At 46.0% G+C, this 72,089-nt stretch overlaps 1 protein-coding gene across 1 annotated transcript; it reads left to right on the top strand.

The window, feature by feature from the left end:
* Window positions 1–45,029: 45,029 nt before the first annotated feature.
* LOC147722591 (uncharacterized) lies at window positions 45,030–50,131 on the top strand. The gene is made up of 2 exons (XM_086966866.1): window positions 45,030–45,933; window positions 49,431–50,131. Exons 1-2 carry the CDS (start codon window positions 45,030–45,032, stop codon window positions 50,030–50,032), a joined length of 1,506 nt encoding a protein of 501 aa, XP_086822992.1. The 3' UTR covers window positions 50,033–50,131.
* Window positions 50,132–72,089: the final 21,958 nt, after the last annotated feature.

Genomic DNA, 72,089 nt, shown 5'->3' with positions numbered 1-72,089 from the left:
TTTTACCTTCCCGTTTAGTTGTTATTTTGCTGCACAGTTTTCCCTCGTTTTTAAATCCCCCTCTGCATCGCCACATTGCTGCACTATAATTGTGATATTCACCGCTACTTAGCGGGTCGGACCCTCGCGCTCAGAAATCGGTGGGCGCCATCTTGGGTGGGTGTTAGGGAAACGCGGAAACGCTCTGCGCTCTAGCAGCCAGATGGACTGGCTAGAGGCAGCTTGTGGCTTTTACTATTTAAGTGGCTGAGGTAAGAGCATTCTTTCTTGCTCACCATAACTGCATTACGCTCGCACTTGCGATATTACTGCTTTTAATCTTACCCATTTTACCTTCCCGTTTAGTTGTTATTTTGCTGCACAGTTTTCCCTCGTTTTTAAATCCCCCTCTGCATCGCCGCATTGCTGCACTATAATTGTGACATTCACCGCTACTTAGCGGGTCGGACCCTCGCGCTCAGAAATCGGTGGGCGCCATCTTGGGTGGGTGTTAGGGAAACGCGTAAACGCTCTGCGCTCTAGCAGTCAGGTGGACTGGCTAGAGCCCTATATTTACCAGTGTTCATGGCGCGCAGCGTGTGCGCGCAGCGTGTTCGCCGCAGCCACGCCGGAGTCACGCCAGAGTCCAGCCCGTCTGCGCCCGTCCGCACTGAGGATGGGCTGGATGGCTGGGTCACTGGTCAGGATAAGGTAGGCCATCACTTATTGAAATATTCCTTACAGGATGTACTGCGGCTCAAACCTCCAGTAGCACCATGTTTCCACAGGAGTACCCCTGAAGACTTCCGACTACCCATAGGGTTTGGTTGTTTCCAGTTAGGCTCGGGGGGGTCTCAATCCATCTTCCCCCTCCCCTCCCTTGGAGTCCTGCTCTCCGTCGGGATCTAGTGCGCTGAGCGAAAATTGCTTTCTCATCAACGCTCGCTCACTTATTAAAAATAACATCGTTTTTAAGGAGCTCGTACTAGAGAGGAAACCCTCATGGGTCTTTGTTACCGAAACATGGGCTAAAGACTTCTCAGGTCCCGATCTTGTCAAAGCTGTCCCTGAGGGATACTGCTTGGCGCGGCAGGATAGAATGGGCCCAGTTGGAGGTGGGCTGGCTATCTTGTATAAAGACAGGTTTCAATGTCACACCATACCTGTCTCTGACCCCAAGGATGTTTTCCAAGTGCTATATTTTTCCCTGTCCGACTCTCTTAATCCCGCATTTAACGGGATTCCGGTCTATCGTCCTACCGGTCCCAGAGCAGATTTTGGGCTGAAACTGTTTTATGTTTTGGAACCTTATTTTAGGCGCGAAAATCTTACTATTCTAGGTGATTTTAATTTTCACTCTTTCCCTGCTGGAAGTTATGTCAGCCTGTGGACTCACCCAACTGGTGAAAGGACCTACCCACCGAGCGGGGCATACGCTTAATGGGATTTTCTCTAACGATCAGAGGCTGACAGTAACGGATCCCTTTTTTCTGTCATGGTCGGATCACCTGGCCGTTCCCTTCAATCTGACCTACCCGATCCAGGACACCATTAGAAAAGTTCCGAGTACGACGGAAGTACGTAGGAATTTTAAAAACATCAGGGAAAATTCCTTTGATCCGTGGACGCTTAGTTTGTCCACAACCCAGGAGAAGGATGTTTCGTCGGCGGTTTCACAATATGAAAAGACCATCACGGAGGCCCTTGATGAACTGGCTCCTGCTCGGTCATGTTATTCAGCCAGGAAAAGACCCTCAGCCCCCTGGTTCTCAGAACACTTAAGACTCCTCAGACAGGAAGTAAGGAGACAGGAGCGCCTATGGCATTCCAGTTGGGACCAAAAGGATAGGGAAGCCCACAAGATCCTGTTAAAAATATACAAGTTGGAAGTGATTAGGACCAAACAAGAATACTTTACGGCCCTCACAGTTTCACTTTCCTCTCCTAAAGAGCTTTTCAGGATTGTGGACTCTCTTACATCTCTCCAGATTCCCGACCCTGTAATTGCATCTCAGGAGCTCTGCAATAGGATAGCCTCCTTCTTTCAGTCTAAAATATCCGACATTTATATTGCCTTGGAGTCGCAGAGATCTTCTACCGCTGAGCCCCCGGCTCCCGTTGTTTCGGACCCTGCTCCCGCAGAGTTACCTCTGTCCGGAGGTCTGGAATCCTTTCCTCCTCTCTCTTTACAGGACCTAGAGATTCTTCTCAACAAAATTAAATCTGGTTCTCCGCTAGATGCCTGCCCTCTAAAGATCCTCAAGCAGTGTAGAGAATCCCTCCTACCCCCTCTGGTTAACATCATGAACAGGGCGATGAGGGAGGGCATTTTTCCTCAGCAATAGAAAAATGCTGTAGTAAAACCATTGCTCAAGAAACCTTCTCTTGACCCTGGGGTATTAAAAAACTTTCGCCCCATCTCACTGCTCCCGGCTCCCGCGAAGATGTTAGAAGCTCATTTAAATAAACATCTTGCTGCCTTCGTGGAGAGTTCGGGCTGTCTGGATCTTTCCCAGCATGGGTTCAGGAGGGAACACAGCACTGAGACTGCCCTCACCATTGTGCTTGATAATATCCGCACGCGTGTGGATGGGGGACAGACCTCACTCCTGATCCTTTTAGATCTCACGGCTGCCTTCAATGCCCTTTCTCCCCCCGTCTTAACATCTCGACTGAGGGAGATTGGGGTTCAGGGGGCGGCCCTGGGGCTCCTTTCCTCTCTTCTTGACTGTTAGAACTGGCTATTTCTGGTAGGCTAAGGCTGACGCCAAAGCCAGGCAGAAACCAGCAATCTAGTCAGGGCAAGGAAGTCACACGCCAAGATAACCCCTGCTCACCCCCTTGGTAGCTTGGCACGAGCAGTCTAGGCTAAACTCGGAGGCAATGTGTAAAGCATTTGCGTCAGCGCACAATAGCAACAACATACTAGGTACACCACAAAAGAGACTCCACACAAGGTTATTATAAAAATACCTTTTGTATTGTAAAAGCACATCAGATAAAATCACACATTTACATGGTGCCAATTGGCACGGGCAATATTCACATGGGATTATTCACAAGACAGGGCCACAAGGGCCACTGTCACAATCAGCACTTTAGTAGTAATGAAATACTATCAGAACTTAGACTAAAAGAGTATAAAATCTCTGTAGCACAAAGTAACAGTTATGAATCACATCCAGTACCTACTGGGAACAGGTAAGTACACACTACGCAACCCTAAACACCTTAGGAGCATGTCACGCAGGGAACCAGGACCTCACTAGGACCCCCTGTATTAGAGAGATCAACCACCTAAGGATAAAATCCACTTAGGGGTATAAATCAGAAAACATTACCCATGATGCATGAATATACATTCAGAGGAGTAGCAAAGAAAGAAAACACATGATGTATAGACCTACACATTCAGCGGTGTTAAGGACAGAGCACATGATGCAATCAAAATACATTCAGGGGTGCAGCGCAAGAGGACACATAATGACTAAAACATTCAGAGGTGCAGCGCATGAAAAGAAAGACACATAATGCATAAAACATTCAGAGGTGTCAAGAGTAATACCATAGCGCAAATATCACATGAGGCCTAAAAACCTTCAGAGGTGCAGGAATAACACATGATGCAAAACATTCAGAGGTGCAATAACCATACCATTGCGCAAACTCACATATGCCACTACCTGTGGCAGTCCTTAGGCCAACGGCCTTGTTGGGGCTCAGACGCCCTGAGTCTCAGTGTCAGGGTGCGCTGCCATGCAGCGCCAGTCTCAAAGTACCAAAAAGCCTAAACGTAGCAGGTGCCCACTAAGTGCTGGGCACCTGGAGGACAATAAAACTGCGCCAGGGCCCTCGCTGGCCCTTAGGCGCCAACTGCGCCACTGCTGGAGCCACACAGGCTCTGGGCATAGCACATGCCCCAGACGTTGGAGCCACAGAGGCTCTTAAAACACTGGTGCCCCTGGAGCCTCACCGGACTCTAGCCCTCACACTCGGGGGCAGGAAGGGACGAGCACCGACAATATGCCCCGAAGTCCCCCCCTCTCGAATATGGCCCTCTCGGGAGCCAAACGGGCTCGTAAACATAATGCGGCCCCTCTGAGCCTCTCTAGGCTCATGCGCGTTGGGGCGACCCACTGCCAACTGGGGCCGCCCTTGAAGGCTTTGTAATGCGTTGGGGCGACCCACTGCCAACTGGGGCCGCCCTTGAAGCCCTCGTGGCTTTGTAATGCCAACAGGCGCACTCTCGCGCCGGGGGGGGCGGACACCGGCAACGTGTCCCGGCGCCCCTCCTCCCTTCTGTCCCCCTCTGCCCGGCCCTCAGTCCCGACTCACCGGGTCTCCTGTGCGGCGGGGGCGGGGCTCGGCGGCCACGGAGGAGCTCCTGCTCCTCCCAGACTCTCCTCGCTTGGCCCGGTCCCCCGTCTCGGGACCGGGACGCAGAGTGGAGCCAGCCAGGCTCCCGGGCAGTCTCTTCTCTCGTTGCAGGGCTCCCTCGGCACACGGGAGCCCTGTTAACCGGCCTCCACCTTTCTTCCTCGCCGCCTCATCTTCCCTGGGTCACGAGCGATGGGCCAATCCCATCGCGGCTCCTTCGGCGAGCCCCTCATGACGCGAGGCCGCCAACCAATGGCAGCGTGGCCTCGCCGATGACGCGTCGATCCCCAGGCCAATCCCGTCGCGGCTCTCCTTGGGTCTCGGCCAATCCGGTCGCGCCCCCTTCGTGGTTTGTTTTTCTCCGCAGCAGATCGAGGTGGGCACTCGGAAATAATTAAATAAATGCAGGCAGGAATCTTCAGCGCATCCAGCGCTATCAACGAGCATGAAAAGCGCCCCTAAGCGCTAGAAAGTCCTGAGAAAGCGCTCTCAAGCGCTTGGGGAAAATGAAGCGCTCCAAAGCGCTAGACAGCAGGCAGAGCGCTCCCAGGCGCTCAGGGGGAAGCACAGCGCCTCCAGGCGCTAGAAATCACTCCAGCGCTCTCCCCAGGAAAAGGCAGCTTCTCCATGCTGCCAAGGTCCCAGAGCTTCCCCAGGGGCAAAGCCAAGTCCCCCCTTCAGCCCAGGCAGGGCAGAAGGGTCCCCCAGGAGTCCAGGAATCCAGGCACCCAGGGGCTGGGCAGCGCCCACCCCTGGTAGATCCAAGTCAGCCACAAGAGCTAGAACAAGAACAAGTTGGAGGGAGACACAGCTCCTTCTTATACCCAGGAATGCCTTTGAAGTACTTCGTGCAAGGGACCCCGAGTACTGGAATGTTTCTGGTTTACGTCTTTCCTGACAGCTTCAGGGCCAGAGGTGACAGTGGGCCGTCAGGATGGAGAGCTAGCAGGGTGGGCGACAGGCACGGCCCGGCACCACCAGACGCTCTTTCCTCCCATCCCTGACAGCAGAGGGGCCTTTCATCCACGGCTGACTCAGACCCCCTCCTCTGGGGCCTTGCAGACCCTGCAGACCCTGTCCTACTCAAACCGGGCAGTCCATCCACCAGCAGGTCCAGGCACTCCTGGGCAGACTCACCAGCCAATCACACGCTAGCACCAACTTACACAATTATGCCAACTTCCAAAAGTGGTACTTCTAGACTAGACACAGTCATGCTGCATACATCATTTTGCAGCATTCATTCTCACGAGTTCACACATATCAAACTCGACCCTGCACTCCCCACGCATCAGGAATCTACCATGAGCATACATATTCCCCATTCATTCCTATAGGAGGGCAGGCCACTCACCACACCTATACAGAGAGCTCAAGCACTTTACACTGTACCACAGTGAAAAAGTGCGCAGAGGCCTAAAATCACCAACACCAGGTTCCAGAAAGAGGCTAGGAAAAAGCAAAAAGTCTAGGGGTGAACCTGCCTAATGGGCCGGGTCCAACACGACCCCCTTTCAGCCAAAACGCAGGGTAGACCAATCACACCACTGATGGGCTTCACTGCTTTGGGCGACAAAAACCACGGACACGGCCCGGCACAGCAGGGAAAGCGTCCAGTTTTTCGCCACTCTGAACCTACCTGGTTACCTCCAAACAATAACTCTCTGACACAACTAGGATACCCTACTGGTATTCACTAGTCATCTACAGCCAAGACCATCCACATATCACAGGTCCTAACTAATCCACAGAGCGGGGGGCAATAACCCCTGGCCTCACCATAGCCATTCTCCACTCTCTCTCTCAGTGTAGCTACAACTACCACTGATCCAACAACCTGGGGTCCACACCCCCAAGCTGACCAGAGGTCTCGGGCAAGAATGCCCCACCCTACCTCTACTTCTGGGTTTCCGCACCCTCACAGAGAAGCATCCACCAGAACACAATTCTCCTACCAGATCAGGACCTCACTCCATCACTGGTCTACCACCTGGAAACTATTCCACTTCTGAGGTACAAAGCACATAGCACAGTCCCTCTTCAAGCAGGTGGGGGGGACACAGTCCACAGCAAAGCCCCCTTTCCTCTACCTTAGTGAAAACAACAAACTGCAGGTGAGCCCCACATCACACAGCAAGGGCAGCCCCCTCAGTCTCTTCAGCTGATCCACTTTGGCAGAGATTCCTCTTGACCTAGAAGTTTCCTAATCTCCCAACCTAAGATCTAAACCCTCAGGTTGCACCGGGGTCAGAAGTAAGGACACCGTCCCTCTGCACCCCCTTCCAGTTCCATGACTACAGGCCCAGTATGTCTCAGGCTAGACAGAGCACACGCCAGCGGCGTATCAGCGACACACTCTCCTCCAGTACCCCCTATCACAGGGTAATTCTCAGTATGTCCCAGGCTAGACAGAGCACACGCCAACGGCGTATCAGTGACACACTTTCCTTTAGTACTCCCTATCACAGGGCGATTCTCAGTATGTCCAAGGCTAGACAGAGCACACGCCAGCGGCGTATCAGTGACACACTTTCCTCCAGTACTCCTCCCAGGTCAGGCCACAACCCCAACCCGGCTTTCCCCCCTCCTCGGGGAACGACCTCCAGAGGCCCCACAAATGGTCAAGCACTCTAGACAGTCAAATGCTCAGCGAGCCAGGACTTCTGCACCCTCCACTTAGGAGCGGTACTGCCCAACACTAGGACCGCCGGAGTTCTGGTTACAGACACTCCCCGTCCTCTTGACACAGGAAGATCCTCCTCAAATGACCTGTATGTACAGCTTAGGCCCCTGACCTGGCGCTCCCTTAGGGAACCCTCCGGGCCCTGAGATAGGGTTTCAGGCCAACGTGGGACACACCGTCCCACACTCACTCCGCCTCCACTGAGACAGGACGTGAGCCCCTACACCCTACCATCCTACTGGGATCTAGCTGGGCTACACATGAACCTCTTCACCTACACAGGATCATCAGATACACAAGCCACGGCTTTTAGAATCACTCCCTAATGCCTTTGCAAGACATCTAGCACACCGCCAGACATCCACCTTCTTGTCCAGTTCCTCTGCAGGACCTCCTGCACACCACCAGAGGTACACCTCCCGTGCAAGCTCCTTTAAAAAAAAAACTCACACCAGCTCCTCCAGTTCAAGACACCACCCATCCACACACTCCCCCCCCTCGGACTGGTAAGGTAGTTTCTACCACCCCTGATTCCTCAACCTGACCACACGTGACACAGGTACCAAACTCTGGGAGCGGGGAATGGGATTTCACGCGCACTGGACAAATTAAAGCTGTCACCACTGGATCCTACCACACTGGGGAATCCAGACACACACACTACACTCGGGGAACAACCACCCCCCTGAGCTAGTCTTTTCTCCTCACACTCTTTCTCTCTCCTATCTACCCACACACACACATGGGGATAGGATTTGGGATTGGACACTGGAACCAGCAAGGGATTCCTAATCTATGGGAACCTCCCCCTCTACTGGCGTCCTGCCCTGTCACTTTCTCTCATCTGCCACTAAACCTAAAGCGCAGAAACACATTTGAAAATGACACTCTTGAGGAAAAAAATCAAAACCAATAATCCCATACATGTGACTATCTGAAAAAACAATTGCAGAGTTTTGTAATGTAGCCAGTTGTCGCTATGGCACTTCGCAAACACAAGTCCAAATCCGCACCGCTGACCCACCAATGTTAGAACTGGCTATTTCTGGTAGGCTAAGGCTGACGCCAAAGCCAGGCAGAAACCAGCAATCTAGTCAGGGCAAGGAAGTCACACGCCAAGATAACCCCTGCTCACCCCCTTGGTAGCTTGGCATGAGCAGTCTAGGCTAAACTCGGAGGCAATGTGTAAAGCATTTGCGTCAGCGCACAATAGCAACAACATACTAGGTACACCACAAAAGAGACTCCACACAAGGTTATTATAAAAATACCTTTTGTATTGTAAAAGCACATCAGATAAAATCACACATTTACATGGTGCCAATTGGCACGGGCAATATTCACATGGGATTATTCACAAGACAGGGCCACAAGGGCCACTGTCACAATCAGCACTTTAGTAGTAATGAAATACTATCAGAACTTAGACTAAAAGAGTATAAAATCACTGTAGCACAAAGTAACAGTTATGAATCACATCCAGTACCTACTGGGAACAGGTAAGTACACACTACGCAAACCTAAACACCTTAGGAGCATGTCACGCAGGGAACCAGGACCTCACTAGGACCCCCTGTATTAGAGAGATCAACCACCTAAGGATAAAATCCACTTAGGGGTATAAATCAGAAAACATTACCCATGATGCATGAATATACATTCAGAGGAGTAGCAAAGAAAGAAAACACATGATGTATAGACCTACACATTCAGCGGTGTTAAGGACAGAGCACATGATGCAATCAAAATACATTCAGGGGTGCAGCGCAAGAGGACACATGATGACTAAAACATTCAGAGGTGCAGCGCATGAAAAGAAAGACACATAATGCATAAAACATTCAGAGGTGTCAAGAGTAATACCATAGCGCAAATATCACATGAGGCCTAAAAACCTTCAGAGGTGCAGGAATAACACATGATGCAAAACATTCAGAGGTGCAATAACCATACCATTGCGCAAACTCACATATGCCACTACCTGTGGCAGTCCCTAGGCCAACGGCCTTGTTGGGGCTCAGACGCCCTGAGTCTCAGTGTCAGGGTGCGCTGCCATGCAGCGCCAGTCTCAAAGTACCAAAAAGCCTAAATGTAGCAGGTGCCCACTAAGTGCTGGGCACCTGGAGGACAATAAAACTGCGCCAGGGCCCTCGCTGGCCCTTAGGCGCCAACTGCGCCACTGCTGGAGCCACACAGGCTCTGGGCATAGCACATGCCCCAGACGTTGGAGCCACAGAGGCTCTTAAAACACTAGTGCCCCTGGAGCCTCACCGGACTCTAGCCCTCACACTCGGGGGCAGGAAGGGACGAGCACCGACAATATGCCCCGAAGTCCCCCCCTCTCGAATATGGCCCTCTCGGGAGCCAAACGGGCTCGTAAACATAATGCGGCCCCTCTGAGCCTCTCTAGGCTCATGCGCGTTGGGGCGACCCACTGCCAACTGGGGCCGCCCTTGAAGGCTTTGTAATGCGTTGGGGTGACCCACTGCCAACTGGGGCCGCCCTTGAAGCCCTCGTGGCTTCGTAATGCCAACAGGCGCACTCTCGCGCCAGGGGGGGGGGGCGGACACCGGCAACGTGTCCCGGCGCTCCTCCTCCCTTCTGTCCCCCTCTGCCCGGCCCTCAGTCCCGACTCACCGGGTCTCCTGTGCGGCGGGGGCGGGGCTCGGCGGCCACGGAGGAGCTCCTGCTCCTCCCAGACTCTCCTCGCTTGGCCCGGTCCCCCGTCTCGGGACCAGGACGCAGAGTGGAGCCAGCCAGGCTCCCGGGCAGTCTCTTCTCTCGTTGCAGGGCTCCCTCGGCACACGGGAGCCCTGTTAACCGGCCTCCACCTTTCTTCCTCGCCGCCTCATCTTCCCTGGGTCACGAGCGATGGGCCAATCCCATCGCGGCTCCTTCGGCGAGCCCCTCATGACGCGAGGCCGCCAACCAATGGCAGCGCGGCCTCGCCGATGACGCGTCGATCCCCAGGCCAATCCCGTCGCGGCTCTCCTTGGGTCTCGGCCAATCCGGTCGCGGCCCCTTCGTGGTTTGTTTTTCTCCGCGGCAGATCGAGGTGGGCACTCGGAAATAATTAAATAAATGCAGGCAGGAATCTTCAGCGCATCCAGCGCTATCAACGAGCATGAAAAGCGCCCCTAAGCGCTAGAAAGTCCTGAGAAAGCGCTCTCAAGCGCTTGGGGAAAATGAAGAGCTCCAAAGCGCTAGACAGCAGGCAGAGCGCTCCCAGGCGCTCAGGGGGAAGCACAGTGCCTCCAGGCGCTAGAAATCACTCCAGCGCTCTCCCCAGGAAAAGGCAGCTTCTCCATGCTGCCAAGGTCCCAGAGCTTCCCCAGGGGCAAAGCCAAGTCCCCCCTTCAGCCCAGGCAGGGCAGAAGGGTCCCCCAGGAGTCCAGGAATCCAGGCACCCAGGGGCTGGGCAGCGCCCACCCCTGGTAGATCCAAGTCAGCCACAAGAGCTAGAACAAGAACAAGTTGGAGGGAGACACAGCTCCTTCTTATACCCAGGAATGCCTTTGAAGTACTTCGTGCAAGGGACCCCGAGTACTGGAATGTTTCTGGTTTATGTCTTTCCTGACAGCTTCAGGGCCAGAGGTGACAGTGGGCCGTCAGGATGGAGAGCTAGCAGGGTGGGCGACAGGCACGGCCCGGCACCACCAGACGCTCTTTCCTCCCATCCCTGACAGCAGAGGGGCCTTTCATCCACGGCTGACTCAGACCCCCTCCTCTGGGGCCTTGCAGACCCTGCAGACCCTGTCCTACTCAAACCGGGCAGTCCATCCACCAGCAGGTCCAGGCACTCCTGGGCAGACTCACCAGCCAATCACACGCTAGCACCAACTTACACAATTATGCCAACTTCCAAAAGTGGTACTTTTATACTAGACACAGTCATGCTGCATACATCATTTTGCAGCATTCATTCTCACGAGTTCACACATATCAAACTCGACCCTGCACTCCCCACGCATCAGGAATCTACCATGGGCATACATATTCCCCATTCATTCCTATGGGAGGGCAGGCCACTCACCACACCTATACAGAGAGCTCAAGCACTTTACACTGTACCACAGTGAAAAAGTGCGCAGAGGCCTAAAATCACCAACACCAGGTTCCAGAAAGAGGCTAGGAAAAAGCAAAAAGTCTAGGGGTGAACCTGCCTAATGGGCCGGGTCCAACATTGACCATAGAGAGCAAAGGGTGATGCTGGGTAAATTTCTATCTCCATCCCTGTCTGTGCAATGTGGGGTCCCTCAGGGGTCGGCGCTTAGCCTCACCCTTTTCAACATTTATGTGACCCCCCTTGCCAGACTTATTAGATCTTTCGGGATGGAGGTAGTTTCCTATGCAGATGACACCCAGATCCTCGTCTCTCTCTCCCAGTCAGTTACGTCGACTGCCTCCAATTTTAGATCTTGTATGGAGGCAGTCGGCCAATGGATGATTCACAACTCATTGAAACTGAATGGGAGAAGACTGAGGTGATGGTGTTTGGAGGAAAGGAGGAGATTTGGTCAGTTGAGTGGTGGCCGGAATCACTAGGTGCCTGTCCCGATCCTACCTCCTCAGCTAAAAACCTTGGGGTTATGATTGATTCCATCCTGAGTATGTGCCAACAGGTCAACAGGACTGTATCGACCTGTTGGGGCATCATCCGCATACTAAGGAAAATCAGGCACTATCTTTCTTTGCAGGCAAGAAAGCAACTTACCGATGCCCTTCTGGGCTCCCGTCTGGACTCCTGCAATGCGCTGTATGCGGGACTGAATAAAAGTCAGCTGCAGCACTTGCAGGTGGTCCAGAATGCAGCAGCCAGATTTGTTCTGGATCTACCCCGACGTGCCTCTGCCACCACTGCCAGGAAGCAGCTTCACTGGCTTCCTGTTGAGGACCGGATACTTTTTAAGACCATGTGTATGGTCTACAAGGCCTTAGCAAAAAATAGCCTTACTGGCATTGGATCCATTCTGTCTCATTACAATCCTGGCAGGAACCTTCGCTCCTCAAACAGACTTCTTCTCTCAGTTCCGCGTATTCGGAAAACCAGATGGGGTGGTAAAGCTTTTTCCAATCTGGCCCCAAAGTGGTGGAACGCTCTCCCGCTTGAATGAAGGTCTCTCCCACTCTACAATTATTTAGAACTGCCCTGAAGACCCACCTCTTTGTATGCGCGTACCTGTAGTTGTGCTCTGCATTTCTGATCTTTTTTGATAGGTGCCTTGACACCTTCGGGTTTAGTTTGCGCAATACAAATTGCATAATAAAATAAAATAAATAAATTATGTGCAAAATGCAGAAATAACGTAAATCATACAGAAACGTTCCCTCAGTAGTAAGTGAAGGTAAATTGATAGACAGGGGCATAACACAAGCCCCCGCAACCCTTGCGTTGTGGGGGGGGGGCCGCGCTCTTGGGGTCCCCGGGGCCCCTCAGTGATGTATCATGATTCATGAAGAATGAATCATAATGATTTTAAAATTATGGACGGTCCGACGGTCCCAGCAGCAGTGCGGGCCCCGGCCGGGGCCCATGCTGGCAATAGGAAAGGTGCGGGCCCGTGAGCGAGGCTGGCCTGGCAGCAGGAATAGTGCGGGCGGGCCCGTGGCAGGCTGGCAGCGGCTGAGGCTGAGCGGCTCCGCCTCAGTCTGACTGGTTGAGCACTGCCACTGCTGACTGCTGCTGAGGTCAGGAATGGTGCGGCCCGGCCCGGGGCCCGTGGTGAGTGAGGAGCTGCTGCTGCACTGCACTGCAGCAGTAATTGTGTGGGGCCCCGGCCGGGGCCCGTGAGACTGGCTGGCAGGTGGCAGCGGCTGGTGAGACAGGCCTGAGCGGCTCTGCCTCTGTGACTGTCTTCTTGAGAGCACTCCACTGACTGTTGAGGAATGGTGCAGGGCCCCCGGCCGGGGTCTGTGCTGTGAGTGAGACTGCAGTGGCAGTGCAATGATGCGTCGTGTTGGGGCCGTGAGGCTAGAACTGGCAGCGCGGCTGAGCAGCTGAGTAAGTGAGCCTGAGGATTGAAGAATGAATGATGGTGCGGGGTCCCGGCCGGGGCCCCTGAAATTGATACAAATGGGAGGCGGGCCCCGGCCTGGTGACACGGTGTGTGCAGTGTGTGACTGACTACTAGTACTAGTTAGTAGTCTTCAATGGTGGTGGGTGGATGTTCAATGGCGGCAGGGACAGGGTTGTTGTTTACTCCTCACTCCTGCTCCTGAGGCTGACTTTTACTTTCCTTTCCGCCCTGGCCTCCCAGGACGCGTATGCGCACCGCTGGCCGGGGGCAGGGGGGGCTGGCTGTTGACCAATGCCCTCATTACATTTGTTGAGGGGCATGACCATTATGAGCTCATCACGACCGACACACGCAATAAGAGCGCGCGTAAGGTGTGGCATCAGGGTCGCACAGCAGAAAGTCAGAGAAGAAGACAAAGCCACCATCCACGCTCAGGTCAGGACTCATCACGCCTTTAGTTGCAAATTGCATTCATTTAAATTGCCCGCCCTGGCCCCGGCGCCTACCTGACTTGGCTGGCTAGCCTTGAGGCTTGCTCTGCCCCCCCCTCAGCTGCCCTGCCTGCCTTCCTTCTGCCCCTGGCTTCTCCAGCTTGCCTTGCGTCGCCAGGCCCAGCAGGCCACCAGCCCTCTCAGGCCAGCAGGTGGTGAGTGGCAGCTTTCTTCTCTGTTAAGGCACAATGTTTCTTATGTAATGTGCTATGTGAATTATGTGTGCACCATGATACAACACCGTCCGCACCGCCTAATGATGAAAGTGGTCTGAGGAAAGCGTGAAAAAAGGTGCTTGTATGCCGGCCTGGAGTGTGTGGGGAAGAGGGCTGCGACGGCTATATTTTAAAATCAGAAATTTAGCCTGGACGTCCTATGGCTTGTTGATGAAATGCGGAGGAATTCAGGGAAGTTGAGTAGTGCCGCTAGTGGAATCTGGAAGGTAAAATGGAGGGGTCACAGAAAGCCCCTGAGGGAAAAGAAGGACACAGCAAACGCAAAAATTTCCTTGAAATTGAAAAAGATTCTTAACATTAGATTTGGTTGTATCTGTTATGCAACCAATTTCCATGTTTATTTAACTCCAATGACTGCTGAGTAATGGTGCGGGCCCCAGCCGGGGCCCGTGAGTGAGACTGCAGTGCAATGGAGCGGGGCCCCGCCATGGGTAAAAGCTCGCTTAACCTTCCCGACGGCCCCCAGAGACGGGACACCTCTCCGGAGGTGAAACGCTGTTTTTTCTATTTCTCTAATCATCCCAATGCATTTCGGTCAGTGCCCTGCTTCAGGGGATGTTCATCTAAGAGGCAAAACATAGAAAAGCAAGTGCAAGATAAAGCATATTGAACGTCAAGCACATGATCGAAGCCTTTCTATTAATGATAAACGAATATATGTACACACACTATTTGAGTATTTGGGGCCATTTCTAGTTAGCTTGCCTTTTTGGTTCATTTTTAATGGACTAAAGATCCATGCTCATGAGAGGGTATCCACTGATAGCACTTATAACAGCCCTAAATTGTGGTTTTATTTTTATTTACATCACAAATGTATATGGCTATAAACATATGCACGTGATTCTCAGAAACAGATTTCTATATCAGGACACAAAGCAGTTTGCTATGATAATTCCATTGTTGTATATACCTGTTTATCACACATACAAAGGCTTTGATCAAGTGCTTGATGTTCCTTGTACTACACCTACCTCGCAGGGGACTGATCCAAGCCAAAACAAGGCCACAGATGCTCTGATACAGCAGAATGGAAGAATGCAGAACGTCCTGAGTGTGGAGCTCCACCCCAATGGTAAACAACAGTACCCACCACAATCAATTCTCAGTACCCAATGACTGCCTCAGGATCCAGAGAAAAGGCTTCACAGCAGGATGTAGGTAGCTGCTGCTCTAGAGTGTAGACCTGCACTTCTGGGCATCGAGCAGTCGAGGAAATCTACCCCTTTCTATTTTGCACTCAAGGGTTGGTCATTTTCTATCCCACTATATTGTACTGTAAGTCATTTTAGTTGCCTTTATATAGTTCCTCAAGTCCTAAAGAGGTGCTTAAAAACATTTGCAGACAGACAGCACCCTACTCTGTGGGAGTGCTTTCGATGGAAGAGTGTGTGTGTTTCATCCGCCCTATGTGGTTGTGTTTTGATGTGGTGTCAGAGGGCCTGGGTTGTGCTGTCATCATGTCCTGTTTCTCCCTTACAGTGTGAACTGGGACAAAAAGGAATAATAATTAGTATGTTTAATCATGAAATGCTGGTGTATGGATGAAGAGAAAGAGTGTGAGCATTTACCGCAGAAACTGCTCGAATTGTGTTGCAGTGAGAGTATCTGCACATACACAGGGGTGAGGAGAGGTGTAAGGATGGGTGTGTACACTCATGCAGATATGTACCTGTCCTCCTATCAGAAGGTTTAACCATAATGAAAATGTGCTATAGAAACTGTGCATAGGTCAAAGGGTCCTGATCGTGGGATGTGCGAGGTGCCGCATGCCCTCTGTTGTCCACCCAGGATGGTAGATGGGCAAACCCTACAAGTTGCATGACACAATCAACCATGGTGTATGTTGATTGCAAATTAACCACAAACAAAACACCTGGGTCTACCCTGGTCCGTTTTATCCATGTTATCTCAGACCTGCAGTGGGTGTTCAGCTTTATGAGCTTTTTCACTGGCTGTAACACTGATCCCAGCATTTCCCATCGGTGTCCTATTGCCAACTTTGGACCCAGTGGCCATTTATTGTCAACATCTGGTCAACATCTGGTTACTGCCTCAGTGGATTGGGTCCAGAGTAAGTGGAAAGCATCATAATAACTGGTGGTCATGGGTCTATCAAAATATGCTAGATATCTAGCTGGTAGGGCAAAGTGGTACATGGTGGGCCTCGCCGCCGGGGAGGGGGGCATGGTGGGCCATGCCGCATGGGGCCCCCTCCATGTGCTTTGCAGGGGGGCCCCTCAAGTTTTGTTACGCCACTGTTGGGAGACATATATCCTAAACTACTAAACTAAGTCTGGGGCATTAGAGGTAGAAGATAATTAAATACCCATTCCCACTCAAACCCACCAGGACAAAACATAAGGTGGCAGCAATTAACCTCACCTGAGAAAATTGTATGCTCACTGACTTCTCATGTCGATGTAGGTATAGGATTCTGTTTCATCTCCTCTGTGTTGCACTGTGGAAGATAATAAATTAGCATAGCCTTAAGTATTTGGAAAATTATTTAAAAAAAAGTGACCCTTCCCCCACACTAAGCAAAACACACCACTTTCATGGTTTCCTAAGTCTTAAGTCAAGAAAAAAAGTAAATGAATGAGCAAAATGTAAAATCTAGTGAAAAGAAACAAAAAGTAACCAAGGAGAAAGTAAATATTATTTGAGAGAAACATTGCACAAACTAATGTTACATAGATTAGAAGAAGAACATAATTTGTGCCCACCACCACTGAAAGTACTCACTAACAGAGAACATTTGGTTGGAGTAACTCAACTGATCAGACAGAAGTCACTGCTTTCTGGCCATCTATTTTTGTACCATCTAGGTAGCTATAGTGCTTCCTCTGCTTTCTGTCTACATAACCACGTGGTTATCTGACAGTCTACAAAGCTAAAAATCTGAACCTACTAAAAGAAATCCTGTTATTTGAACTAGGGCCGGTTTTAGGGCAGTGAGATCAGAGCACCCGCACCTGGAGCAGAGCTGGGGTGGGTGCTTTGTTTAGAAATAACTTACAGGGTAAAAGCTCCTGCAGAAGAGTTACTTGTATGTCCAGCAGTTTTTAGGCAATAGAAATGTCAAGATAACTAGTGAAATGTTCCTGCTGGAGAGAGAAAATAATTTTGCTCTAGGCGCAGTTTCAACATGTCAAAAAGTAGCACACAACGTTAATATGCTTTCTTCAAAGAGCGCATATCATGCAGATTACAGAACTGTACTATATGTGGATAGCTCAGTGGTTACTACTTTTTTCCCTGAGATCCTTTAGTTACTTGTAGGTAAAAAGTTATAATCGTAATACAGCGCAGTGGCCTATGAGTTGTCATCAAAAAGCTACATGCAAATTGCATGGTATAGGTTACAACATTATGGGCCCGATTCACAAAAGTAATCTGAGACAAAATCCTAACTTTACGACTTTTGGTATTCACAAAAGGCATTTAGTAGTAGTAAACTTAGGAATCCTAATTTTATTACTACTAAATGCCTTTTGTGAATACTGAAAGTCATAAAGTTAGGATTTTGTCTCAGGTTCGTAGTAGTAACGTTAGGAATCCTAACGTTACTACTACTAAATGCCTTCTGTGAATGCCAAAAGTAGTACGTTTAGGATTTTGTCTCAGATTAGTTCTGTGAATCAGCCCCTATGTTTTTTCTAGGGGTGGGCTCAACTCCTGTTATTCTGTGTAATGTAATCACATGAAATTTCCTAAGAATTCCCCAAGATTGCACAAGAAAAGAAATTCTGCCTTTAGCAATATTTTTTAGTACAAAAATCACCTCCTAGCATGCAAAATGGGCATGAGAATGCATTCTAAGCTAAGAAATAGTGCTAAATGCAACAGAAAATAAATAGCAAGCACATGGCTGATCGCGCTTGTTAAATGTGCTCTCGCTGTTGACAGTCCCCTCCCCCAAATCACTCTTAAAGTAATCACATTATTATTGCTAACTCCATGTCAAAGAGTAACTCTGGATTACTCTGGATTACCGAAATTACTCGATTACTTTTTCTCTCATTCAATTTCTTTAAAAAAGGGTTTTTTTGGGGTAGAAATATATCTTATTAGTAAAGCCAACCGCGACCACTGTGGTGCTTTTTAAATCCCTTGTAATGTTTTGTGAGCACTTCAAGAAGAGTAGAAAATGATATCTGGTCCCTATTTTAAGGGAAGCAGGTTTTATGCAGGTGCGCCCATCGTTACTGCATCTACAGTTATTAGGGAGTACCAAGATAATCTTCGGGGTTGCTAGCTTTCTGGTCGCAGCTATGCGCACTAAAACCAGGAAGCTATCCCCGAAGGACTTGGAAGGGCGACCTCATTATCCTGCTGACTTAGCTAATATTTTTTAAATTAACTATTCTTCTTATGATTACACTGTGAATGTATTGCTTTTGTATTAACATCTAAATTATTGAATGGACCTACATATCACTTTGACTGATTTTTTAAACTGTTTTATCCATATGAAATATACGATATGTAAAAACTATTTCTTTTTTAACAATTGTTTTTATAAAGTGCATTGTATTGTTGCTTTTATGATTTTAATTAATCGAATAAAGCTGGCTTTTTGAAAAAAAATCCTCAGTCTGTTCTTCTCCAGACCAAACACTCTTAAAATATGCTGCCCAATAGTATGGATGACATGTGATTCCAACATCTTGTAATTCTCATTGTCTTATTTCACAGTTCCTAAAGGCCGATTTACACATGTATGATTAATTGGCTCTGTATAATGTGTGTGTGATGGAAAGTACTCTGACACCCCACACTGGTATGAGTAGCACTAATCTCAAATGAAATGCACAGAAGGGGCTACAGAGAAATGAGGGGAACTGTTGGACGGTGATAGTGAGGGCATACATAGAGAAGGTTACTGGGCGGACACCAAAAAAGATTGTCGCATTGAGCACCACAAGGTCTAGGGCTGGTCCTGATTTAAGCACAGCAAATAATCAGCTAATTGACACTGATCACATTGTGACGAATGTGTGAAGAACAACTTCCCAGGAAATATGAACTGGATGATAATGAGAAAGGATATAAAAGGGGTGAAAATGTCAAAACAAGATGAAAAAAGTTAATTCTCACTAACTTTTGCTTTGATTTTGCCTGGCAAAATCTAGTAAAGGAAAGTGAGAAATCTAGTTTTTGTATGATTCTACTTGCTTTAAATTTCGGTCACTTTACTCACCTGAGAAGAGTCCTGGCATTGAGCCTCAAGTTTAGGTATACCTGCAATCAACATCTTACTTCACACAATTCAACAATCTATCACATATTTCCAAGCGCAAACAATTCTACAAATGTGGTACGCTCATCAAAGAGGCTCAATCTTATCTCCTTGGAAACCTTCCTTTGAGGATACAAATCTATTGAAGGCACAAATAGGGAGGAGATAATGACAGATCTACTTCTGAAGGTCCATGACAATGGTGGTCAATAGACAAATATCTAACTGGCACAAAATTGCAAATGTGATATTATAATGTACCATCACACAATGACATTTCTACAGGTGGCAACTTCGTAGAACAACCCCTGGGAAATAACTGATGAAAAACATCTGAGTTACCTAATTTTTTCAATAGATGTTTATAAAGATATGTAGTTATTTTAGCTGACGTTAGGTTAAATGTGTAGTTATTCCTCGACCAATGAGCAAGTCATCGTCCATAGGGTAAAGGCATACAGACATGGTTGCCTCCTAACTTTTGCCTGGGAGCCTGCGACAAATGCTCAAGAAAGGATCAGGTATGGACAATAGCAAAAATTCTGGTACATTGAGTCCTGTGTTGAAATGAACACACTCCGGGCATATTACTTGCTATGGGTGCTTACCTACTACTGTCCACAGTCATTACAGAAAGAAAGAATTAGGTCTCTCAAATAGTTTTCAGCTCTTGACAGGATCACCTCACCTTGTATCTCTCAAGCACAAATTACACTCAGGACTTCAAGACCTGAAGTATCCCCACAATTGTGAGGTAAAGCAAAGCAGTTGCCATGAACATTTGTGCAGAGGAATATTGAAGGCAAAATAACAAAGGGTCACAATATCATGACCTTAAACTCAAGGGGTAAAAAATCAAAGAGGTTAGGGCGCAGAGGAAGGTGTGTATTTACAATTCCTAACTCCACATCTACCTATCTTGAAGATATGTATATATCACCAAGTTACATATAAATCTGGGCAGTAGTGGTACATAACTTTATTTTGGGAACGAACCCCATAAAACTTCATAAATGTGAACAATTCATTCAAATTAAGACATTAAACATATATGAAAGTATAAATACATATAAACAATAGTAAACAACCTAACAGAGAAGACAGCAAGTACATACTACCAGCCCAAATCATCTGTATTTTTAAACCTAATTCAACATATATATAGAATTAGGTATAAAAAATCTATAAAAACATATGTTCTGATGTTTTGTCCTTCGATATTCTGGTCGCGGTGATGTGACCATTTTATATTCCCAACCCATACTCAACCTTACAACAATAGTTGCACAGGAGAATTGCGGCTCCCTGACTCTGCTGGAAAGAGAGCTGCATTCTGCCTTCCCTCTAAGAGATCTCCAAGTGCTTGCTGATTTGCATTCTGTTTTCAGAAGTCTCAGGGACACAAAGGTCTTCCTGCAATCCTACTGGTGCTGCTGGACTCTGCCTTCTCTGAGCGCTTGCTTTGCCTGAGGTGTCCCCCCTACCTAACTGGCCTCAGAGGTGGGTTCTGCAGCAGATTTCTGCTAAAACCCAACACATTGCATCGACTGCATGAGATATCCCGCCGCATAATCCTTCAACGCCAAAGCAGAGGCTGCTCAGCGACAGCAGTTCCACAGCCTTGATGATGCTCTGCAAGGCTCGACAATGCATTGCATTGACTTTATCGGAGCTTGACTATGACGTGTAACTCCCTTTGAGTGGCTCAATGATGACGCATTGGGCTCTTGACCTCGACACTTGCTCCAGCCAAGGTATTTCTTCAGCAGAACCTGTGTGAGTCCTGTAGCTGATCTGCCCTCCATCGAAGTCGGCCTGAACTTTAGAATTATACCGGTCCCTCACGACCTCAAGTAACCTTTTGACCGCTAGTGACTTCGAAGCACTATTTTTAGAATATTCCTTAAAAATGTATATCTTGACTTCTACTTAATGGATTTTTGTTGTTTTGGTCTTATTTTGCTCTGTGTGAAGTCTTTTTGTGATGTTTACATTGTGTTACTGTGTGTGTATGTGTTGCACAAATACTTTACATATTGTACCTATAGATAAGCCTGATTGCTGTGTACCAAACTACCAGAGGGTGAGCACACATTATCTTTTAGTGTGTATCTAGCTTACCCTGACAAGAGTGGTGCTTTCTTCCTGGCCTAAGTGCATACCTCAATCAACCAGGAATCTCAGTTCTAACAAGATGTATTCTGGGTTTTTATTCATACCTTTTCTGATAATAAAATGTATTAATATTACGTTATACTAAAACAAATATTACAGTGAGATTTACCTTGACATCAATGTGCTTTTCTGTGTCTAAAATTGGTGTGAGTGATGGTTAGTATTGCCTTTTGTCTTTGTCCTTATGTCCCAGACACTTCAATGGGAATCCTGGGAGAGGTCCAGAGCAAAGGACAGTCACTCACTAGGTCCCGTATTACATTAACATGGCAAAAGGTCTTGGGCTGCACAAAATGTACCCTCCTTCAGGCACAAAATATGCTGTCTCCCGTGTGTTCATAAATTCCTGCTTGCAATGAGAACTGAATAGCAAGATTGACTAGCAGTTTGAATCAGAAGCTCCATCTTTAACACTGATGGAATGACAAGAGTTTAAGGAATATTCAGGGATCACACTAACTGTGTACCACTTCCTATGTTGTGCATAGACAGTTATCCCCTTGACAGCATGTTAGCCCCTATGCTGCTTTGGTAACAAAGCAAGGGCACAGAGACAACGGTTTTCCCTAATTTGCATGAGTCATGCTTCTCTGGAAATGAAGGACTTCTTATTGTGAATGTTTGGAATAAAGCAAGGACCAACTAGTCAGGTATGTTTAATCTGTTAGCCCTTACTTCCCACTCCCCTCACCAACACTATCTTTATCATAGACATTATTTCGAAGTGCTCCCGCGTATTCGTTTGGTCATGGCACGCCTCGAACTGCAACGGATTGAGATGAACCCCAATGATGAAGCATGCCACCAAGAGGCAGCCCAGGTGGGTGAGGGCTCCCTAAGAAAAACTAAGTTTTTCTAAACATTCGCATTGCAGTGGAGAATTTTAACCTTTCAGGTAACATGCTTTAACCTTACATATGAGATGTCATATATAAATAGCATGACAAATATTATGCGTAATTCAAATCAAGGCGCATTACATTCTAGAGGAAGCAGATGGTAAATTCTGTCTACCAACACAATTGTGGGCTGAGTCGATGCCAGGAAAAGACGTGGAAGAACTTTGGACAACTTCAAGAGGGTGCTGTGGGATTTGGTTAAGCCTGCTTGGCTCCGAAGGAACCGCTTATTTACAATGCACAGGGCTTACTATTCCCCACAGAGGCTGTCAAAATTTTCCCTGACAGGTCCGGTCTCTTGCCCAAGATGTGGTCTGGAGGCGGCGTCTGACATCCACATGTTCTTTGAATGTCCGCAAATTACCCCCTTTTGGGATTCCATAAGTAATAAACTGTCCTCGATACTGGACTCGCAGATCTCCATCGATTTGGGCTTAGTCATCTTTGGTTTGAGTGGGAAGTCCCGCAGCGCTTCCTCGAACCTGGTGTTCTATTCCATTTTGGCGGGTCGCAGGGAAATTTTCAGACATTGGAAAGACGCCTTGCCACCCACCCTCTACGAATGGCGTTCTTCAATCCTCCAGATTTCAAAACTCGATCTGGCAAGGGGAGGGAATCAGGGAAAGAGAGCCTTTTGGAAGCAGCTGGAGCGGTCACGTTGAACCTGTTTTATTTTTTTTTCCCCAGGTCCAATGATTAATGCAGACATGGCTCACCTTCTGGTCCTGCTACAGTAGTAGCGGTGCTTTTGGGGCCCTGGTACCTCGGGCACTATTGTCCAACAAAACAGCCCGTATGTTAGAGTTTCATGGCCTACCAGCTGTTACTGTTGGGACTTGGTCGCCATCCCTCCTATGTTATCTCTGCCAGCTGACGCTGTGACAGTACAGAGGCACAGCCTGATTTTCTGCTCTGCAGCAGTTTTTGTTTTGACAGATTGGAACCATGTACGCAAATGAGGATAAAAAAAATAACAAAATAAAAATCAAGGCGCATTACATGTACCTGCTAGTATTTCTTTTTATTGCTGCCACTAATAGAGAATACCAATTAAAGAATGTCATGCACAGGAGGTTGCTTATAGGTACACATCGCCCATCTGCACCAAGTTCAACTTTGACATATTGCAGCACCAGTTCCTTTTGCAGAAACAGAGCACTTTGAAAGGAATGCCTTTTTCTCCAGTGCATCATTAAAAGTAGAACAATGTAGTGAGCAAGCGGGCAGCCCTCATGTACGAGAAATTCGACTTCTCTGCACTCTGGAAAGTAAAACAAAGCTTTTATTTACAAAGAAGCAGAAGTGAAATGCGAAAGGCTTTACTAAATTTTGCCTGCTTCCTGAAAAAATAAAGGAACTGCTTTTTGGATTGTTTATATAGATGCACATGGAAAAAGGCAAACACAGTAGGGAGTCTTGCCAAGGGGGATGGAACTGTCTACAGCCATATTATTACTTACTTTAATTTCCTTTCAATTGAACCTCCCAGTTACATTTCAAAATTCAGCTGCTATCATATCGCTTAAGGATCATTTCATCGACCACTGGTACAGACCTCCCAGTTCATTCCACCAGCGGTCAGCCAATATATATCACTGTCCCATCTCCATTTGTACATGACCTTGAATCAATCCTTAGCCATTTTTACATAATTCCTATGTCCATCATTCTTATTTTTAGAGGTGTTCGCTTTTCCACATCTACAAAATAACATTATGTAAACAGATATATTAAAGTGACTTCGGATCAGTGGTGACTAATGCTACACTTGTGAAGAGCAGTGGTGGTTGGTGGGGGAAGGTGGCAGGGGGGCAGGGGGTGGTAGAATAAAAAGGCTTACCAGTGAATACCGCGCCATCTCTCCTTCGCCATCTTCTCTCAGAACAGAAGCATCCATGCTCCCAGTCTCTCCCAGCCAATCACAACGCTGCCTTACAGCAGCACTGTGATTGATCTAAGTGCGTTGTTCAGCGCTTAGAGAGGGACTGGGAGCCTGTGCATGTTCTCCGCCCAGTTTATGCAATACAGCCAGTGGAGAACATGCACAGTGCGCATGACAGTTTGGCAGGCTCAAGATGGCCTGCCAAACTGTCATGCACACTTATGGTGCAGCCACCTCATCTCCCTCTGCTGGCATCACACCACCCAACCCCGCCTCGCCCTAACATGGTGCGTCAAGCAGAATAAAAATAACATGATAATAACGGTTCTGTTAATATCATTTTATTTTTACTTTGCCCTCCTCTTAGAATAGTGAGGCGATGGTCTTTCGCCTTAATGGAGGAGCTGCCCCTGGTGAAGATATCTTTCATTGGTGAGTGATGAACTTTGAAAGTGGCGGGGTGCAAATTTCCAACGGCAGTTAAGGTTTTAAGGGGGAAACTTCTGTAAAAATATTCAGAAAAAGGTGGATAATGGGAGAATCTTGCACCACAGTTTTCAAAACAATTTGCTAAAGAATCAGACTTTCTAAGGGAGCACCCAAGAAACATGGCAACAATTTCATTTTCAACCAAACAAACTTGGACCACTATAATATGGTTGGTTGAGGCTGACTTCAACAAATATAGTAAACATATTGTAAAAAGTTTGCATGCAGCTTAATGCTTTTGTTAAGATCTGTGAATACAATGTCATCATTACACACCATTAACCTTGTCCGAAGTACTACGCTACGCTCGCGTAGTTTGCGAAGTTTGCGCTACTTTGCACTACGCGAATTGCACGTAGCACAGTGCAAACACTCAAAGCGTAGCGTAGTGCAGTGGTCAGTTTTTGCAAGCTCACGGTCCTCAATGGCAAGTTGGCGACCGTGAGAAAGCAAAATGACATCCCGGCGAGACTTTTTCCTCGTTCGCGATCAGCAACATCAAGTTGCCAATTGCGAGTGTGGAAAATAAACCTCCCTGCGAGATTCTCAATGCGGGGAGCAGAAAATGACTGCTTGCACTGTGCAAGATGGGGTTTGCACCGATTGCACAGTGCGGACAAACATCCGGCACTGTGCAATCTGTGCGAACAGCATTTTGCACAGTGCACTACGCAGTTCATGTAGCTATGCGTAGCGCACTTCGCGTAGCTATGCATAGTGCTACTACGCGAACTATGCACCAGCCCTACACACCATGATATATATGCAGGCCCGACCACGGCAATACCTATAAATGCAATGTTGACGCCCGCCACAAACTGTGCTCGCGTAACAATATCGATACCAGTAGAAACAATGTCAATGTATGCCATAATCTATGCACGAATAGCAATGTCGATACCAGTAGAAACAATGTCAATGTATGCCATAATCTAAGTATGCATAACAATGTCAATATCAGTAAAGACAATATTGATGTACCCTATGACAACTTGACAACTGTTTGCACAATACTGAGGAGGTCGATAAAAATTATACCAATGACCACCATGTTAATTGTGCCCATTTAAACAAAGTCATATCATTGCTGTCGGAATCACCCAAAGTGACCTCCCCATCAACCCTGAGTCAGAGATATGTAGTCCGACATGCCCTGCGACCTAAACCAGAGTCTACTGATTGACAAGTCACAGGTAGAGTTACACTTGGCCCAAAGACAAAAGCCACCTAGGGAAAACCTTGATCAATCCCACAGATAGGCGGTTACACCAGAAACAGTTCTGAGCAAATGGGACCCAATAAAACATGTTTGGACAAAGGCACCCGCTCCCAAAATACCACAAAGATAGCTGTCACATAAAGTTAGGGACACTTTGCCAATCAAGGCACAGCATGTACAACACAAGTAGTGATCACACGCTCCCCTATCTGGACATCTGGACACATACACACTGTCCCACACTAGCTCTCTCAGAGGTTGAGAGCCACCTGTATCCCCCTTAACAGATGGTTGTACTTGCTTTTTATGACTAGGCTAAGAATGCCAGATTGGTATATTATACCTCACAAACCATTTAAATGGTTGGTCAAAACTTCTGTACAATGAAAGACTTTCATCAGACGATATTCTGTTGATACTCTTCCGACCGCTGTGTAATGGCCATCCCCACTACTGAGGAATTACAGAAGTGTGCCAAAGGCAAGCCTGTTTGCACCCATCCATGCAAAATGCTGCTTGCTGCAACCCCCAACCCTCAGCCTTTATGTCAGCTCTCTTATTTGCACTGCATGCCTAGTCAACATTTCAGTTTACCTGATCCATGCATCCTCCCTCCAAATACCTTATTGTGTCACTCACTCCAGATCATCCTCATTGCCCATCCTTCGTTTGTGTTATTTATGCATATTGTCCCCCTATTTAGAGGGCCACATTCATTCTCTAAAAGCATTTTTGCTAAATTTGATGTCTGCATAAAATACAATATTGACATTGCGAACTTCATTCCTGACAAGTCCACAGATATAGCTTGCTTAACTGACACTTGGTTAAATATCAGTAGTGCTAACATTTTTTAAACTTTTGTTCCCTCTGGTTTTATTATTCTTCAAGCTCACTAGTACTATCATTGCGTGGTAAAGTGCTGTTTGTTTTTCTCTCTGATCTCACTGTCACTTTGATCGAACCTTCAACCTTTTCTACAGTGGCACTTTTAATTGTGTTTTTAAAACTCCATATCGTATGTTTAACAGTAACTGCAATGTATATGCCTCTTTCTATCTTAGATGGTTATTCTGCTTTTCTATGACATTATATGCTAACACATGACTCTGTTGTTGTTGGACACCTACATCTCTGACTTAAATCGCCCACAGGAGTTTACAAATCATTTATTGCAAACCTTACGATGTTAGTTCTCAATCTTCAAAATCAATTTTCCTACTCACAGTGATGGCAATTCTGCTCGATGCAAACACAAAAAGATGATGGAGAGAGCCCTGAAACTCACCCCCAGTCACAGATCTGGGTTGAATCCGTCATCGTTCTTTAGCTCACTTCGACACAGCTATATGCAAATCCGTCTTGATCCTGTGCCCCATGGAAACAGTCTATCCTGAACTGTCAAGCCATGTCTTCCCTGGACAGTTCTATTTATTTCTCCTGATAAATTGCTTTGAGCATCCTCACCCTACTCTATTGACTGGTCAGACCCAATTATTAGTGGAACCAACAGAATGTTCTAAGAAATAAGACAAGCTCCAAGGTGCTATTACATGTTACTTCTTGTTCATCTACTGCAGTCACTTGGTACCATATTCTATATGTCTAAAGATGATGCTCAACTTTTCAACATATCTCTTTCATCTGCTGTGCATCTCACCCCCTGCCTTACTGTAATATGATGGTAGATGTCTTTAAAATTTTTGAAGTTGATCCCTTTCAAGGCTGGGTACTATTAACGAATTCTTCCTCTCCACACCTGTATGCCATTCAATGATCAATATCCATGAACCCCTAGACTACCTCTGGCTAACTGTTCGTAAACTAGGAAATCCTTTGGGTGAAAATCTCTATTTACATTTTTTTTACCTGATAATTGTCTGCCTTCTCTTGATTCTTTTAGGTTCATACTTCCATAATTGACATCACTCTTTCCTTTATACAATCCAGATTACCCTGTGTTAATAACACTTACCTAGAATCCTCTGCTTCATCCATTAGTCATCATTGGTTAAGAGAAAACGCTACCATAGGCTGCTTACTGACCTACAAAAGTTAGAACAAACTTTTCCATCTGCATTTGCTCCCTGTCTGGAAATGCATCTGTTTTCATTTCTAATCATTGTTCCAAAGCTGTGCATTCTCTTTTCCTTCTTTCTCTCGCCTCTACATTCAGTTGTTATGCTCCCCCTGACCTCTTGATTATGCAAATCAATGTGTTCGTTCTCTTCTGTCTTGCAACCATTATTAGAGTTGACTTGATTGTATTTCAATGTAAAGATTTTTTTAAATTATTTTTGAAGTTACTGAATATGATTTATTTTTTACAACCTGAGTCTTTCAATTTGTTCAAGCACCCAAACTAGGTGTATTTTCCTTGTGATACACTGATGTTCATTCCTAACAATGTCCTCAATTAAGTTTTGTATTTCATTTTTCGAGATCATTATTTTATTCCCTGCTGATCTATCATTGTTACATTTTGAAAAAGCCACTTTGTGATGTGTCTGCATGCGCAGTATCTCTGTAAGCGGTAAACAGGCACTTGGACCATCTAACAATTGCCAAGTTCAGTCACAGCACATCATTTATGAACATTGCTATACCTTTATCTCCACACAAGGTCATTAAGAAAGCACAACAAACACCGAAATACAAAGGGTAAAACACAAACAATGGGCCCTGAAAATAATGATACCAAAACGATGCTGCTGCATTATTGTTACAAAGTTACAAACGGAAACCTCAAAAATCAGTCTCCTGAGGGAAGCTAAGCACTGCACCAGCTGAACGTTTAATTTCACGCAGGATTTGTCAGTCAAGTGCAAGATAAGATTCACACAATCTACAACCAACCAGAAAAATACACTTTCCAAACAGTTTTAAAACTTAAATCAGATTCAACAGTCTCATAAACACACTCTGCTTAGGCTTTGTGGGTGTAGTCTAACTTTAGGAGAAAAAAAACTGAGGGGCGAGCGGATGGTCTGGGCGTTGCTCCTGCATGCCTAAGCTAAGTACAGGGGAAACTAGGATAGAGTTATAAACACAAGGATTTGCTAAGGCAGTGCATCTACTGGTGCGGTCCGATAAAGGATCATTCCCAATGAAATTAAAGAGGCGGTTATTCCTCAATTGCATAACATAGGTTTGAACACAAAAAAACAATGTATTTGCTAGAAAGAATCTAGAGGTCTAGCAGAATAATAGTGACAATCAGCATTTAATTATCGAAGAGAAGAATATTAGGGGTTCTCAAATGTACATATAAGAAGGATTGCATATATCCCCAGCCATGCTTTCAACAGGACAGTGTTCTGATAACTTTCTGTCAGAGGTGTGTCTGTCCAATATTTTTATTATCCATTGTTTGCGAAATTTTACAAAGATTGCTGTCAAGTCTGATGGTATGACATTTTGGTCATTACACAAGCAGTCCGTTAATAGATCAATGTTTTTTATTAGGATTTTTGGCTTTGTGTAATGATCATGAAATATGTCCATCGTGAAAAAGGTGCATTTGCATAGTGCTTTTAAGTTTTGGTTCTAAAAAGTCATTTTGATGCAGTAGATAGAGTCAAACGAATGTAGATCAAGCTGAATATGGGTATTCCGCTCTGCAACGTTCGGCTAACCGCACTTTGCACTTTATGGACAGTCCCTGCCTGGGTCACCAGGGAGCATGCAGCACTTTCTGCCCGGGACCTCGCTACTTAACAGAGACCCAGCCAGGCAACGCTGGACGCGCGCAGACAAAGCACGGGCGAAGACCAGGCCAAGACGGGCCCGTCTTAGCCCGTCAGAGACCGATAGAGGCCGGGCTGGGCAACCCCCCTAAGCCGGGCTGGAAACTCATGAATAAACTGCATGGACACCTGCACGTGTAAGATTTTATCTCTAACTTTGGGGTGTCTCTAATATTTAAGAAATGAGTAAAAGGAAAAGGAGTCATATAGCCAATACGGTAAACTCAAACTCAAAATTAGGGAGCCAAACATCATTGTTGACCTACTTGACTGGTGCTATGGGTGCCAAAGAAGAACAAACTAATACGGTGGAGGAGACGATTACAAAAGGGAGGCAGGGACGCCAACGGAAGGCACAGCACATTCTAGCCTACTGAACCTCTCTACTACCCCCATAAATGAGAGTTATATTGTTCAGGGTGATCAAAATGGGCGCATACAGGAGATCTCTGACCACTTAGAGGTGAGCGATCTAGAGGAGTATCCCCAACCACCATCAAAACGTATTAAGAACCTGGTCACGGCAGAGGATATATTAGCTATGGAACTTGCAGGTAAGAGCTCGGCGGTATACCGGTCAAAAAAATTAATATCTAAAAAAAGGGAAAACCCCTAGCAAACAACTAGTACCAAAAACCTCTGCACGTAGAAACATGGGCTGTTCAGGAAAACCCACTTTGAACATGCAATTTGAGGGACAAACTCTCGTACTAGAAAAAATATTGAAGGGAAATCGATGAAGTGTATGGCTATAAAGTTGGAGCCTCGAGGAAGCTAACAGATAGAGTGGCGAATCTAGAGGGATGCCTAAAAGGAAGTAATAAAACCACGACAGGGGGTGTGAGCACGCAAGGTAGTGGTATTCCACTAAACCCACAGACAGAGACCCTCTTAAATGGATCCAATGGTATAAGACCTATAGTTTCTCCAGATACATACACCGCACAGGTTGCACCTAGATCGTCCCCCTAAAGACCTATTCCCTCCGGAAGTGAACAGCAAGTTAAAACTGGCCCTAATATGCATGGAGTTGGAACAATTTTGGTACCAGTACAAGGGCTTTTCTGACTAGAACAAGGTCATCATCAGAGATCCCAGTGGGTGCGCCCTACATAGTAATCTTGGCCAATGTCCCGTAATGCATACATCAGAGCAGGAATCATGGGAGGAACTTCGTAACAAATCATTGCAGTGGCTAGGAACACACACTGATCCTAGCGATGCATTATTTAAAACCTTCAAAATGGCTAGACGGGTTATGTGGTTGGGGAAGGAACGAAAAATCCTCGAGGAGATTGCATAGTCCTGACGTTTATTGATCTTAGGCTAGTGTGCACAATCCTCAATAGAATAGGGACCGTATCTTTTAACTTTAGTGAAATTAATGTTTTACCCTTAGGGGCTTTTTACCCTCCTTTACCTAGGTACCCCCCAAAAAACCAAATAAGGTACTCCTGTATTGAACTAATTAAACCATGGATTGTCCCACTCCCAAATCGATTTGACCTGTTAGGGTCAATGGAAGATCTAGATTGACCAAGTGCACAGTATGGGAGGGGGGGTGATGAAAGGAGGGAGGAACAGTTACTCACATAAGGTGATATCTTTGACATACAGGGACATGGTTGTGTTACTCCATATGAAAAAGTAAGAGAACGCATGTCACACCCAGAAGATAGAACGGAGGGCGGGGATAAATTTGAAGAGGTAGCTAAAACCCAAGCTAACAGCGAAAATAGATTTAACAAAACAATAACTCCGATCTTGACAGTGGATACTTCTGGAAGAAACATGACCCCCACTGTTATAGGGGGAAGGCAGACAAAGGCCAAAAATAGCAAAGTGTGCAAAATATTATCTTGGAACATTGCAGGCCTTTCAACTAAAGTGAGAGACTCACAGTGGTTAACATTTATAGAAGAATATTCTATACTTTGTCTTCAAAAAATCTGGGTAACTCAAGCAACACACATTTATGATTTTTGAACTTTTAATACACCAGTCGGCATCAGCAAGCAGGGGCAAAATAAAGGGGGTTTAAGCACCTATATTTCCAATGTGGCAGGGGTGACTAACGTGAAGCTTGTGAGTGAGACCGAGTTTTATCAGATCCTATCAGTGAGTTTGGGGGAAGAAAAGGCACAGTGTTATTACATTTTTATAATAATATCCCTAAAACTCAGATCACAAAGGTTTTAGCGGACCTATGTCAAACCTTGAGCAACATAGAAGAACAAATGTCTGGGGATATGTGTATTATATGGGTTGGTGATTTCAACTGTTTTTTGTGCCAACATAGCCAACAGGGCATTTGCGACCTAAGTAAGGATACGGAAGACACATTGACCCACCTTTCACATACAACTGTGGGGTACTTGTTGAATGAAATAGTTTTCCGATTTGATCTGGGGTATGCGAATGAACTTGTGCACCCCCGTACCCTTTGAGCCTACTTTTAATGGGAAGGGTTGTAATTCAGTATTTGATTTGGCCTTGATGTCAAATAGGTATTCATGTAATGTCTGTATTTGTTAAACATGCAATATATTAATGAGTGATCACTACCCTATTAATTTAGACTTCTATGTAGAAGGGGTAGGAAGAACTTCCAACAAGAAGAAAACAAATTATAATTTCATCATTAACCTTGCTAGCATTAATGGATACTCTTTAAATTGGGCAAAAGTGGATCCCCTGAGGCCTTCCTTAAAACATTAGTTAAAAATACACGTGAGGATTTTGAAATCTGCCTCTCACAGATGAGGTATGATGTACAAATGTTTGACACTTTCCTTAAGATAACAGGGGAAGTGCAAAAATTACTAACGAGGGAGAAGAGACAGGGACTGCACAAGCCACAGGGCTGGTTTGACAGGGCATGCAGTAAGGCGCATGCCCGCTTGAAGAATGTCCTGCAAAGTGAAACTAGATGCAGGGAAGAAGTTAAACAGGCCAGAATCCAATATCGACTAGCGATAAAAAAATGAAAGATACGATTCAAAAGGGAAGCCTGGCAGGCACTGCACCAGGCATGCCTAAACAAGGATAACATTGGCTTCTGGAGAGCGGTTAACGCCCCCTTTTTCGTAAATAGGGAGACCGATATTATAGATATGGCAATAACCGAGGGTAAATGGGTTGAATTCTTTACAGGTCTTTATAATGACAAAATCACTGTTTACAGTGAGGTACCCGTTGTGGCATCGGGGAGTGAAGCTAATGTACAGCCCATATTTTTTCCTCTAGACATTGACATCTCCTATGAGGAAGTCAGAAGGGCTATACCGAGAGTGCCTCAGGGAAAGCACAAGGACCGGACGGTGTCCCAGTGGATGTCTATAAATCCAACATTGGGCTATGGGCCCCGCGTTTAACTAATGTTTTGACCAGCTGTAACCGTTATAGGTTTATCCCCACCTGGTCGGATGTACCTGTGATCCTTATATTTAAAAAGAGATATAGAAATGAACCAAGCTGCTACCGCCCAATTTCTTTATTTGACACCCTTATAAAAGTCGCTGGGAGGGTTATTTTAAATAAATTACAAACTTGGGCAGAAGACACAGGCGTGTTATCAAATTTCCAATATGTATTTCGAGCAGGTCTGGGCACGACCGAGCAGGGACTTGATTTAACACTAATAATAGGGAGATATTTATTAGCAAAGGAGGGCAAACTTTTTTTGATGTTTGTTGACTTAAGTTCAGCATTCTACTGCGTTAAGCACGACAAGCTATGGAGCATCCTTAAAGATATGGATGTTGACCCACCTTTGCTATAATTCATTACGGAATTTTATACGTGTGCAGGGGTTAGGGTTGGATATGGGCAACAGGGGGAATGTTCAACCAAATTCTGTATAAAAAAAGGGGTGAGACAAGGTTGTATACTCGCCCCTTTCCTTTTTTCTCTATATATCAATAGTGTAGGACAATATCTGACTGAACATCGAAAGGATTTCCCAATTATCAAGAACACCCCTGTTCCTATTTTATTGTATGCAGATGATGCAGTTATCATGGCGTGGACGCATTTAGGTCTTCAAAGAACCGTTACTAACTTTGCTACCTATATGAAAGATAGGGGCCTAAAAGTAAATATTAGTAAGACCTATACCATGAGCTGTGGAACAAAAAGGAGTAAAACATTACATTTTTATTAAGAATAAAAAAATAGAAAGTATGGATAGATTCTCTTATCTGGAAATTAGTTTTGATAGGACTGGCTCGTGGAAAGCGGCCTTGAACGCGAGGAAACTAACTTTCTCAAGAACAATAGGTGCAGTTATCAATTTCTCAAAACCATTGGGTGGTAGACCTGTGCTGGAGTTATTAGATATCTATAAATCTAAATGTATATCCACAGCGATATATGGGGCAGGTATCTGGGACCTCGCAGATGCCCAAGAAATTAAACCCTGTGAAAAATGCTTTTATTTTCTACCTCCTGGCTGTCCCTAGCTCTACTGCCACTTTTAGCTGTCATAGGGAAATTGGTCTGGATACATATCTGACATTATTAAAACAAATCCCCTCTTATTGTGGCATAAGGTGTGGGTATCCATGGAGACAGGTTTCAATAGAGATGTAATTTTGGATTGCCTCAAATCAGATGGGGTGGCCAACATACAATGGATCAGCTATGTAAATAAAATGTTGCATGATATTGGCCATCCTGAATATTTTGACTCCCCCAAAAAGCATGGAAACGATATCTAGAAACATTTTAAAATCATGGAGAACCATCTGATGACGATATGTTTAGGCATACAACCTTATCTGGTACAGGTCCAGAGTAGTTTCTGTCGCATGATTTTAACGCGTTTTCGTTGTGGGCCTTTTTATAGAATAGTTACCTTCCCAGAAACAAATGATTGGTCGAGAAATCTGCAGTTACGTCAGTGTGATGCTATCTCAATACAATCCACACTGCATTGTATAGCTTTTTTGTAAATATTGCGTCTTACCAAGGAAAAGGTTTTTAATTCCTATTCTGAAGATGCTGGGCCTAAGACAATGTAGAACAGCACTTTTGAGGCTACAATGTTTAGAAAATGAACAAATCACATCGCTACCTCTTCTCTCTTAAAGGCAATTATTAGATATATGAATACAATGTAAAGTTTGTCTATAGCAATGTCAATTTTTATTATTTTTATTATACATGGATTGTTTTAACGAACTGGTAATTTGTAACACCATGTGAAACACAAATGTGTTTGTTATCTTGTACTGTGCTTTTATGGTTTTTTTTTTTTTTTTTTTTTAATCTTTTTATTAACATTTTTTACATAATAAATACAATCCCTCCCACCCCTCCCACCCCTCCCCCGTCACCCTGACCAAGACCATGTCATAAAGAAACGACTTATTACATTCATAAATCTGAAATTAATACATTACGATTCGCATTTCCTAAGCATAGAAAGAGAAAAATAAATGAACAAACAGAATACAATCATAAATGTCTCTGAATCCACAACAAGATAGGTGCCCAGATCTGCATGCCCCTTAATCTTTTTTTAGCTCCTTTGTTCCTATAGATTGCCATTTCCAGGCTGCAGGTCGCTAATAGTCTAGCCCTCCATTGTTGGAATGCCGGTGGGTTAGGATCTAGCCATGCAGAGGCGATACTAAGTCGGAATATTGCCATAGCCACAAATATCAATCCCTGTATATTTAACTGCTGTTCACCATTCGCTACCCCCAGCATGATTTCCTCTGTTGAAACTTCTACTCTTGTCTGGCATACTTCAGAAAGAAATTCTGACATACCTTTAATCAAGCCGGAGAGCATGTTACAAGTGGCAAACATATGAACAATATCAGCCCCATAGAGTGCACAGCGAGGACACGTAGTTCCCTTCCCTGTTCCCCATTTGGCGATTTTCTTAGGTGTGTAATACAGGAAAAAAAATGTTTTATAAAATTGTGCTTGTAGCTTTATCGACATTAACGAGTTTTGGGCTAAATCATAAGCCATGCGGGGGATTGTAATATGGACTCCCAGCAGAGCCTGCCAAGCAGTGCATTGTTTATCCATATCATCTGGGGAGGCTAGATTCAATATTTCATAAATTTCCCCAATCCTGGGGGTAATTTCTTTACATAAATTATCAATCAATTGATTATTCTGAAAATTCTCCCGCCCGCCAGTTTTCTTTAATAAGAAATCCCTGACCTGCAGAAACTTAAAGAAGTCCCTATGGCTAATATTATATTCCTCATGTAGGTCTTCAAACATCTTGAGACAGCCTTGTTTATAAAAACAGCCCAGCTGCACCACCCCTACCGAGGCCCATCTGTTCATACAGCTATCGTGAAATATAGGGGGTAGATCGTTATTGCTGTTCACTGGCGTTTAAAATGAAAATCGCCCCAACCCCAAAATCTTACGGACATTACACCATACTTTATAAACACCTACAATAGTTTTAAACTTGACTTTCTTGAAGTAGCTATCGTTGGTATGTCGCCAAAAACAACCAGCGCAATCTTCTCCTAGTATAAGTTCTTGAGGTGACGGGATCTCTAGGTTAATACCATCAAGTGAAATCAGTTTAACGCAATATTTCAGGACGGTGGCCCAATAATACAGCTTAAAGTTAGGTAGAGATAACCCTCCTCTTTCCTTTGGTAATACCAGCCGTTTAAGGGCCCTTCGGGGTTTCTTATATCCCCAAATAAAGCTTGAAAGCATAGATTCAATAATCCTAAAGATTTTGGGGGAGAACTCAAGGCAAATGGTCCTGAAGAAGTATAAAAAACGGGGCAAAAAAAGCATCTTAATCAGATTACAGCGGCCCCCTATGGTCAAATGTAGGTTATCCAGTCGGGCCAACTCTTTCTTAGTCCGAGAGATCAACGGGTTTAGGTTGATATCCACAATATTTTGAATTTTTGCACTTATTGTAACACCTAGGTAAACGGCCTCCTCCGTCACTCTTGCATCTACCATCACAATCTTATTATTGAGTACAATCTGGGTTTTGTTGGAGTTCAATTTATATCCAGATACTAATGGTTTTTTATTGTACAGAAAAAATAGAATACAGCAGATTTGATTTGGGTATTCCGCCAGGCCTGAAGAAAAATTATTAAATTAATGCATAGCCAGACTTCTTTAATGTTGAGGGATGACCAGCTCAGAAACGTAAAAGTTGAGATAACAGCTATAAAAAGCATCTGATAACACACCCTTGAATATATTGCAATTTCCACAAAAATCGCCTTTAGTCTACATTTTTTTTTAAATAATCTCCATCTCACTAGCAGAAACTTTCTATGAGGACCTCAACATCATGCTAGATGATTGACGACCACCTACTCTGATTATGGTTCCAAATAACTTGAATCATGACCTCAGGAATAACATACAAAAGATATTATTTAACCAAATTCAGTCGAATTTATCTGAGTCAAACATCTACTCCTAACCCACCCACTTTCACAGTAATTCATTAGACATCAGCTGCACTGTCTCTCACTGTCTCTGCTATCACACTAAATTTCTCTCCATTTGTCCATGACATCATACAGATATCTGTCTTTGTTGCTCCACTTCCTATCCTTCTGTTTAGAGTCGTATGTTATGTTATGTTATGTTATGTTATGTTATGTTATGTTGTAGAAACTTGTATAGTACTCTTATACCCATGGGTGTCTTGGCGCTTTTCAGGAACATGAACATACTATGCTGGGGTATAGCTAATTTCTAAACAGTCAAATCTTGAGTTCCTTTCTAACGGCAAGAAGAGTAGGTATAGTCCTAAGATTTATTTAAAGAAAGTTCCACAGCCGGGCTGTACGGGAAACAACCTTTACAACGCAGTCATTACATCTGAATACCTTTACATAGCAGTCATTACATAGCAATATCCTTTACATCGCATGTCATTACAACGCAGCCATTACATTGCATGTCACTACAACGCATGTCATTATAATGCATGTCACTACAACGCAGGCATTACATCGCAAGTCATTTCACCATTACAACGCATAGTACCCTCACACTATCCGACACTTACCCTACTGTTGCATTCACTGGAGTTAGAATAGTAACTTTTACCCCTACACTATCCAACACTTACCCTACTGTTGCACTCACTGGAGTTAGAATAGTAATTATTACCCCTTTACTTACCAACACTTACCTTAATTGCAATTTAATGATATGCATTGTAATGGTATGCATTGCAAAGGTATAATGCGATGTAATGGAATGCGTTTTAAAGGTAGGTTCTGAAAATGCGATGTAATGGCATGCTATGTAAAAGAATGTGTTGTAAAGTATGTTGCGATGTAAAAACTGTGTTGAAAAGGCATGCATTGTAAATACATGCATTGTAACGTCATACATTCAGCTGCACTGCTATATTGTTATAGCTTGAGCAAAAAGATGCAAGTAAAAATAGAAAATACAAAATAACACCTCCAGAAATTCTCTGCAAAGTTAACTAGAACTCTCATCAGGGCATATCCAAATACTATTAAAACCACACTAAAGACTTCCATTGGAGCTCATGCAATGCAAAACATTACAACATGTTACCAACTAGCGCAAACAGCAGAAGGAGATCAAATTTATTTTGTAAAAGCTATTTTGCACTGAAAATTGACCTCTGCCTTGGACCCAGACCTCTTTGTTTCACATCCCTGCTAAAGCATGGTATGAGAGTATTCCTGAGGCAGCCCAGTGCTAAAACCTTATGTTTTAATGCACAGCAGATCTACTAAAACAGTGACTTTGCTCAACACACTAACACCATGTAGATGCAGGTGCAAGAAAGAGGTACAGTGGTATATTATCTAATATATATGCATGTTGCATGTGTGTTTCATCCTAAAGCATACATCTTACATATCTGAACCCTGTCCTGTCTGCACCTAGGACTTTGTTCTAAAGGGAGAACATGCAGTACAATTCAGAATCCTAGAGCAGACACAGCTGACTCACCTTTGCACAACTGCTGAAGGCTTAGTTTCATGTAGAATACCTAGGTTCATTATGAGCTCCACCAATGATGTATCTACAGGAGGCTCCTAAAGGAGTGTGTAGAGGAGATGCCAGAGGAGACCAGTACAAAGCAGAGAAGAGGAGGGCAAAGGGAACAGAGGGGAGAATACGTGGTGGGAGATGAGATAAAATGAATGAAGGAGCACAAGTGGGTAGAAAACCAGAATGAAATCATAGTTAAGTAGAAATTAATGAGTCTAGGAGATTAGAAGAATTGGAAGAATACAGGTTAGGAGAGGAGAATTAAGGAGTAATTTCAGAATGACATCACAGAAGTCAAAAACAGTGCAATGATTGAAGACGCATATACAAAGAAAAAGGAATGAAGGAGTCCTTGAAGAGGAGTACAGGATTGCTATATAAAAGCAATGAAATGGACACAAACGGATAAGGATATATACATATATATTGATATTGCACTGACTTCATCTACAAATCCTTTAATTAAATGGCACGCCGGATGATGATTCAACAACTTTGTTCGTTATTTGGCAGCTATGACATTTCACCTAGCGATGTCAGACGCGCTTTGGTTACTCAGGCTTTTTCACGACGCCTGCGCATACTCAAAACTCACTATTCACAGGTCACTCCATCAAAATTAAAGAAGGAGCAACCACACTTACCTGTTTGTGGCAGACATATTGGAACATGTGCTCATCATAAATCTTAATAACATAAACATCATCACATGCACCATTGCTCAATCATTGTGGCTAATATAAAACAATACGTTTTAAGCAAATTATTTTACATATCATAGTTATAAAACTATACATTTTAAACAAATGATTTTATACATCATTGTTACACTGCGTGACCTAAAATATACGGTGTTGTTTTGCTGCCTTGGGTTTACGTAAGAGTGTTCAACCCAGCATTCTAATAACCAATGAGTATGTCCATTAACCCCCATTGGGCAGATGCAGCCTGACAGATTACGCCTCATTAGGTCATGATACATTTTTGATTATTCACACCCGCAACATCAAGTGCAACTTTATTCATTATAGTTGTTCCTGCATAACTACATGTATTGGGCAATGAGATTGAACCTTCAATTGTGCCCCATTGGGCTGATCTTGTTTTGCGAAACAAAACTGATATTATCTTCTACAGAGATTTATGGCAGTAAGCACTATAACAAAAATTCTGAAAAATATGGAAAAAGATTAAGACATCTTAGCTCTGTTGCATTCCAGGCTGCCAAAGTGCAATTGTGGATCCCCGCTTATGTGTGCATACCTACAACAAATAAATTCAATGCTATTTTTAGAAGTCAAAAATCAAGCGATTTATGCTTTAAAAAATAAAGTACATTCTTCAATTTACTTCATAAATAAGTATACATCTCTTCATCTGTATTCAACCCATTCGGCTCCTTGGTGGCCATTCTAAGAATGTATTTGCATTGGAGTTGATGCAGTGCGCTTTCTCTATCTTCCCCACATATAGTTTTCATTACACTATCTATAGCACTGTAGATAATATGGTTTGGGTCACTGTTGTGTTGGTCTTTGAAATGCCTGGCTACAGGGTAAGTGTCGTCCTGATTCTTAATTTCACTCAAATGCTGTAATATTATTTTTCATACTGGAAGCTCACTAACCAGTCTAGAGCCTTATTAAATCATTCTGCATAAGATTTGTGTTGGGATTTTCGTAGATTTGGAACCCCAGCCAATACAGCTACATATGGACAGTGATTAGGGAGAGGTTAATAATTGCTAGAGTAGTGGTGGCATTTGATGACAGTTCCTCCCCACTCAGACCCATTGTTGTAGAACATTCTATAAGGTTGGAAGTAAGTAGAGATGCTCCCTAGGCATTTCTGGGCAGCAGAACTTGGTGGGGCCGTTCCAATGAGGCGTTACTCCCTAAGGATACAAGTGTTGCATGAGAACATCTTATTTCAATAATAGATGCACAACCTTTAGTTGCAAAGTGCTTGGGCCCTTTGTTTACGGATACATGAATTACCGACACCGGAAGCGGCGGACACACACAGGGTTTAAATGCCACCATTTTAGCCTTGATGGAACCCAGCTGTTTGATAAGGGGGAAATATCTGATCTAATTACTGAGGAGAACTTTTCTCTAATTGACATAGCAGATGGTCTTATCTCATATTAGGGGACCTTTCCTCCACATGTAATGGAAGGGGCGGAACAAGGGAACTGTTTCCAACGTCTCCGCTGCCTGTAAGGGTACCTCTTATGGAAAAATGACAGTGCTGTTAGGTTGCTTGTGCAGCACACCACATTTGGATTTTCTGGATTGTGCCAATATGCAACCATGGCTCCGCTGTAAGGATGGCAGATAACGTATTGTCGTCAGTAGAGTTTATATTGTGGTTGGGTGCAACATCTAAATCGGCTCCACTTGGCATGGGAATTGTATCCAGGGGGTTTGAAGACCCCACCTCCTCCCATATTAAGGGAGAGCCTCTCCTTAAAAATGATCTCTGTGCTGATGACATTCACTGCGCATTCTAGCATAAAATCAATGGAAGTGGTTTTTACTGGGGAGGTAGAAGCAGGCCCACAGCTGCCGACTTTCTTCTTGTCCATGTCAACTCTAGTTAGTTAAATCAAGCAAACTTTTATTGTGCCTCCTTGAGTCGATTGGTGTCAGTCCCAGAACAGTAAGGTATCTCTAGTTAGACAACAAATTATCAAAATGATGATAAGAAGCGGTACCTTCTTCCGGTGTGTGGAGCCTTGTCACTTAATTGTTTACAACTCTTAGGTACAACCGAGAACCCCCCCCCCCCTGGAGATAAAATTGAATCCTCAAGAATTTAAAGAATTCTAGAGACTAATAGAGGCCAGCCGCAGTCGTTAGCACGACTAGACACCATCCACGAACGCAAAAAAAATAGTTTCATTTATTTATATGTTTACTTACCTGTAAAGCTCTGTAACCCATAGATTACTACCCCCACCCTGCCCCTCCCCCTCCCCACGTCACCGCCCTGCAGGTACACCCTCTACCGACCGTGGCTGATAGAGGCACCAAGGGATTAGGGCTCTCTAGCTGCCCACCTAATTGGAGAGCAAAGAGGGGAGGCCCAGCCCAGTCTACTCCGGTCCCTGGCGGACCCTTAGATATATTTATATGGCTGTATTTGTTCAGCTTTAAAAAGAAGTGATAACTCAGCAGAACTACAGATGTATGTATGTCTGCAGACGCTTGAATGCAGTTTTAGTAGAGATAAACACGGTGACATTAGTGAAATGCTAGATAAAGGATGGTTTATCAACTTTAATTTTAATCACACATGAATAATGGAATTGTACATAGTAAATAAAAAGGATAATCAGTAAAATATCAGCAATATATTAGTGCCAATAAAAACCTCAAGAGCACTAAAGAATATTAGAGACAAGGACTACTTAAACTGTGTTTTTTAGACTCATTTAAGCCAGTGATAAAGGTGCGTTTGTTACCGGATCGTCTGGGATTACAGCTTGATTTGTTGTTTTCCTTTTGTAATCATTCAAGTTGTTTGGAAGAGTTTTCCGTCTGAGAATCAGACAAAAATCAAATAACAAATTCCACCAACTATCTTAAAATAATCCTGGTGACAAAGATAAAATCGACGGTTATTCTTGTTTTGTATAAACAGTGGCATGCTTGTACATTTCCGTGCATACCATCAGCCTACAGGATTTAAAGAATAACGTTTTCCTAGGATCAAGTGTAAAGGGCTGTTCATCATCTGACTACGTCAATTCTAGTAAACATGAACCCAGTGCGAGGTCTCGTTTCCCATGATTCTTCGCGCAGCGTATCTTTCCTCTGAAATCCAGGAGATTACATAGCCATCGACGTTTATTTGTATATTCAGCATCCACGCTTGATGTCTGATAAAATTTACAGATTTAAAGTGGTAAGAGGGCAGCGAAGGAATCCTTGGCAGTGCTCCATTCTCCCAAGTGCAATCCAGTGTAATAAATTAAATCCGATTATAACTTCTTTAGCTTCAGTCATTAGACATCAATATGCATTTCCCAATTAGCGGTGAACTTGACAAGGCGATAAAGAAATGAAGTGTTTACAGTGACAGCTCATCAAGACTAGTGAGCTCGTAGGCGCTTAGTGTGATTAACATTTTCCCGGTATGTTAGGAAGCCTTCCGGATCAAAGTGGAGTGGAAAGCTTACATTTTTGCCCAACCAGAAACTGTGCCCTGGGGTGCGAGCCGGGAATGAGAGGCCACCCCCGCGACTAGGGGAGGGGGGCCTTTAGTGGGCATTCCGTGCCCGCCTCAGTAGGTGAGTTTCGTTTCTTGAGATAGACGTCATGGGGAGGGTCTCTCTGTAATGTGAGATGCCTGGTGGGCGTCTGAGGACCCTCCCTCCAAGGCAATAAGAAGTGCAGCACCCTTGGGGTAGCCCTCTTTCGTCTCTCGCCTGATTGCAAGAAGGCTGGCCGGGAAAATAGTTGCGAGCGGTGGAGTCAGGCCTGTCGGCTTTGCTTTGCAAACAGGTGAGAGGCCATAGCGTAGCGTCTAAGGGCATCTGTGATGGTGGCGGGAGCCTCAGGTTCGGGCCCCGGAGAAGCATTTTAATTGTGGAGGTAGTTTTCCTGTTTTGAGCAAGGATGAAATATATGTTGGTATAAGCGCCCGTGTAGCGTGGGTGATTAGCCCAAGTAAGTGGGCGATAGGCGTTTGTGGTAAGTCATAGGGTGAAGGGAAACGAGCAGCGATATAACGGACAGAGCGAGTGCAGCGTTATTATGTAGTTGGAGGGAGGGGCGTTTCCTTCCGAGCCGCCGGCGGGATGGGGTGCGTGTCGGGCTACGGGCCAGAGGAGAGGGAGTTCGAATAGTTAGGGATGAGTTTTAAAATAAAATAAAAATAATAATAATAATAAAAAAGCACAGCGTTATGCAGGGTGCGCGATGTTTAGGTAATCATTGTCTCGCGCTATTAAGAAGCGCGTTCGCGAGAAGGGGGGCTTGGGGGAGGGAGCCGACCGCCGGGAGGTCCCCTCCCCCGGGCGGTTTGGGAGGGCTGCGAGGGGTCTTCACAGTAGAAGTAGCCAGAAGGTTCTAGATTTGGGCTGGTCTAGTAGGACCAGAATAGCCCAATTATAAATCCCCCTATCACTGCCTCCCAGCCACCATTTTAGGTTTGGTGACCTGGTGGCTAGGAGGGCTTGTAGCTTTTTTGTGAAGTTATTACTTTTATCGCGAGTTAGTTTGATTAGGCTTTGTTGGTTAGGTGTATTGTACTTAGCTCTTTTCAATGGAGGATTCCAGAGTTGTCGAGGCAATGCGCTTGCTGGCGGAGGCGGGCCGTATGGATTTGGTGTCAGGAGGTGTGCCGGTGCGTCCCCAGCGACAGGCTTCCGCTGGTGTGGTTGCGGCGGTACTGGCGTGCTCGTCGCCGAAGAAGAGACGCCCGAGCCAGGTGAGTGACAGGGGCCGGTCCCGCTCGAGGAAACCGGCTCCTTCATGGCAGGCGCGTGTGGCGGCGGGGGAGGGGGGAGCGCCGGTACCTTCGGGCGCTCCTGTACTTGTTGGTGCTGGCGCGGGACCGGCCCCCTTAGTTGTTACTGAGTCCCGGGGTCGGGCGGGAGGCGCTCCGGCGGCAGGGCAGACGGCCCGCTTTCTGCCGGGTCAGTCGACTGGCGCGCAAGTGGTTCCTTCGGCGGGGCGGGCAGGGGAAAGTGTGGAGTCAGAAGCGCTCGCGTCCGCTCCAGTTGCACCGGCCAAGCGGGGGAGGGGGGGGCGGAGAGGGAATAAGAAGCGCTCCGCTTCTGACCCCATAGGGGAGCGCCGTGTGGAGCCTGCTCTGGTCATGTCTGCGCGAGGGGCGCGTAGGGGCTCTTTTCAATTGACTGATTGGCAGGGGGTAGAGCAGCAGCACGTTATGCCAGATTTGAATATTGCACAGCATTTGGTGGCAGAGACACAGATGTTGGTGGACCCACGCGCTGGTATGTTGTTAACCCCTTCAAGGCTTGCTGTATCAGGGATAGATATGGCTGATGTTGGGGCTTCTAGTCAGTTTGTTACAGGTGGGTTGGGGAGACAGGTTGGTATGGCGCCTCATGCTGGCCAGGTTGTTGTCTCACAGGATGTTGGTGTTGCTCATGGGGATGTGGACAGTAACGTGGGCAGCCCGTTATTATTCTCTACCCCTGGTTCTTTTGTGAGTGCTGTTTTGTCTGTTGGAGGGGGATCCAGAGGAGAGGGTGAGTGGGCCCAGATGGGCGAAAGTAATTCCATGGCTGGTGAGGTTTCGGGCCAGGACACGGTAAGGTCAGGGGCTGTGGTGTTTCCTGGTTTGCAGGAGGGGAATGTCCGTTTACGGAGGGATGACAGGAGATTGTCACAGGGGGGTCATGGAGCTTTTCATGGTGAAAGTCGGGGGTCTGCACCTGCGCATGGCCCAGGTTTGGGGGGACTGGGTAGGGCGGTAGGGGATGATTTTGTGGGGCTGGTTCAACCTGGTGTGAGGTTTACAGGGGCTGTGGGTTTCTCAAATACGTTGTTGGAGCGTGAAGGGTTTTCCAGGCAGGTGATTGGAGGGCCTGCCCATGGAGATGCTAGGGGTCCTTATATCATGTTCGGTTCTCCTGGATGGGAGCATTTTGGTACAGCAGGTTTGGCGCAGCGTGGTCTTCACAAGGATATTGAGGGCCTCACGAGAGGTGTGGGGATCCCTGTACAGGCCTCTTCTTCAGCGGCAGCGGGCGCTAACTTGGATGAGAGTGATGAGGAGGAGATGATAGGCGACTCTCCGGTTAAGGAAGTGCCATTGAAGGGTTGCATTAGGGGACGTTCTTTGGAGAGGTGTCAGGGGTCGTTGGTGGATGCTAATTTACGGCGGTCAAGGTCTGTTTCGAGTGTTGCTTTTAGGGACCCTAGCACACCAGTCCAAACTTTTTCTTTTCAGGATAGGAATAGGGGCGGCGATCCAGACTTGGCAGGGCGCGGTCCAGTCCACTTTCGCCAAGGGGAAGCGACGAGAATGCCTAGCGCGGCCCTCTCTGTTCCACCGAGGGATCCCGCCGCGGCCAGCACACGAGGGTCTGGCGTGACCCCGCTGGCCCCAACGAGTAGCAGGTATAGGTGGCAGGCCTTGCCGGCGGCTATGGAGCTGCAGAGTCAACACGCGGGGAGGTACAGGCGTGTACAGCCTGCTCCCCCTCATGGAGTTCAAAAATCTTTGAAATGTACAGTTGTTGATACCGGGTTGGGTAAGACCCGTGGTGAGTTGTTGCATACCAGTGTGGATGCAGAGGTGTTGGACTATGATGAAGAGAGTCCTGAAGAAGGTGAACTGCGGGATACGGAGGGGGGGGTGCCCTCTCATACTTCTCATAGTGTCTTACAGGCTCCAGTGGTCCAGAGTACAGTGCAAGGGAGAAGAGAGCACGGCCCATCGGGTAGGGCGCCTCGCAGATCAGATGCATTGACTTCGGCGCCACGGGCGGAGCCATCGAGAGTGGTCTCTCTGTTGCCAGGTGAGCAATCAGCCACACAGGCCAAACCTATGATGGTGTCTGTGGGTACTGGTGGTGACACAGAAATAGATGTTGGTGCTAGCCGTTTGGTCAAAGGTCGTTATGTACAAGACACTGCAGTTGGTACGGATGATGTGGTGGAAGTTACAAACAAAGTTGAAAGTGGTGTTATGGCTGGTGCTTCCAGCAAAGTTAAAGAGCCAGTGGCCAGTAAGGAGTTAAAGATCAAAAAATTGCCTTATATGGGAGTTACGAAACCTTTAGGGGCTCATTTAATGTTAAGCACCAAGGAACGCATTTGGAATGGTGAGTATGTGGAACTCCTTAAGCTACTACACCGGGAAGTCCGGTCTAAAGAGGGATCTAAAGAGGAGGAATTTGAACTGGCTAAACGCCCTAGAGTGCCTTTGAATATTGAAAACTGGACAGCGGCATTCTTGATTTATGCCAGTGTATATTGCGAAAAGTTCCCTGAGCGCAGCGTGTCCCTTTTTAAATACATGGACGTCATTCGTAAGGCTCAGATCACCGGGGGTGGTTTTGCTTGGTCTCAGTATGATGAGGAATTTAGGGCCAGGATGGCTTGGGACCCTGAGGCTAAGTGGGGGGAGCTGGATAATGACTTGTGGCAACATACAATGGGGTCAGCGTCAGGGGGGAAGACTATTTTCACGGCCAGTGGTTTGCCATTAGTTTACCGGCCCTTTCAGGGGAAGCCCACCCGGGGGGGGGTGGGGGTCAATACAACCATGCAATCGGGGTCTGGTTTCTGTTGGGAATTTAACAGGGGCTCCTGCATCAGAGAGTATTGTAAATTTAAACATGAATGCTCAGGTTGTGGTAGGAAACATCCGTTGTCCAAATGCTGGGACAATCAACCCTCCGAGAGCCCCAAAGGGAAGCAAACAGGTTCAGGAGCTTCGAATACGACCTCGCAGTTTTCAGGGGGAAGGGGATACAGAGGTGCTAAGGGTGCTGGGTCCAAGGGCTCGTACACCAGTTAAGTTAGAGAGGCTGCGCATTGCTTTGCAGGGTTACGAAGACGAGTCAGCGAAACTTACACTATTGGAAGGTTTTCAGTTTGGTTTCCGTCTAGGTTACCTGGGCTCTCGGGAACGTAGGTGGTCTGCCAATTTAAAATCAGCTTCTGAACATGCCACAGTAGTACAAGACAAACTTAATAAGGAAGTACATGAAGGGAGGATGGCTGGCCCGTTTCACGATTGGCCGATCCTTAACTTGATTGTTTCACCAATTGGAGTTGTCCCGAAGAAGGAGCCGGGACAGTTTAGATTGATTCAACACTTGTCATGGCCTGAAGGGTCGTCTGTTAACGATTTTATTGACCCAGAGGCAGTGTCTGTCTCTTATTCTTCGGTTGACGTGGCCATGTCACTGGTTGTGACTGCGGGCGCAGCCGCTGAGATGGCTAAGTGTGACATCAAGTCTGCTTTCAGGCTGTTGCCTGTCCACCCGGACGATTGGAGCCTTTTAGGTATACAATTTGCTGGTAAATGGTACGTGGACAAGGCTCTGCCAATGGGCTGCTCCATATCATGTGCTTTGTTTGAGTGTTTTAGTACTTTTCTGCAATGGTACTTTTCCCATCAGTCCGGTCATTCACTTGTAACACACTATCTCGATGATTTTTTCTTTGTCGGATCCCCGGGCTCCGCGGAGTGCCAGAAAGCTCTGGACACATTCCAAGGGCTCATGGAGGATCTGGGAGTCCCTTTGGCTCCCGAGAAAACAATGGGCCCTGCCACTGTCCTCTCCTTTCTGGGTATTGAAATAGATTCAGTGGTTATGTCAGCTCGCCTGCCCGAGGACAAAAGGGTCAACATGGTTGAATTACTGGATGTGATGTTGGCGAAGAGAAAAGTGTTGGTGAAAGAGATTCAAGTGCTTTTGGGCCATTTGAATTTTGCCTGCAGAGTGGTGAGAGCGGGCAGGACTTTTTGTAGAAGACTGGGCAGGGCTTTGGCAGGTCATCAATTGCCTCACCATCGTGTTCGTCTGTCTGCTGGGGTTAAGGAGGACTTGAGAATGTGGAAGTTTTTCCTGAGTGCTTTCAATGGTGTTCCCTTGGTCAGAGATGTTGACTTTCAGTGGGATGTACAAATGTTTTCGGATGCTGCTGGCAGTGATGGTTTTGGGCTCTTTTGGAATGGCAAATGGTGTGCGGAACGTTGGCCTGATGAATGGTTGAATGGTGGTCGTAGCATCACTTTCTTGGAAATGTTCCCTTTATTGGTTGCCTTGACCCTGTGGGGGGAGGAATTGGCACACAAGAAAGTTCTGTTTCGTGTGGATAACATGGCTGTTGTGGAGATAGTGAATCGCCAATCGGCCAGGGACGAGCAAGTGTTGAAACTTATGAGAGTTTTCGTCCTGGGTTGTCTGAAACACGATATTCACTTTCGTGCCTTACACATTCCTGGCGTGGACAATGACATTGCGGATGCTCTGTCTCGTTCACAGTGGGGGAGATTCCGTGGACTGGCAAGGGACGCAGACAGATCCCCGACTCCGATGCCGAATCATCTGTGGCACGTCGGCGAGGTCGGGTCATACAATTGGTGGTAGGTTCTTTGTCTGTGTCTACGCGTTCTGCGTATTCCCTGGCATGGAAGGAATTCCTGGAGTCTGGTGCTGTCAGAAGGGAGGATCTGTCGCGTCGGTCGGAAGATGTTGTTAATTTCATTCTGGACCTCATGGATAAGGGTTTAACCAAAGTAACCATTGCTGGGAAACTGGCGGGGATTGCTTTCATGGGGAAGTTGTTGTGGGGCTATCCTCCATCTGCGGGGGAACTTGGTAGGAGGATGCTGGAGGGCTGGGCCAGGGAGCAAGGGCACGTGGGTAGATCCAGAGCCCCCCTATCTTGGCAAGTTCTTGCCAGATTAATCACAGTTTTGCCTTTAGTTTGTTCGGATGATTTTGAGGCATGTGTTTTCTCTCTGCTGATGGTGTTTTTGTTTTTTGGAGCCTTCAGAGTATCAGAGTTGCTGGGGTCGAAATATAAGTATGGATTGTTTTGGAAGGACGTTTTTTGTTATGATGAGGGTGTTCACGTCTGGTTGGCCAGTTCTAAAACTGATCAGACAGGTAAGGGGAAAGGTGTGTGGTTGCAGGCACGTGCTCCGAAGCTTACTTGCCCTCTAATGCTGGCGCAGCGCTGGCGTTCATTATGTGGGGGTGGGGATGAAGCCCTTGTTTTTCGTCATATCAATGGCAACCCTGTAACAACTTATCAATTGCGAATGGTTTTGCGCAAAGCTTTACAGCACATAGGTCTTGATGGCAATCTCTATGGTACTCACTCTTTCCGAATAGGTGCAGCCACTGAGGCTTTTAATAGAGGTTGGTCCGAGAGGGATATTATGCGTTTGGGGCGCTGGTCTTCCAACTGTTTCCAGCGTTATGTGAGGAGCTCTGCTGAGGAGGCGCAGGCGTCGGCCTCCTTCACATGATTCTAACTCTTTTTTCTTTTTCAGGATCCGTTGCTGGGCCTCGCTCCTCGGTGGTAACGGTCTGGATAGTGGGGCATTCCTTTGTCAAGTGGGCCAGAGTCCAGGCAGCGAAGAGTTATTTTGGAGATCTTCTTGGTTTCAATGACCGAATGTTTAACGTACTCTGGAAGGGTAAAGGCGGGATGCTCTGGAGAGAGTTAATCCCTTGTTTGAACAACAACATGGTGGGCGGTTTATGCCCAGATATCTTAGTTATTCATTTGGGAGAAAATGACCTTTGTGCTACAAAAGGTGTAGTTTTGCTACGAGCTATGAAACGTGATTTAGGCCTTATTAAGGACATGTGGGCTGGGTGCCATGTTTTTTGGACAGAGTTGATTCCCCGTAGGATATGGAGAGGTGCTGTGAACCCCAGGGCTGTAGATCGGGCTAGGAAGAAGGTTAATTCAGAGGTGTCTCGTTGCTGTAGGTGCCTTGGTTTCAGCAGAATTACACACAGGGACATTAAGTTTGAGTCTGTTGAGTTTTTTAGGGATGATGGAGTTCATTTGTCCCGTGTGGGCATGGATCTTTACTTGTTGGAGCTCCGTGAGGTCTTATCCCGGGCTTTGGCTATGCAGCGTTGATTTTTTGTTTCTCTTTCACTTCGCGGTTGGGGGGCAGAAAGGGAGGCGTGTCTCCCCCGCCTACCTTTCTGGGTGGCGGTGTTTTTGTGTATCGTTACGGTTTTAGGCAGATTGCGGGTTGAGTATTAGTTCAAGTATTTCTTTGACAAGTGCTGGGGTAGGTTGGTCATGGTTTGACCGTTCAGTTTTGTGAGGGGGGTAGCTGCAGGAGTGCAGGGTCAGGCAGGGTTTATGGTTATGGAGGACCTGACCGTTGTTATTGCAATTGTGGTTTGACGAATAAAGTTTTAACGATGACGTATGTTTGATCAATGACGAAATGTTTTATTGATGACGTAATGTTTTATTGATGACGTAATGTTATAATGCTGTTATATTGTTTATTGATGTATTGTTGGGAGGGGGAGGGCTCATATGTTTTAGGGGTGGGGGAGGGTCCGGGGGGCTGAAGTGTGTAGTTATTTAATTATTTAGTGAGGTTTAGTTTTGTAAGGCGTTGCCAAGGTTTGTATTTGTAATGTGCACCTGTGTCTTAATAAAGCGGCCTTTTACACACACAAACAACTTTTGGTCTACTTTTCTCCCACCCCTCGCCCTCCCTCCCAAGGGGGGCTTGGGGGAGGGAGCCGACCGCCGGGAGGTCCCCTCCCCCGGGCGGTTTGGGAGGGCTGCGAGGGGTCTTCACAGTAGAAGTAGCCAGAAGGTTCTAGATTTGGGCTGGTCTAGTAGGACCAGAATAGCCCAATTATAAATCCCCCTATCACTGCCTCCCAGCCACCATTTTAGGTTTGGTGACCTGGTGGCTAGGAGGGCTTGTAGCTTTTTTGTCCCACCCTCCCTCCCTCTCTTTTTGCATTACTTTCCTTTTTTCCCCTCGCGGCCTAGTTTTTTCCCATTTTTGGTAATTTTGTTCCAATTTTTCTTTTTAAAGAAAAGGCTGTTTTGTGGGTCACCGGTGTGCAGGGTGTTTTTTCTTGTATTTGTATCCGTCGCTAGACACAGGTGCGGTGCGGTGTTTTTGTGTATCGTTACGGTTTTAGGCAGATTGCGGGTTGAGTATTAGTTCAAGTATTTCTTTGACAAGTGCTGGGGTAGGTTGGTCATGGTTTGACCGTTCAGTTTTGTGAGGGGGGTAGCTGCAGGAGTGCAGGGTCAGGCAGGGTTTATGGTTATGGAGGACCTGACCGTTGTTATTGCAATTGTGGTTTGACGAATAAAGTTTTAACGATGACGTATGTTTGATCAATGACGAAATGTTTTATTGATGACGTAATGTTTTATTGATGACGTAATGTTATAATGCTGTTATATTGTTTATTGATGTATTGTTGGGAGGGGGAGGGCTCATATGTTTTAGGGGTGGGGGAGGGTCCGGGGGGCTGAAGTGTGTAGTTATTTAATTATTTAGTGAGGTTTAGTTTTGTAAGGCGTTGCCAAGGTTTGTATTTGTAATGTGCACCTGTGTCTTAATAAAGCGGCCTTTTACACACACAAACAACTTTTGGTCTACTTTTCTCCCACCCCTCGCCCTCCCTCCCAAGCCCGGGTATGGCACAGCTGTGTGTGTTCCACCTTTGAGTTTTTTCTGCCGATCAAGTACGGAAACAATACACATCCCCGTTTAAATTTTATGGGACCTCAGCGTTAATCTGGTTAACTCTTTGTGGTTTCTTTCTATGTAGCAATGGGATGGGAAGCGCAGAGCGCAATGTCACTTTGATTCATAGGCGAATTTCCCCGCGATTGCTATGCGCTTTTGAAATACGCGTCTCGGAGGCACGGAGGTGTCAATCATGACGAGGAAAACTGGCTGCAATGCAATGTTCGTGTGTAGGGGCGGGGACAAGGGAGTCCAGTGATTACAAAGACAGGGAATACTGGCTGCAATATATATGATGGTGTGTGCGGGCGGGGACAAGAGGGTCCAGTAAACAATAAGACACGAGAAGATTTTGGGGAATAATCTGCCAACTTTTGCTTAATAGAAATGGGAACTTTTTGGGCCGGCAGGCAAGGTCATGGACATTTGCAATCTCTGCAGCAGAGTATATTATATGGCGTGCTGCAGTGATGGTGCGATTAACACCCCTTCATCCACCGGGTTGTCACCTGATCAATGGTTCACCAGTATGGCCTGTATTCTCGGACAGGTTAAAATATATTACAAGGTGGCATTTCCCCATTATTGAAAGCCTTACTTTAAGTTTGGCCAACAGAATTTCAAACGGTAAAATTGGGGTAAATGGCTTTGATTCGACTAGAGGAGCGCAAGCGGTAAGGTGCAAAGGGGCCGCAGCTTACGTCATTGACGGGCATGGTGCCCGGGGGTAAAAGGGCATGGCTGGCGCAGATAGAAGGAGGCGCGCTAGGGCACGACCGGTTGTAAGGGGCATATATGTATCGACCAATTAACCAATTGATGATTGTGTTTTCTTTCTTAGTAGGCGGAGTGCCGCCCAAGCAGACACGGGGGTCAAGGAGGCCCCAGCAGCAACAGAGGAATTCCGTTCATTGGCGGCATTGTGGGAGGCCACAAAGTAAGGAGGTATTGATTGGGCTCTGAGGACCCTATCGCAGGGCGGGGGAACAAGTGGGCCTGCCCGGGCAGGCTGTGAGGAGATGGTATTTTCGGGCGGGTAGCTAATGATTGTTTGCACCTGCAAGGGGGCGCTGCTTCCTCCGTAGGTTCCTTGGTTCGATCCCGGTTTTCAGTGGAAGGTTTTTTTTTTTTTCTGCTGACTGAGAAGCGTTAGAAACGGGAATAAAATGTCATAGGACTTTTGGGCTAAAAGTGCAAGATGAGCTATGTGCCAAGTATACACTCTACTCATTCGTGGGCGATGTGACTTGTAAGCTAAGCTGATAAATGAACTCTTTCATGGCCATGCGGCCGGTTTCATACACAACTTCTTTCATGGCCATGCAGCCGGTTTCATACACAACTTCTTTCATGGCCATGCGGCCGGTTTCATACACAACTTGGGGACGGGTTGCTTTACAGTCGGTTTTAATCGGGACAGTCGCCTCTTGAGAACAGAAAACCTAGATATCTCCCGTAGCCAGGACAAGCAGGCAGGAACTTCTTTGTTATCCGCATTGATATGGAATGGCTATTAATGCAGCGCCTAGTTCGTGCAAATTTTGGGGATCAGCACTAATTGGTGGGAACAGGACGGATTTCTCATACTGTCGTTGGCTCAGAGCAGGTGAGAGAATGGCGCCCCGTGTAGGTATAGATCTATATCAGTTGCACAGTGAAGGGTGACATTCAGCAATCGGAAATGGTCTATGTTTTAATGTTCAGGAACTTTTGTTTGGAATAAAGTAGAAGACACAATTGAGACCAGACAGGCGTGCAGCATCGGTGACCATGTTTAAGTGCTTTGGGGGTCAGTTCTTACTATCTCCTGATCCCATCGTTAAAAGAATAACAAAGCAGGTTTTTGACGGCTGTTGACTGATGCTAATTGTTAATTTGAACCCTTTAGGCCCATAAAATGAGGGCTAGAGAACACAGGTACAATCCTAACAGAAGACATCCAATCATGGGGTTGTAAGTAAAAACCGTCAAATGCTCTTTTTCGTGCTGCACACAAAATGGATGCAATTTTCCTTTTCAAAAGGTTTAAAAAATGATAAGTCTATTTTAAGTAATAGGTCAGTGGCTAAGGGGTAGTGCAGACTGAGGGCTAGAGAACACAGGTACAATCCTAACAGAAGACAGCCAATCATGGGGTTGTAATTAAAAACCGTCAAATGCTCTTTTACGTGCTGCACACAAAATGGATGCAATTTTCCTTTTCAAAAGGTTTAAAAAATTAAAAGTCTATTTTAAGTAATAGGTCAGTGGCTAAGGGGTAGTGCAAACTGCGGGTGATTGCGGTATGGGACCGTGCTCGGGTGCGCATTGTTCAGTCTTCGGGTCGGGTGTGCATGCTAATGGAACCCTTTCTCTAGGAAAGCGAAGGGGTGAATTTTAAAGGAAGAGCAGGCAGAGTGGGCAGAGTTTCGTTGCCAGCCTGGGAGCCTGCTTTTATTAGAGGGAAATAAATTGATGTAGTTTCCCTTGGACACTGGTTTATAAATGAATGTACATTTAAAGAAGATGCCAACAGCCGAGGGGGTAGGGCGGGTTGGTTGTTAAATGTGCACTTTAACATGAAGGGGTCGCAATTTCCAATAACTAACGCCGGTAAACTAATGGTAGTATTCATGTAATGCAAAACACGACAAGGCATCCGGCGCTTTCTAAATATATGTCCCCTAGAGTCACTCGGAGTAGTAGTTTTCTTTAGAGATGTGGGGATATTGAGACATCATGAGGGACTTTTTGCGCTTCAAGGTACGGGGTGGGGGAGCGCGCACGGGTGGTGGCGCCTCTGTGATGGATGACGGTGGTTGCGCGGAAGGGAGCCGCCGCGCTGGCCGGGCATTTGCGTGGATGGAGCAGCTAGTAGCCGCTGCTCTGCCATGTCATCTTGGCACAGGGCCAAGATAGGCGCAGTCATGTTTGCTAGTCATTTCCACCTTGGCGTTGTCCATCAACAGACAGAATGGACATGTAGGGGCACGAAGAAAGGGTGAAACCCAACAACGGGCGTCTTTGGGGGGGCTCGGGAAGCCGTCTCAGCGGGGCTGATGCACAGGACGAGACTGAGGGCACATTGAAAAGGGCAAATAGCAATTGCTTCCACAAAGGGCCTGACTGCATTCAGGATCTCTCCTTGTCAAAGTTTGAGAACGTTTTGTATTGTACACAGGCAGCAGTAGGAGGCCTTTCACAATTCTTCTTTCCGGTGAAGTGCATGCGGCACTTCCATCCATCGGTGGGTGGCATGGCCCTGGGGTATTCCAAGCTATATAACTTGTTTAAAAACAGCGGTAGTGCGGGGACTGGGGGTGGCATTGCTCTGGGGTATTGCCAGCTATATCAGTCGTTTAAGAACAGCAGTAGGGCTGGGAGAAACATGTGAAACTGCATTTGTTCTTGATTATTTAGGACTGCTGGTTAGTGATTGTGGCGTGATCTGGGAAGGGCTATAGGCAGGAAGGATGGGTAATTGCTGTCATAACAGTTGCCTTCATAACCAGAGTAAAGGCATCCATTAAGGGAATGTCCATAACATGTCAGAACAATCAACCTAATCGGTTCATTCATGCCAGATCTACAGCAAAGAGTTCCTGGTTTACAGGGGGCCATCTGTGGTAGGATTTAACGGTTGCCGGTGTGTTGAAGTCGATATAATGGCAGACGGTTCATCAAGGAAGAGTCTGAAAATCTGCTTCACTGTGGTTGTGGCAAAAATCTGATTTTTACTCCAAAGGTTAGGTTTATATCCTGCCGTTTTTTGCAGGTTACATTTCAAGATTGGTTCACAAGGGGTGATTTGGTTGCAGTTATTGGAAGTCGGTATACAATTCTGAAAGCATTGTGTGGCTGACTATGGTTTGGGGATGCATAGAGATGCCCACATCTGCAGGTTTGTTGGGGCAATAAGTGTAAGGGGACACGGAATGCAGGTTTCATTGCATGGTAATTAGTCACCTAGGGTGCGGAGGTAGCCAGCAGTTGGTGCTACAGGGGCATTTTCGGCGTTTGTTGTGCGTCATTAAGGGAGTTAGCCAATGACTAGATCATCGCAGTGTGAAAACTCATCACAACTGATGGAAATATTTTGGTGACATATTCCCTGGGTTTAATTGCGACGGATTCTCCGGCAATATGAGGAACGGTGACAGTAAGTCCTTACCGAGGACTGGGAGTGTACAACACAAGGTGCATGGAGTGGGCCTTTCGAAGGTACTCCATTGTAAAGCTCATCCCAATAAAATGTGGAGATGCATTGGGTCTTGCTTAAATGCCAAACACTGCTATGCAGCACTTCTTTTCCTTGCAAGGAGCTCCCATTTCATCCCAATACAAGGTGGTGACTCATTGGGTTTGGCCTAATTGCCTAGTACATTTATGCTGAGTTTCTCTTTTCCTTCAACTACGGCAGTCTCTCGTAAGGGACTTATGGGGTACAATGCAATTCACAAAGAGTGGACATGGGGAGGAGAAAGCATTGTAAATCTCATCCCAAAAACTGGTGGCAATTGAAATGTGGTGTACTCCACAGGTACTGTGGGGGATGGAATCAGCATATCGGGGAAGGAGACCTTGAATGGCAAAATATTTATATGCAGACTTTCTCATTTCCTTTTATGCAGCGGCAGTCCTTGGGGAGGACTGGTAGTGTGCAACAATATTATCAAAGAGTGGGCCTTTGCATGCTAAAGTGCATCCCATAATGGGTGGGGATTTATTTGTGGCATAATCCCCGAGCGATGTGAATAGCTACCAAATCAATCATCAGTAGGGTTGCTTGGGTCTGTGGCTAGTGGTATGTCATTTTACATGTTAACAGTTTTAGTGAGGGCCAATGGGGTGCAATACAATTAACATTCAGAGGGCAGAGTGCAGAAGTACAGGCCAGTTAAAGTCCTGCACAAGAGGGTCTCCTGGTGGACACGAAATATGTAGCATAGCAGAGTCGTTTCTAATGACACTGGGGTGCCAGGTTGTTAAGGGGGTATGGTTGATGGCGCCAGCTGAGGGTATAGGGAGCCTGGGGTCTGGCTGATAAAAGTGGAATGTCATATGGGTGGCTTTGGCAGGTTAGACTTAGACATAGCTTGCTGCAGACATTGACATTAGATGAGTATCGGACAGGGGGGGGTGCACCTGTCCAGGGTAGGGTTGGAGGTGTTGGTTGGAGGTGTTTGTGCAAATCATTCTGGGGGCCATTGCCTGGCATCTGGGAAGAGTGGCAGGGCGTTAGCGTGGGGGGAGGGCAAGGGTGCCAGTGGGGCTCCTTGCCCTGTGGCGGGGTCCCTGATAAGAGAAAAGGCTGGGGGACTCTTTTTGGACGGAAAAATGGTTGCCCCTGGAGCAGGGGAGGCAGTTATGGCGGCTCTAGGCTGGCGGGAGAGGGGGCCGTCCTGCTGGTGGTCCTGGACTCTCTGGCTCTACCCTAGTAGCTGGTGGCTTGGAAAAGGGGGTGGTGTTGTGTCCTGCTGGTACAACACGCCTCTAGAGATGCCAATTTGTATATATATGGTAAACTGTGGCGCATATGTATGGGCGCAGCATTTATGTGTGAATTAATAAATGGTCAATGTGGGAAGTTTTACCCACAACTGAAATGGTGTTTTGGTATAATAATAAAGCTACGCAGAGGACATCAATCATGTGTAAGTGTTTTACTGGGAGGGGTGAGCCAGAGGTGATGAGCGAATGGCACGAGATATCCCCACTATGAGAGGCCACCCCCGCGACTAGGGGAGGGGGGCCTTTAGTGGGCATTCCGTGCCCGCCTCAGTAGGTGAGTTTCGTTTCTTGAGATAGACGTCATGGGGAGGGTCTCTCTGTAATGTGAGATGCCTGGTGGGCGTCTGAGGACCCTCCCTCCAAGGCAATAAGAAGTGCAGCACCCTTGGGGTAGCCCTCTTTCGTCTCTCGCCTGATTGCAAGAAGGCTGGCCGGGAAAATAGTTGCCCACCCACCCATCCCTAAGTTCAATTGTAGGGGGCGGGGTCCCTGATAAGAGAAAAGGCTGGGGGACTCTTTTTGGACGGAAAAATGGTTGCCCCTGGAGCAGGGGAGGCAGTTATGGCGGCTCTAGGCTGGCGGGAGAGGGGGCCGTCCTGCTGGTGGTCCTGGACTCTCTGGCTCTACCCTAGTAGCTGGTGGCTTGGAAAAGGGGGTGGTGTTGTGTCCTGCTGGTACAACACGCCTCTAGAGATGCCAATTTGTATATATATGGTAAACTGTGGCGCATATGTATGGGCGCAGCATTTATGTGTGAATTAATAAATGGTCAATGTGGGAAGTTTTACCCACAACTGAAATGGTGTTTTGGTATAATAATAAAGCTACGCAGAGGACATCAATCATGTGTAAGTGTTTTACTGGGAGGGGTGAGCCAGAGGTGATGAGCGAATGGCACGAGATATCCCCACTATATATCAGTGCTGTGTAATCCGAGCAGTTTAGACTTGTCGGCCATTTTATCTCTACTGCTACACAGGCGGTAACTTTTATCAGGCAGAGTAAACACTAAAATGGAACCATAATCCTCCATTAGTCCATGAGAACGCAAGGGATATAAGGAAATTCCATTATTTAAAAGAAAAGAAAAGGTATTTAGAGGAGTTCTTCAGCATCTAACAATCGTGCTCTTGAAAATAGAATGGGTACTATATATTTATGAGGCGATTCGCTCCAAACCACACTTCTAAGAGATTTCTGAATAGAAAGTTCGAGATCCTGCATCCGTATCTCCTATTTTTGCTTCCTTCGGCTAACCTATTGATGTTTCCATGGTTGCCTGACCGAGCACAAGTTCACAATATCGAATGTGACTTCTATGTAGAGATGTATATGCCGTAACTTTGTTTTTCTCTCTGAAAAAGAGATGGTAAGAGATGTTTGGTGGAACTTATCAGTCAAGGAAACACGTTTTAAATATGATTTTGAATTCAGATAGGGCATTATAGTTGTTTGATATTAACCCCTTTCATTTCATAGAGATGTGGCCTAGTGGCTAAAGGAGTTGCCTCGAAGCTGGGGAACCGGGTTCAGGTCTGGGCAGGGACACTCAACATCCTGCGATTCCGGCAAATCACTTAGTCTCCCCATGCCCAAAAAACCTCCCACAAAAAATGAATGTGTTCCTTCTTTGACGCATCTGGGGCCGTATTACGTATTGGCATTGTTTGCGCCCGGCGCACCTTTGAAAAGGTGCTCCGGGCACAAACAAGGCCAATGCGCCCTATTATGGTGAATGCGCTGCCCTGGGGCCAGCGCATTCATGTGAAAACACAGAGCAGCCTCTCCGTGTTTTCACAGTGCAGGCGGGTGCAGTCACTGACTGCACCCGCCTACAAGGGGAGGTCTCGGGGTCCCTTTATCCCCTGCAGAGGGCTGCTCTGAGAAGGTGCACTGACTGTGTGCAATCTTTTAAATGGTGCACTGTCAGTGCACCTCCTGTGGGCTCCTTTGACTCTGACTCTGAGTGCACCTCCTGTGGGCTCCTTTGACGCTTCTGTAATACGGTGCGGGCGCAGAGTCAAAGGAATTTCCTCATGTGCATAGGGCACGCCCCTATGCAAATGAGGGGACATCCTCTGTTATAGCGCTGGCGCATTAAGTGTGCAAGCGCTATCGATAATATAGAAGGGGATGCACAAGCGTCTGTGCCACCTTCTATAATACCAAAGTGTCCAAGGGGCCCGCAAAGCGGGCACAGATGCCTGCTGTGCCCCCAGGGCACCTTATGTAATATGGCCTTTGGTGCTCAGGTAAAGCGCTCTGATACCCCTTCGGGTCGAGTTTACAAAAACAAATATACATATATATATTACCTACTGGCGGGCGCCAGAAGGAAGTTATAGTTAGGACCTCATTTTTATTCAAAAACAGTTTTTTCTTTTGCCAATATATTTGGCGCTGAATGAGGAATCTTCACAAAATGTTCTAAACTAATGGGGCAGACCAGTCAGCTCCTGTGTTGAAAGTTTCGGGGGGATTCGTCAAGCGAGGGCAGAGAAAAAAGGGGGGTCCCAAAGTGCATTTTCCCCATGTTAATTTCCATAGGAATTTTGAAACAGGTTACAGTCCGACCTGCTGAACGGAAAGGCACCAAATTTGACAAAAAGGTCTAGAAAGATTGTTTTTTTAAAAATGGTATGAATTTGTTCAGTAGTTTCTAAGAAATTCAAAAATAAAAAAAAATTTTGATATCTGGGCGGAGCCTAACCACACATCTTATCGTGAGATCTAATTGACTATCAGCACTTCATCCTGGAATTGCTGGCAACCATCTCGGGACCAATATATATGATAGCACCAGATTGAAATGCCCTGTAGTGAATAGAATGTTTTGAGGGTCACCAAAAGGAGAACTATAAAGGTTGATAACAGACTTTAGTTACAATAGAATTCATTTGTGGATGGTACCATACTAATTTTAGGAATTGTGGTGTGCTCTTAAGGTGATTTTACCCTGTGAAAATCCTTCTGCTGGGATATCATGAATAAGGCTCCCGGTTTTATGGTATTTTATTTTTTGCCATTTCCGTCTGTATTTATCAATATTTATTTTTTGTCGCAAGCAAAAGTTGACGCTGCAGCTAGTATTTTTCCACATTTGTTTAAATTGGCAATGCACACATGCACATGGTTGTTATTGGCCAACATAATACATTCATCTGAAAACTTTGGCATTTACAGAATGATCCAAATGCGCTTAAAAGTGCTATCACAAGTCATTTGTCTCAGAGCCTTGCAGTTTCTGTCATCAGTAGAGTGCCACATCCCCTCACTCACTGAAGACCATACTGCCCCACTGAGAGGTACTCACACTGCCTTCAGCTACAGCACAATTATGCCCTGCTATAAACACCTGGAAGTAACTCAATTCAAATTATGCACTAGGCTAGAGTAATATGCTGCCTGAAAAAAAAAGTACCAAAGTACTGGAAAATGCAAACACTCATAGGGAACACACCTTAAAGTTTTTAAACTCATTATTCCAAAATCAATGAGTGTATTTTCTTGAAAAGCTAACAACATGAAAAGAAAAGTAGCGCTTCATTGGCAAATTCAGAAAGTTGATCCTAATGTGTTTGGGTGGGAATAAAACCAAACTGGCCACTTTGCAACTACTCTGTCTAGTTTTATTCAGTTATGTATTTGTTGTTCGCGTCTTAAATCCTTTTTTCTCTCCTCCTGAGGCTGTATTTTAGTGTAGAAAAATGTCAGACAAATACATTTGCAACAAACACGTTTCTCCAAACTCTGCAAACACTTCAGTCAGTGGCGTAGAAATGCTTTGAATTTGTGGCCAGATTGTTCTTGCAGCCACACATACACAGTGTACTGCTCTACAGTCCGGCCACAAACTCAGCAACACTCCACTGATAACTGGGCTTTGGCACCCCACGGGGTGCTGGCATTAAATTCCTGTTTTGCCGCCCCCAGAACTGCATACACCACTGAATCCAGCTCCACCCCCTCCCCTCTTCCCCGAGGGCACTTACTTTTGTTTACAAATGACTGGTGCAGAGCTCACTCGAGGGGCGGAGCAGAGCCCCGGAAAGGACTAGGGCATCAACAAAGATTTTTCATGTTAATATAGGCAGGCGCAGCCCTAGAATCAGGAAGAGGGTGTGGCAAGGCAACTCTCTGCTGTAGCATGGTAGTAGTATTTTCCTGTTTTTACATATACATACAGACAAAGGAAAACTTGATTTCCATCTGCGTTTGTATGTAAAAATCAGTTCAAGCGGAAAACCGGGAGCCATAATCATGAATCATGTTTGAGAGAAAACTATTTTCTCATGCTTGTCCCATAGAGGTTTGGAGGGTGCTCCAGAAGCTAAAATTAGAGTATATTTTCTGAAAAGTCACATTATCTTTCTCAGTCATGTGAGAATGAAGTCTGACATTCTCAGTAAAACATGTACATCCAACAAGGGCAGAGACTGTCAGTTGATTCCTTTGTGTTCTATTGCAGCTTCCCAGATTGTTCTAAATTGACAAAAGTATGGCACACCCAAAGCCATCTTGATTGGAATAAACTGATAACACTTAAAACATTTAATTTAAAAAGGAACAAAATGAGGGGGTTCATTTTGTCATAGAAATTATGGCCAGTGCTGTAGAAAGAAAAATTAAGAGATGTTTTAAGTGAGATCTCAAATAACTTCCTGTTACACTTCAACAGGAGCAGCCTGTCAGTTGATTCCTTTGTGTTCTACTGCAGCTTCCCGGAGTGTTCTAAAGAACAGCTAGAGCACTAACAGTCTTACTTATGACAACATTATGGCACACCTGAAGCCATCTTGATTGGAATAAACTGATAACAATTAAAACATTTAATTTAAAAAGGAACAACATGAGGGAAGTTCATTTTGTCATAAAAATGATGGTTAGCACTGTAGAAAGAAAAATTAAGACATGTTTTAAGTGAGATATCAAACATCTTCTTGTTATACTTAAGGAGGAGCAGCCTGTTTGTTGATTACTTTGTGTTCTACTGCAGATTCCCAGAGTGTTCCAAAGAACAACTAGAGCACTAACAGTCTTACTTATGACAAAATTATGGCACACCTGAAGCCATCTTGATTGGAATAAACTGGTAACACTTAAAACATTTAATTTTAAAAGGAACAAAACGAGGGGAGTTCATTTTGCCATAGAAATTACGGTTAGTTTTACACAAAGAAAATTTAGGGCACATTTTCAGTGATTTCTCAAATCCTCTTCTATTTCATTAAAAAATTCTGACATGCAGACTGAAACATGCACTTTCACTACCAGCATCAGACTTCCAGATAACTCCCTGGTGAGCAATACCTTTACTACAGTGACCTAATGAGCAACTAGAGTGCTAACATTCTGAATTTATGGCAAATGTGTGACACATCGGAATGCTTCTTGATGGATTCAATGTAAAAAACTGAAAACCTTTCCCACTGACAAGACTGTAGTATGTGAGGAAATTAGGAAACTTCATAACAAATAAGTCTCCCAAGATGGCCACGAAGAAAAAAGAGCACAAATGTATTACAGATATCACACAGATGTAGCCCGCATACAGCCCAATGAGAGTAGTGTGCAAGAACACTTTTTATTTTTAGTTTTTTTGCAGTTTTATATAGTGCAGACTGGTCATGTATTGGAGCAGTGCATCTTACTTGGACCCCGCATTGTTTATTTTGCACAAAGTACTTGATATTGATTTTGCGAAACATTGATCTTTACAATTCTGTTAACCTGAAGTTGCTAGGGGCTTGGCTTTGTAACACCAATTTTTACAAACTGATTTTAATTAGTTCTCATTGTATTGTATTAAGAAAGAGGATTTACTGTTTTTATATACACTTTTATGATATATGTTTCTAATCAGATCGAAAAATGTTTATTGAATTGAATTGAAGTCTCCCAAGATGGCCACCATTGAAAAAGTGGCCCAAATGTAGTACACATATCACCCAGATGTAACCCACGTATAGCCCAATGACAAACGTGTGGAAACTTCCAGAACCAGTTTGGACACTTTTAGAAGTCAGTTGGTAAGGTTTAATATGTCTAACCAATAAAAATGTCTTTTATAATTTGGAATAATGTAGAAAGGAATGTGATGTGTTACTTACATGTATTTGTGTGGAGAAACAGAGGGAAACTTTGCCATTATTGGTTTTGCCTTGCTGAGAGCAGTGCATTATATTTATTGTGATTCAGAAAAGGGGGTGGTGATGAACAGAGTGTCTGAATTAAGCAGACCACTCTTACCCAGTCCAAAGATCAGGGCTTGATCCATCACCGTTTTTTTAGCTCACTGCACCATCCCAGCTCAGAACCTGGCTATATGCAAATTAGTCTGTCCCTGGCCCAGTGCATCATGGGAACATGGCAGACCAAACTACCAAGCCAATTCTTAAACTGGGAAGGAAACAAGCTACCTGGGACCGGTTTCTGGCATTTCAGCCGTCTTCAGCCCGGCTTGCTTGAATCCTGATGGTGCAATGAGCAAGGGACTCACATCTGAGTATACCCTTCCACGCTTATGGTGGACCAAAACGATTCAGAAAAGGGGGTGGTGATGAACAGAGTGTCTGAATTAAGCAGACCACTCTTACCCAGTCCAAAGATCAGGGCTTGATCCATCACCGTTTTTTAGCTCACTGCACCATCCCAGCTCAGAACCTGGCTATATGCAAATTAGTCTGTCCCTGGCCCAGTGCATCATGGGAACAGGGCAGACCAAACTACCAAGCCAATTCTTAAACTGGGAAGGAAACAAGCTACCGGGGACCGGTTTCTGGCATTTCAGCCGTCTTCGGCCCGGCTTGCTTGAATCCTGATGGTGCAATGAGCAAGGGACTCACATCTGAGTATACCCTTCCACGCTTATGGTGGACAAAAACGATTCAGAAAAGGGGGTGGTGATGAACAGAGTGTCTGAATTAAGCAGACCACTCTTACCCAGTCCAAAGATCAGGGCTTGATCCATCACCGTTTTTTAGCTCACTGCACCATCCCAGCTCAGAACCTGGCTATATGCAAATTAGTCTGTCCCTGGCCCAGTGCATCATGGGAACAGGGCAGACCAAACTACCAAGCCAATTCTTAAACTGGAAAGGAAACAAGCTACCGGGGACCGGTTTCTGGCATTTCAGCCGTCTTCGGCCCGGCTTGCTTGAATCCTGTTGGTGCAATGAGCAAGGGACTCACATCTGAGTATACCCTTCCACGCTTATGGTGGACAAAAACGATTCAGAAAAGGGGGTGGTGATGAACAGAGTGTCTGAATTAAGCAGACCACTCTTACCCAGTCCAAAGATCAGGGCTTGATCCATCACCGTTTTTTAGCTCACTGCACCATCCCAGCTCAGAACCTGGCTATATGCAAATTAGTCTGTCCCTGGCCCAGTCCATCACCACCCCCTTTTTGAATCGTTTTTGGCCACCACAAGTGTGGCAGGGTATACTCAGACATGAGTCCCTTGCTCACTGCACCACCAGGATTCAAGCAAGCCGGGCCGACAACGGCTGAAATGCCAGAAACCGTTCCCCGGAAGCTTGTCTCCTTTCCGGTGAAGAATTGGCTTGGTAGTTTGGTCTGCCCTGTTCCCCTGAGGCACAGGGTCAGACTAATTTGCATATAGCCAGGTTCTGAACTGGGGTGATGCAGTGAGCTAAATAACGGTGATGGATCAAGCCCTGATCTCTTGACTGGGTAAGAGTGGTCTGCTTAATTCAGACAATCTGTTCATCACCACCCCCTTTTTGAACCCTTTTTGAATCGTTATATTTATTGTGTGCATAAGAAAATCTTTTCTGAGTTTCTGATATTTTATACTTTTGTGAGGTGTATTATGTTAAAGCTTTATTTTTCAAGTTAAATAATTAATCAAGAACTTTGATGTTTGAAATATATTATTAAATGTAGAGATGTTTATTGTAGTTTGTTTTATTGTAGTTAAATGTTATTTGAAATAGATTCTGTATAGTATTAAGTGTATATTGGAATATGGATTAGTGATTATAGTAGTTTGTCTTAGTGTGTGGATATGTATATTTGTAGTATACCGCATAATTTTAGCTATTGCTTTACATTTGGAGGTGGAGTTTGTCAAATTGTAAGGTGTGCATGGACTTCTGTCTCAAGTGTGTTTCTACTTCTATAAGTATTTTAATATGTCTTATACATTTGGAGGTGCATGATGTATAACAAAGCGGTGGTGTTGCTTTTTATGTGGTAGGCTCAAGACTGTGAGTACTAGTAGAATGGTGAAGATGCAGCAAAAAAGTGTGGTTTTAAAGATGGTGACATAAGCTGTTATTAATTAGGCGTCTTTTTGAAAGTTTCTAGAGAGGTACAGTTGAAGTATGCTGCATAATTTTTGATGTTTGTTTGAAATTGAAAGTTTGTTCTGTGTTTTATTTTAGGTTTGGATAGTGTTATGGTCCAGACACATTCATGTAAGGTTTTAGGAATTTGGTGAAACTTTTACTTAATATATGTGAAGGGTTCCTACTTTCTATCTGGGTTGGTGTAATATTATATATAGTTGTAGAATGGTTAAGCAGTAGCCTGAAATCAATCAATCAATCAAAGACATTTATAGAGCGCGCTACTTACCCGTAGGGTCTCAAGGCGCTTGGGGGCGGGGGGGTGCCGTTACTGCTCGAACAGCCAGGTCTTGAGCTTCTTCCTGAAGGAGAGGTGGTCTTGGGTCAGGCGCAGGTCGGTCAGGAGGGAGTTCCAGGTCTTGGCGGCCAGGTAGGAGAAGGACCTTCCTCCTGTTGTCGCTCTTCGGATGCGGGGGACGGCGGCGAGGGCGTGGCTGGCTGATCGGAGGTGGCGTTTGGGAGCGTAGAAGTTGATGCGGTTGTTGAGGTAGCTCGGGCCTTGATCGTGTAGGGCTTTGTGTGCGTGGGTGAGGAGATGGAAGGTGATTCTTTTGTTGACGGGGAGCCAATCCAGGTCTCTCAGATGTCCGGAGATGTGGCTGTTTCGTGGGATGTCGAGGATGAGTCTGGCTGAGGCGTTCTGGATCCACTGGAGTCTCTTCTGGAGCTTGGCGGTGGTTCCGGCGTAGAGGGCGTTGCCGTAGTCCAGTCGGCTGGTGACGAGGGCCTGGGTGACAGTCTTCCTGGTCTCGGTGGGGATCCACCGGAAGATCTTCCGTAGCATGCGCAGGATGTTGAAGCACGACGAGGAGACGGCGTTGACTTGTCTGGTCATGGAGAGGGAGGAGTCCAGGAAGAAGCCCAGGTTGCGTGCGTGGTCCGTCGGTTTGGGTGCGGTGCCCAGGGCGGGGGGCCACCAGGAGTCGTCCCAGGCGGAGGGCGAGGAGCCCAGGATGAGGACCTCCGTCTTGTCTGAGTTCAGTTTCAGGCGGCTGGTCGTCATCCACTCGGCTACATCTTTCATCCCTTCGCGAAGGTTGGCTCTGGCGGCGGCGGGGTCGTTGGTCAGGGAGAGGATCAGCTGGGTGTCGTCGGCGTAGGAGATGATGTTGAGGTTGTGTTGGCGTGCGATGGCCGCGAGGGGGCTCATGTAGACGTTGAAGAGGGTGGGGCTCAGCGAGGATCCTTGAGGGACGCCGCAGATGACTTCGGTGGCCTCTGACTTTTACGGTGGTAGGCGGACTCTCTGTGTTCTTCCGTCGAGGAAGGAGATGATCCATTCCAGTGCCTTCTCCTGGATTCCGACGTTGCTGAGGCGCTGCACTAGGGTGCGGTGGCAGACAGTGTCGAATGCCACGGAGAGGTCTAGGAGGATGAGGGCCGCTGTTTCTCCGTTGTCCATCAGGGCTCGGATGTCATCGGTGGCAGCGATGAGGGCGGTCTCGGTGCTGTGGTTGGCTCGTAAGCCAGACTGTGAGGGGTCGAGGGATCCATTCGTCTCGAGGAAGGCGGCCAGCTGTTTGTTGACGGTCTTCTCGATGACTTTGGCTGGAAACGGGAGGAGCGAGATGGGGCGGTAATTCTTGAGTTCGTTGGGGTCCGCTGTTGGTTTCTTGAGTAGAGCGCTGAGTTCGGCGTGTTTCCAGCTCTCCGGGAAGGTGGCGGTGTCAAAGGAGGTGTTGATGATGTCCCGCAGGTGGGTTGCGATGACAGCGTCGGCCTTGTTGAAGACGTGGTGAGGGCAGGGGTCGGTCAGAGATCCGGAGTGGATGGAGTTCATCATGCGGACGGTGTCTTCGGTGCTGATCGGAGTCCAGGCGCGGAGGGTGGTGGTGGGCGGTGTTGCTGCGGTCGTGGCGTGCGTCGGTTGAATGCTGAAGCTGTTGTGTATGTCCGCGATCTTGTTGTGGAAGTAGGAGGTGAGGGAGTTGCAGAGGTCTTGCGATGGGGTGATGTCGTTGTTTCCGGCGTTGGGGTTGGAGAGCTCTTTCACGATGTTGAAGAGTTCCTTGCAGTTGTGTGCGTTGTTGTCCAGCCGGTCCTTGAATGCAGTTTTCTTGGTGGCGCGGATCAGTTGGTGGTGCTTCCGGGTGGCAAGCTTGAGGGCGGTCATGTTGTCCGGTGTTGGTTCCCTTCTCCAGACTTTTTCGAGGGCTCGGCAGTTCTTCTTGGAGCTCTTGAGTTCTTCGGTGAACCATGGGGCTTTCTTGCTGCCGGGTCTGCTGGGCGGGGTCCTCAGTGGGGCGAGTTCATCCACGCAGTGGCTGATCCACTTCGTGAGGTTGTCGGCGGCCTGGCTGGGGTTCGCTGAGCTGGCAGGAGGGTGCTGGCTCAGGGAAGCGGCGAGCTGGTCGGCTGTGATCTTGTTCCAGCTTCTTCGGGCAACCTGTTGCTGGTGGTGGTGGTTTGAGGTGTTTGTAGAGATGGTATTTATTGGAGTAATGTGTATGATGTGAAAAAAGTTATATTTCATATATACCGCATAATTTCAGTGTCTGTTTGAAAATTGAAGTGTACTCTGTGAGGTTTTGAGCTGTGTTTGGTGCTGTGACCGAGATATATGTATACTTGCTCATACGCTTATACAGTCACCCAGGCACTACCTTTGCACTCCTGTAATTACTCAGGCAGTACCTTAGTACTTCTGTAATCACCCAAGCAGTACTCATGCACTATTAAAATCACGCACTAACTTTGTACGTATTCCAGTAATCCCCAGATATTACCCCTGCAGTCATGCAATCACCCAGGCACTAGTTATGTAATATCCCTAGAGTTATGTAATCATGCAGGCTGTACCTATGTAGTCATATATTAACTCACACACTATCCTTGCAGTCATAGAATCACCCAAGCCCTTCTGTTGCATTCATCTATTCACCTAGGTATTACTCAAAAACTCATCTATGACCTCAGGTACTATTTATACATTTATCTATGCACTCAATGTGTATGTTCGTACTCAAGCAATTAGCCAGTCACCATCCATCTTTTCCTGCAATTATCCAGGGGCTGATTCACAGAACTAACTTAAGACACAATCCTAAACTTACTACTTTTGGTATTCACAGAAGTTAGGATTGTGTCTTAAGACAGACTTAACACAGACTTAAGACAGAATCCTAACTTAAGTCTGTCTTAAGACAAAATCCTAACTTCTGTGAATACCAAAAGTAGTAAGTTTAGTTTATGATGTTGTCTTGTTAGTTCTGTGAATTGGGCCCCCAGTGACTACCATTCAAGTCATTGAATCACCCATACATTACCTGTGCACTCATTCAATCACTCAAGCAGTAACCAAGCACTTACAAAATCAGCCAGGCACTAACCATGCACTTCCCCAACCACCCAGGCACCACTCATCCACTCATGAAGTAACACAGGCACTACCCATGCACTTCTCCTATAACCCAGCCAGTACCCATGCACTTATCCAACCACTCAGCCAATACCCAAGCACTTATAAATTCCCCATGCACTATCCTTGCACTCTTACAATCACCCAGGCATTACCCATACACTCATGAAATCATCCAGGTATTACCCATAAACTAATGCATTCAGGCAGGCATTACCCATGCACTCCTCCAATCACCCATACATTACCTCTGCATTCATGCAATCACCCAGGCATTAACCAAGAACTTACAAAATCACCTAGGCACTACCCATGCACCCTCCAATCACCCAGGCACTACCCATGTACTGCTCCAATCTCATATGTACTACCTATGCACCCCTCTAATCACTACACATTCTCTTATAAAAGCACCTTACGCGATCCTTGCACTCCTCCAATCATGCAGGCAGTACACATGCACTCATGCAATCATCCAGGCACTACCCTTGTACTCATGCAATCATCTAAACATTACCAATAAATCCCTCAGGAAAAACCTAAGCACTTACAAAATCATCCTTAGATACCTATCCACTTTCAAAATCACCCAGGCACCACTGATGCACTCCTGCAATCACCCAGGCACTACTCATCCACTCATGAAATAACCCATGCACTGCTCCAATCACCTGGGCACTACCCATGCACTTCTTCAATCACCCAGCCTGTACCTATGAACTTATCCAGTCACTCCACCAATACCCAATCACTTCTAAAATTACCACGCACTACCCTTGCACTCTTACAATCATCCAGGTACTACTGATGCACTCATGCAATGATCCATACAATCAGTCAAGCATTACCCATGCCCTCTTCAATCCCCTATACTTTACCTCTACACTCATGCAATCACCCAGGCATTAACCAAGAAATTACAAATTAACTTAGGCACTACTATGCACTCCTCCAATCACCCAGGAACTACTCATCCACTCATTTAATAACTCAGGCATTACACATGCACTTCTGCAATCACCTATGCACTACCCATGCATTCCTCAAATCACCTAGACACTTCTCATTCACTCCTTCGATCACCCATACATTACCTCTGCATTCATGCAATCACCCAGGCATTAACCAAGAACTTACAAAATCACCTAGGCACTACCCATGCATCCTCCAATCACCCAGTCACTACCCATGTACTGCTCCAATCACATATGTACTACCCATGCACTTCTCTAATCACCTAATCACTACACATTCTCTTATAAAAACACCTTACCCGATCCTTGCACTCCTCCAATCATGCAGGCAGTACACATGCACTCATGCAATCATCCAGGCACTACCCTTGTACTCATGCAATCATCCAAGCATTACCCATAAATCCCTCAGGAAAAACCTAAGCACTTACAGAATCATCCAAAGATACCTATCCACTTTCAAAATAACCTAGGCACCACTGATGCACTCCTGCAATCACCCAGGCACTACTCATCCACTCATGCAATTACCCATGCACTGCTCCAATCACCTGGGCACTACCCATGCACTTCTTCAATCACCCAGCCAGTACCTATGCACTTATCCAGTCACTCCACCAATACCCAATCACTTCTAAAATTACCACGCACTACCCTTGCACTCTTACAATCACCCAGGTACTACTGATGCACTCATGCAATGATCCATACAATCAGTCAAGCATTACCCATGCCCTCTTCAGTCCCCTATACTTTACCTCTACACTCATGCAATCACCAAGGCATTAACCAAGAAATTACAAAATCACTTAGGCACTACCCATACACTTATAAAATCACCATGCACTACTTATCCACGCATGCAATAACCCAGGCATTACCCATGCACTCCTTCTATCACCCAGTCGGTACCAATGTACATATCCAGCCACTCCGCCAAAACCCAAACATTTATATCACCATGCATTACCCTTGCACTCTGAAAATCACCCAGGCACTAACCATACACTCATGTAATCATCCAGGTATTACCCATGAACTCATGCAATCACCGAGGCAGTAAACAAGCACTTTCAAAATCACCCAGGCACTACCCATGCACTCCTCCAATCACCCAGGCACCATTCATCCACTCATGCAATCATCCAGGTACTACCCATGCACTCCTCCTATCACCCAGCCAGTACCCATTCACGTATCCAATCACTCCGCCAATACCCAAGCTCTTATAAAATCACCATGAAGTACCCTTGCACTCTTAAAGCCACCCAGACACTACCCATACACTCATGCAATAATCCTGGTATTACCCATAAACTCATGCAATCAGTCAGGCATTACTCATGCACTCCTCCAATGACCCATACATTACCTCTGCACTCATGCAATTGCTCAGGCATTAACCAAAAACTTACAAAATCACATAGGCTCTACCCATGCACTCCTCCAATCACCCAGGGACTACTTATCCACTCAAGCAATAACCCAGGCACTACCCAGGCATTGTTCCAATCACCTATGCACTACCCATGTACTCCTCTAATCACACAGACATTACTTATTCACTCCATCGATTACCCAGCCAGTAGCCATGCACTCCTCCAATCACCCAGTCACTACCCATGCACTTATAAAATCACCATGCACTATCCTTGCACTCCTCCAATCACACAGGCAGTACCCATGCACTCATGCAATCATACATGCACTACCCTTGCACTCGTGCAATCATCCAGGTATTACCCATAAACTAATGCAATCACTCATGCAAAACCTATGCACTTCCAAAATCATCCAAACAATACCTATCCACTTACAAAATTACCCAGGCACTACTGATGCACTCCTGAAATCACCCAGGCATGACTCATCTAAACATGCAATATCCCAGGCAGTACCCATGGACTGCTCTAATCACCTGTGCACTACCCATGCACTCCTCCAATCACCCAGTCAGTACTTTGCACTTATCCAGTCACTCCACAAATACCACACATTGCCCTTGCATTCTTCGAATCACCCAGGTACTGCATATGCACTCATGCAATCATTCAGGAAATACTCATAAGCCAATGCAACCAGTCAAGCATTACCCATGTACTCTTCAATCACTCATACATTACTTGTGCACTCATGCCATCACCCAGGCAATAACCAAGCACTTACAAAATCAGCCAGGCACTACCCATGCACTCCTCAAATCACCCAGGCACTACTCATTCACTCAGGCAATAACTCAGGTAGTATCTATGCACTTTTTCT

Source organism: Lissotriton vulgaris, chromosome 4_1 (genome assembly GCF_964263255.1).
Source record: "Lissotriton vulgaris chromosome 4_1, aLisVul1.2, whole genome shotgun sequence".
Classification (NCBI taxonomy): Eukaryota; Metazoa; Chordata; class Amphibia; order Caudata; family Salamandridae; genus Lissotriton; species Lissotriton vulgaris.
Note: the sequence above shows the minus strand (reverse complement) of the source record. Positions and strands in the feature narration are given on the sequence as shown.

Coding starts and splice junctions, on each gene's coding strand:
- LOC147722591 (XM_086966866.1), top strand. CDS start 45,030: ATGTTCGGTTCTCCTGGATGGGAGCATTTTGGTACAGCAGGTTTGGCG. Junction 45,934..49,430: donor AGTGGTCTCTCTGTTGCCAG/GTGAGCAATCAG, acceptor TTTCTTTTTCAG/GATCCGTTGCTGGGCCTCGC.